Here is a 72,089-nt window from a genome sequence, read left to right as displayed (position 1 = left end):
CCTATTTGTGTTCTTCCTGAAAATCAAAACTGATTTAAAAGAAAGTAAATCTGGGGGATCCCTGAGTGGTTCAGCGGTTTAGTGCCTGCCTTTGGCCCAGGGCGTGATCCTGGAGTCCCGGAATCAAGTCCCACATCGGGCTCCCTGCATGGAGCCTGCTTCTCCCTCTGCCTGTGTCTCTGCCTCTGTGTGTGTGTGTGTCTCAGGAATAAATAAATAAAATCTTTTTTTAAAAAGAGAAAATAAATCTGAATTTCATCTTAGTTCCAACACTAAGCAACAGTATAGCCGTAGATATATTCTTTTAACTTTGTAAGCTACCGTGTTCTTACCTGTAAATGAAGTAGTTGTATCTCTAAAGCCTATATTCTTATCATCCCTCTGAAATTTGCAGGTATCTTGTAAGTAAAATGAATAGGCCACTATTTCTTGAGGAAAATACAAGAATTCTTAGTTTAGGTATAGAGATGATTATATAGTAATAGAGAAACTAGTGTATTTAAAGCTCTCATTCCTAAGTGTCTTTATCAGACTATTTCTGGATTCAGAAATTCTTTTACTCAGTTTTAGTGAAGAAATATTTTCCGGTTTGGGGATATTGGCAAATGTTTATAATAAGAAATGGTGGAGTAGAACTGAAATTTTGGAAAGTGCCTCAGTGTGCCAGTCACAAAATCATTCCTATGACTGTGAGGTGCCTAAGTCTGGCTAGTGACAATGTAGGTGCAGGGCAAGATGGACCAGCAGATGCATTTATCTGATTTCAATGACTCTTGAGTTGAAAACCTCGTTTTCCTTTGACTCTGCTTGAATGCAACCCAAGTGGGTTGAGGGATTTTGCAATATAAAGGGAAATGCCCAACAAGTCTTGGTGCATTTAAGAATCACTTAGCCGAAGCTATTTTTGACTGAATGCAATAGCTCTAGGATAAGATTTCACAGGTCAATTTCTCTTTGCCACTGTCTACTGAAGTGTTCTATGCTTCTATTTTCTCAACTAATTCAGTGACACATGAATGATCTTTAGGAAATTGCTATTGGTGTCCGAAACTCAGAAATTACAATGATCAAGTTATGAACTATGAAAAACTTTAAAAGCTAATTTTAGGCAATGTACTTCTTTCTTTCCCTTTTTAATACATATGTGGAAGGTATTACAACAGTCTCCCGTTGTATTCTGCTGAAATAGTAGTTTCATGAGAGAACTAAATTGTTTTGTCACACTAATCCAGTAATGCCATATTCAATAACTACCAAAGAATAACTTTTTAAAAGTTCTAATTGATACAATGTTCCCAACAATGCATTTTTGTTAAATATTTGGCACACCTACTGCTTACTTGCTTATATGGTATGTATGCACTCAAACTCTTCAAATTTCTGCAAATGAGAAAGCTAAGACGTGCAGACCACATAAAAAATAAAAAATACTTAATAAGTATCTAATCTGTTGCCTAATCTTCTTACATTCAATTTCTCTTCAGTCTGTTTTCCACATGCTATCTGGATTTAACTTTGTGAAAATTAACCTGATTACCTAATTTTCCCACTGGAAAGAGATTTATTATATTCTCATGTTATAGAAGAATATGCACAAATCTCAAACAAACTCTGATATTTGAAGCTCTCCCCAATTTTGGTTCATTCTATTCTTTTAGATTTATCATCTCAGACTTTCATATATTACAAGAAAGAAACCGAATTATTACTCCATGACCATTTTGTCTTTAACTCACTTCTGTGCTTTTGCATGGATTTTTCCTTCCACTGGAATGTTTTTCATCAACTGTTGAAATTCTTCAAGACCTAGCTGAGATATCACCTGACATCTTTATTATGTTTTCCCCAATAAATACAATTGGAGCTCAGTACCCCTTCTTAAGTGATCTATCTTATTTTGTCAAGTATCAAAGTAATTTATAAATATTTCTGACCTCCTCCTAGACCTTTAGTTCCACTAGAGGTAGAGGATCTCAACAGTGCCTAAATCACTGAAAATGCTCAGTATGTGTTTGTCAAGATAACTTAAATAAGGAATCAGTATATTCATCTTTGTAAACCATGAGCCTTCTATGATTAATGTTACATATAACAGTCTAGGAAAAATATTACCCACTGCTTACACATCTCTAATTTATGTTTACCAATTCACTGAACAACACTCTTATTTTTGCTGCTAGTAGACTAATTATTGTACAGCAGACCTACATTCAGTACCTTGAAATAACTGCAGAATGCTTTATACGTGGAGTAAGCAAAAGAGAAATGCAGAAATATGCCTATGTCTGAATAATATGAATATATATATGTTTTTCAAACTCTCTTTTCTGAAATAAATATTGCTAAATACAATAATTGTGAAAGGGTACCATCTGCTATGCGAAGGATGGGATACTAAACACCTTTTTTTAACAAAAATTCCTCATGGCTTTAAAATTAATTCCACTGTTTACTAGCTGTGTAACTTGTGCAAGTTATTTAAATGTTCTTAGCTTCACTTCTCTTGGTGTAAAATGGGAATGCTAAAGTACTGATCTTATATGGTAGATATGAGGCTTATATGACATGCACACACACATGTACACAGACATTTTCTGTCTTGTGTCTGGGTACATCATGCACAATCTGTTATTATTAGCTATTATATTAATGATAATGATTATTTTACATTTATTAGCATAGAATGGAAGTTGGAATTTTTAATGCATCTTCTTTGACTTTATTCTTGAGGCAAATAATGACTTTGCCATAGTTTAACAACTAGCTGATCTGTATTACAGTTCATATAAGTTTTATGAAAATGGTAGTCATCTCTTGAACACAAAGCATATCTATGAAAGTCAGAACTTCTGTGGCAATCACTCCTGTAAAGTTCTGAGACTAATTATTTTTATTTATAACACAAAACAGCCCTGATTACTTTTTCAACCATTCCCTGCCTTCTTTAATTTAAACTATATATTATGTATAAGTAGACACCTCCACAATCTTGTTCTATTCTTCATGATTGGAGCATATCCCAAATATGATGTAACTAAGTATTACTTGGTGAGCCCTGTCAGCCACTATTGCATTTAAGATAAAATTCTCAGGACACAAGAATATTGGAATTAACTAACTTCATATACATAGTCCATTAATATATAGTTTCTCTTGTTTCTTTTTAAAAATCTTTCATGATAGCACCATGACTTTTCTGAAGAAAGGGTAAATCCTCTCCCCTTTACCAACATACTGAACCCACCTTGAAGCTTCCAGCTGAGGCTAACGTGCTATGTTTTATTAGTCAGAGCCCCTGCCTTCATGGAATTGGTGTTCTACTTAGGAATGGAGAAGGTAAAGTTAAAATTATCATAATAGGTACCCAGCAGTATTACTGTTATTATTACCTGGTGTTACCACTGTGTAAAAGAGTAAAGGATCTTGAAATTGAGTTTGACTATAGTTTACCTCCTACATATCATTATTACTCATGATTTCAGAATTAGAATTTGAAAGTGGATTGAAAACTGCTGGAATGTTTGTGAACTGTAGTGTTAGTGTTATGGAATTGTCAAAGGTCTGGGAGAGTGAGTGACCTGAACAGCAGTATGATATGGATAAGTTATGTAATCATTTTGAGCCACAGCTTCTTTAGATGATAATATTGATAATTACCTCTTAGAGATATTGTAAGAATTTCACAAAGTAATGTTTTGCAAGTACCTAACACAGTGCTTGACAGTCTTTCACTTTTTGTTGCAAAGTGCCGTTTAATTCTAGAGAATTAAAAGTAGATGGATAACGTGATAGGCAAATTCTATAGATCCCTTCAATCTCCCAGAATCCCATTTCCTGGTCAATCAAACATTGATCTAGGCACGCCATGAAGGGACTTTGCAGATGTAAGTCCCAAGTTAGTTGATCTTACAGGGGTTTTTCTGTAATTGGTAGCAGAAGAAAAGTCAAAGGCAATTGATGCCCAAAGGGGATTCGATTGACACTACAACATTGTCAGCTGCAACTTTCTGAAAAGACCCTTGGCAAAGAATAGCTAGTGGCCTACAGGAGGTGAGAGCAGCTCCTGGTCGACAGCCAGGTAAGTAGGACTTACTCCTATAACCTCAAGGGACCGAATTACGCCTATAACCTGAATGAGCTCAGAATTGGAATTGTCCCCAGATCTTCCAGAAGAGACTCCTGTGGCAGACTCCTTCAGTGAGACCTCAAGCAGAGAAATCAGTTGAGCCATACAGAACTTGTGACCTACAGGAAGTATGAGGTAATAAATGGGATTTTTTGTTAAGCCTCTTCTTTTGTGGTAATTTGCAATGCAGCAGCAGAACACCAATACCAATAAATTTTAGGTTTCTTCACAGTTGCTATGCCTTCTTTAACTTTTAGTAGTTATAATTAGTGTCTATCTTTCTGCATTAAAATCAAAGAAAGAAAACAAATCTCAATTTAAATATTTATTCCTAAGATAATTATTTTTAAATCACTTGATCTGTGTCCTTGACTTTCTAATTTTTTTTAAGATTTTATTTATTTATTCATGAGAGACACAGAGAGAGGCAGGGATATAGGCAGAGGGAGAAGCAGGCTCCCTCTGGGGAGCATGTTGCGGGACTTGATCACAGGACCTGGGATCACACCCTGAGCCAAAGGCCCCAGGTACCCCTGTCCTTGACTTTCTGCAGATATCCATCTATATAATCAGATATAGGATATAGGATATAGGTTGTTTTACTTATGGGCAGGAAAAAAAATGTGCTCAGTGTTGTTGGAATATTTTGGTTACAGCTGTGCAATGATTATTGTCTTCAGGCAACAGTTTACCATAGCAGATAAGCTCCAAGCATAATTACCTCTTAGACCTCATCCTCATTAATATCATAAAGCATTTGGCTTTTACCAACATACTCCTTAGATTTTATATAACATCAACTCTGTGCCTTGAGCCTTGCATCTTTGTTTCTTCTTCTGACTCTGTAGCCATGTCTCACTCTTTAAAAATGTTTTCTAAAACATCAGTGCTTCTCTAACCGCTTTCTTTCTTTGCTTATATGTTTTAATTCATGATTTCATGTATGCATGGCTTGCAACTGTCTCCTTCCCACAGCATTGAGAGCAACAGGAGGTGTATAACACGTGTAAAATTTAGTGACCATTGATGACTCTCAACTTTATATTTGCAATCCTAATTATTCCCAGACCATTGGAGCTCATATCCAATTATTTATCAGGCATTTTGATTTTGATGTTGAGTTGCCAGGTAAACTCCAGGACATCCAGTTAACCATTTTTAAGTATATAAGAATGTAACAAATACTACATAGGACATATGTATGCTAAAAAATTACTCACCATTTCTCTGAAATTCAAACTAAACTGGACATGATGTATTTTTATTTGCTAAATTGGCCAAACTAATCCGATGCACACTGAAATCTTGAAATCAAGATATCCAAAGCAAATTAATATTCCTCTTCCTCTATTCAAAGCAGCGCCTGTGATGTCCTTCTCTGTTAGATACATTTAGCCAACCAGGCCTGATTCCTTAGAATCAAATAAGTAGCTGACTAATCAACAAAAGCACAGACCCCCAATTATAACTGCTCACATATATTTCCTAGCTCCTTCACTTATTAGCTGTGTAACCTCTAGCAAGTTTGGTAGATTACTACAGACTATTGCTATACCTATGGCAATCTACCGAACTTGCTAAAGGTTATCTTTTCTTAAAATTTTTTTTAAAGATTTTATTTATTTATTCATGACCGACACAGAGAGAGAGAAAGAGAGAGAGAGGCAGAGACACAGGCAGAGGGAGAAGCAGGCTCCATGCAGGGAGCCTGATGTGGGACTGGATCCCGGGTCTCCAGGATCATACCCTGGGCTGAAGGTGGCGCCAAACCACTGAGCCATCGGGGCTGCCCAAAGTTGTCTTTTCTTATAGGTAACATGAAGATGATAATAATAGTAGCTCATATCAAAAGGGTTTATGAGAATTAAAGTATCAAATCAAGTAGAGCTCTTAGCCAGGCATATAGGAACTGTTCTAGTTTTTTTTTTTTTTCTCATTTATAGCTTCATAGAGCTCATAGAACATAATTGGTACTGGGTAGCAGCACTAACTCAAACATGTTCAAGGAGTGTAGGGGAGTAGTGAGTATCTTGATTTTTTTCAAATATTAATATAAAACATATTTATTTGATAATTTTCTAGAGCAGAAAGAAAATTATTCATCCAAGTTACACTTATTATTTCATGTTTATGTGCCTGTAAATAAAATCCTATGCTGTATCTCTATCACAATATTTATTTTTCATATAGATGAGGAACTGCCTACTGTCCTTTAGTTTCCTGCAAAGCAGGAAACAATGCATGATTTTGAGTTTTTTTTTTTTTTTCTCCTACAATTGAGCTTGTGAAAGCAAGAGTATTTTCCTTTGATAGATGCTAGCATCGTGGCTATTTGCAATAGGTGTTTGGCTACATTTTCAAATTTCTGAGGAAAATGTTTAACAGGGTGCTGAGCAACAGAAAACTTATAAGAAATGCAAATTTCTTAGTTTGGGGGTGGGGGTGTGGATGGAAGTTTGAGCTGTCCGTGCAGTAGTGTTTTTCCTTGATCCTGGTTAAACATTTGGCAGTGAGGTGATGAAAAAATGTATTCTTTGATGGGACATTAAATAATATTCACTTTCTTCTATTAGAGAGGGTCTCTGACTTGAAATGGTTAAACTGGATCTGTAGTATCCTAAGTGCAATGATATAAAGACTTAGATCAATTTAATGTTACAGTATATTTAAATGTTTCTATATATTTAAATCATTAATTAGTCATTAGTCATTTAACCTAAGAGTACTTGAGTATCTACTTTGTATGAGTCACAGTGCGTTGTGCTGTGTGACCGTGGGAAGTCATTAAAGGAGCACTACCATGGAATCTATACCTTAAGGTGGATAAACAGAAATGACAGGATGGACTGGAGAGGAGATCTAAAATCCTAAACATTGGTGAGGATGCAGTAGTCACAATCCTTGTCTGTGCTGGAATGATATCAGTGCAAAGGAAAGTATTCTGGATAATAGCCCACCCCTGTGCTTGAACAATGGCAACACAGACAAGAGAAATCCAGGTGATAATCCATAAGGTGCTGGAGTGGGACAAAAATAGAAGAGAAGGAAACTCTGCAAGACTTTCTAAAAGAACACTAGACCCTGCTGTTATATAAAATACCTATTAATGTTAAACCTAATGGTAATGATCAACTGAGGAAAGGGAGCTGAAAACTTTGACATAATAATACTAAATGAACTCTTTCTATGTGAATTGGGAATATTAGAGATCCTAAGTAATTTCCAAGATAGTTATTTGACAAAAGCCTCTTGACCTGGACTGTGATATGTCACTCATAATGACTCTGGAAACATGAATCTGTGAGGAATGAATCAGGCCAGGAGATATCATTAGGCCAGGGGTCAGTTTGTTCTTTGAAAGGCTCTATCTGTTATCACTGAATAACAGATTGGACTTTGCAGCTCAAAGGCTTGAACCCAGCAGATACTGCTCACCCACTGCCCTGTATGAGTAATTAATGTCAATCAGAGTATTCCTGGTGTTATCACTAAATCTGAAATCTGGGCCTGGCATTTGAATTCTAAAGAAAATGTTCCTTAACTTGCCTTTTAACACACTTGTCTATTTTAAGCATTCACACTAAAACTGTATTAAGTACTTTAGATTGTCTTATGTGTCTTGTCTCAAAAGTTATATAATACAATCAGGCTATTAAGAGGAAAAAAGTGGAGACTTTCCCTCTATTTTTAATTATTTGGTTTGGCAGGCTTTGCTTTGTTTTGTTTCGCTTTCACATGTTTTCCCTTGACTTAGAATTCTTTGGGTAGAGATGACAATTTCATTGGTGGATCTGAAAGATTTACCTTAGCAAGACCGCAGCTGTATGCAGAGAGAAGCTGCTGACCTCCAAGCATGCAAATAGACAAGGCCTCACACAGAAAATGCCAGAGGTCAAATAGCCAGGTCTACATCAGAGGTGACAAGGAAGCAAAGCACATGGTAAAGGCTATTCTTTAGTGATCATAAGGTTTGCATAAAATTACAAGGCTAAAAATGTGCAGGACCCTCATCTCTGTATACAATCATCAGAATTACCAGCCTTGATAACATTTTTATAATAAAACATTTCTATCATATTCCAATCATAAATCTATCATGATTAGACCATCTACAAGTGAAGACTGCTAACCTTGTAATAACCAGGAGAAAAAACAAGGAGTCTAATGCCCTTCCCTGCCCTTCCACTTTGCCTTGTCTTTGTGCCCCAGCCTCTAATTAAATTAGTACCCATAAGAAAGGAAGGAAAGAAGGAAGGAAGGAAGGAAGGAAGGAAGGAAGGAAGGAAGGAAGGAAGGAAGGAAGGGAAAAGAAAAAAAAAAGAAAAGAAAGAAAAGAAAGAAAAGAAAAGAAAAGAAAAGAAAAGAAAAGAAAAGAAAAGAAAAAAAGGAAAATGAAAGAATAGAAAAGCAGGCGAGAGAAAGTCATCAAATGTCAGATTGTTTCTAAACCTAGGATAGATTGAGACAAAATATGTGGTTGCTTTTTTTTTGATCATATCAATAAAGGAGGGATACTTCAGATAACTTTTCCATCATTTGGCTTTTATTTAACAGTTAACTGCTGCTTCATTGTTTAAACACTCATCTATCTCCCTTGATATTTAGAAGAGTATTTTGCTAATTGTAATTTCTTATTTTTCTATTTTAAACTCTTATCCTTTCATCTGTCCCTAAATACACATTCTTACTCTCTAATTTTTCCACTTACATTTCCTTTCTGGAAGACCTTAATCACTTTTATGATTTCTATAATCATCTATAGGTGGAAAATTCAAATCACTATGTACCTATGACCTCTCTTTGAGTTTCAAATTTATAAATCTAAATATCTTCTTGACTCTAAGATAACAGTATGCATTTTAATCCTCATGTACACAGTTAGACACAGTACCTTTTCTCCAACATATTAGTGTGTTGCCCCACATCATATTTTACCTCATGCTGTAGAATTCCTCTCATTCAATGTAGCACTCTTTCTGGATGCCATTTCCTCATAACTGTCAATCATACTAGTCTTAGTTTCTTTCTAAAATCTGCCCTTCCTTTGTTTTCCTATAGTCAAGACCTAGTTGAATCCTTCTTTACTTTTAGCCCAGAAAAATGTAAAATCCTCTCATCTTGACCACCGCATTTATCTTAAACAACTATCAATCAAAATGCCCAAGGCTGACTGATTGATTAATACATATATTTAACTACTATGTACCAGGCACTATTATCTTGAGGTTGTAATAGTAAAAAAAAAAAAAGAAAAAAAAATGATTACCTTATCTTCATGGAGTTTTTATTATGGGAAAATGACAAAAAAAAAAGGCATAAATCCTAATAAAACAGGCAAATACATAATAAAATTACCAATGTTGATAAACAGTGTATGTGAAGAAAACAAACAATATGCTTAGTCTGAAAATAACCAAAGTACATGGAAATTTAGTTCAGATGTGTTCAAGCAATACCTTTCAAAGGGAGGGACATATAAACTTACATTAACACGTGAGAAATGCATGTGTGTGTGTATATGAAGTGGGAGTTGGTTGTGGTGGTACAGAGCATTCCAAGCACAGGGAACAGTATATGAAAATATGCAACATGTCCGTTCTCACTACTTTTACTCAGCATAGTACTAGAAGTCCTAGCCACAGCAATCAGGCAAGAAAATGGAATAAAAGGCATACAAATTGATAAGGAAGAAACAAAACTGTCACTATTTGCAGATGACATGATGCTATATATATATAAAATCCTAAGGACTCCACCAAAATCCTACTAGAACTGGAAATGAATTCAATAAGTTTGTAGGACACAAAATCAATGTTCAGAAATATGTTGCATTTCTATACACTAATAAGCAGCAAAAAGAGAAACTAAAAAAATCCCATTTACAATTGCATCAAAAATAATAAAATACCTAGGAAAAAACTTAACCAAAGAGGTAAAAGACCTATATTTTGAAAATTATAATATAAAAAAACAATGACTGTTAGAAAGTTGCCTTCATTAGTTCAGGGATTGGAGCAGAATAACCAGGTAATTATTTCCAACTTCAGTGTTTTATTAAATGTAAATTATCCTAGCCACCAAATCTATGAAGGAAGGGAAATTTTGGTTCTCTAATAGCTAAATTCTAAGCTTTCTCAGTAAATGAATATGAAGATTGAAATTATCTTGAAATTGTTAAATCAGAGGTGGTTGATTTTATATTGATGTTACATTATATTCCAGGCTTAAAGCCAGTATATTGCCAAACTTGGCAAGCTTTCCTACTGTAGATCTTTAAGAAACAGAATTAGAATATCTAACAAAAGCAAGAATGACCACAAATGTGCAGTATTATTAGGTATTATTCCATAGAGAATAGAAATTGATTTCCTAAAGCAAAGGACAATATCTGATATCTCCTGCTGCAATACAAATCTGAGGATATGGTATAGAACACAAAACTATATCCTATAGGCTACAAGAATATGTAAAAAATATTATTTTTATATATGCTCATTTTTCAAGAGTCACAATTTAATTTCATAAACACAAGAGAAAAGGATGAGCTGCCTTTCTATGAAGCTATAAATATATGACTATTTGACAAAAAAAGATCTTGATGCATTTTGACTGAATTTTAGTCTATTTCCTAGTTTGCCTGAGTGTAATTTATTAAATGCAATACTATAAAAATAGACACTTCTACATATTGCTGACAGGACTGTAAATTGGTACAAACTTTCCAGAGAGTAATTTGACAATATGTTTCAAAAGTCTTAAGTATTTGACAACCCATGGCCACTTCTTAAGATTAATCATGAGAAATAGTCATGACTATGGGCAAGATATAGACAAGGTTATTCATTGCAGCAAAATGTAAAATTGAAAAGTAGAAACAATTTGCATATCTAACATTAAAATATTATTTGAATTATTTATATTTAAAGATTTATTATTTCATAAAATATGATAGAATATAACCAATAAAGTTATTGTAGATTAATGTTTAATAACATACACATCTATTTACAGTAATTGTTTCAAGTTCAAATTTATTACAAACATAACTTATAGTTTGATCTAATTTTGATTAAAGAGTAATGCAAAACAAGATTAATAATGACTAAATTTCCAGTCTTATTTTATTTTAAAATTTTTTCAGTGCTTAATGTAATTTAACTTGATAATGAGAAGATATTCCTAAAGCCAACATAGCAATTAATTTTTTATTGATCGCTAATGATTACTCACAATTATACTCAAAATTTAGTGAACACATAAGTAAATTCTAAGGACTCATTTTGTGGTTGTTGTGGTCTGTAAAATTGTGAATTTGGTTAAGAGCTGAATTAAATAAAAGGAGGGTAGACTACTTGTGTTGAGGAAAAGACCAGAAAGTCTCTAAGTTAAAATAGTAACATTGATTGTTTCTTGAACCTTTCTTACTTTCTAGCTTGCAGTGTGCCTGAAATTTTAATTTATTATTAAATACATATCAACATCTATATAGTGATACACATATCTATACATAGAGTATGTTGATTGTCTGTGCATCAAGAAGAAAATGAATGTTGACAGTTAAATTTAAAATCTCCAAGAGAGGGCAGCCCCGGTGGCTCAGCAGTTTAGCACCACCTTCGGCTTGGGGTGTGATCCTGGAGACCCGGGATGGAATCCCACATCCGGCTTCCTGTGTGGGGCCTGCTTCTCCCTCTGCCTGTGTCTCTGCCTCTCTTTTTCTGTCATGAATAAATAAATAAAATCTTTAAAAAAAATAAAAATAAAATCTCTATGAGAGAAAACAAATTATCCAACTTTGCAGAGGATACCATAAAGTTTATTCTTTTCTGGATCTTGAAAAACTATTTATTGCTCCCAAAGTAAGGAAATACTCTCAAATGTACAGAGTGCTCTTTCATTCACACCATTATTGACTTTCCCAAAATGGATTCAAAGTAAAATAGCATTGAAAATAACTCTAAGGGGGGCACCTGGATGGCTCAGTCAGTTAAGCATCTGCCTTTGGCTCAGATCATGATCCCAGGGTCCTGGAATGGAGCCCCATATTGGGCTGCTTCTCCCTCTCCCTCTGTCCCTCCTCTTGCTCATGTTCTCTCTTTCTCTCTCTCTCTCTTTCTCTCTCTCTCTCTCAGATAAATGATTTTTTAAAAAGAACTCTAATGTCTAAATTCATTAAATAGCTTTATATGTAATTTTCCAATATAATTGCTTATTCAGGAAGTCAGTACTTTGTTTCCTGAATTTATGGATTGAAAAGTCAAGATACACAGTGTGACTCATGTGTGTTCACATAGGACACCATTTTGTAATCATTCAGCCAGATGGATTTTTGTATACAAAATACCTACTTTGTATTTCCTTCATAGGGGTTCAGTTGTGGGCTTTCTATTACCTCTTAATGAGGTATATTGACATCAGTGGAAGAATCAAATTATCCTCTTTGTTCCTGATTTCATAACTTTGTTATGCAGGTGAAACTATGTGTCCTTGTGAGTTAAGTGAGAATTAGCTATATGTATTTTCAGAATGAAAGAGGAGCTGGACACAATCCTGTAATTTCAGATTTGAAAGTACAAAATCATCTAAATGATAGAAAGACATTTCTTTTGCATTTTCTCATGAAGATATAATCACAAATGAAAACACTTTAATAAAGGGAAAACACACACCAAAATCAAGCATGTTAAAATACATCATTTTCATGCAACTACTTATCATCAGGTGTGTTATTAAAGTTGAATCATTGAATGTGAAAGTATTATGAAAAATACTCCGTGCAGATAGGCAGAAGTCACTTTAAAATATTTATGAATGGCTTTTCAGAAAACTTTGCTCAACATATCAAATAAGGAAACTTTATGCCAAGAAGAGTTTGTCATTTAGGAGGAAATCTTCCTATTCTTAGCTCTAAAATATATACTTAGATTGCCATCGATGAGAAATTATTTGCATACCAAATATGCTACTAAGCTCTAAAAATATGCCTATTGCCATTCTCAAAAAAATAAAGAATATTGTACTTGATTTTGCAAATATATTATATCATTTTAAATTGCTGGTTTTTGCAGTAGAAGATATAGTAGAAGAAGATGGCTTGGGAATAGCTCATTTTGTTTTTATGAAAGCTAAATTTGAGATAGAGAATTCCCCCAACCATGTAGATTCTAGATGAATATCAGCATCTAAATAGAAATCTGTTTCAAATGAATGTTAGATGGAGAATTACCTCATTTTTCTAAGAAAAAAAAAGATATAAGTAAGTCCCTGTTCTTTCATCATAAATATCTCTTTTAAGATTTATTTTTCTTATAGCTTTTCCTAACATTTATTTTGAGACAGATAGTCTTTTGGTTAACATATCTCAGGCAAGACATTTTACTGCCTCTCTTTCCTTTCACTCATTCCTCATATCCACAGATTCCACAACCATCAACCCAGGTGCTCAACCCAAAACAGGAAATGATCCTTGATTTCTCTCTTTTCCACCTCCCTTCCTCAGCAGATAACCTGGCAATTCTATCTCCAAAACACATTTTTCATTTACCCACCTCCTCTGTCTGTATCATACTACCCTTGTTCATATAATTGATACCTTTGTCCCAGATTATTAGTTAGTCTCTTGATCCATTGGCCTCCTAATGGGTCTCCCTCCTTTATACACCAGTGGCTAAAGTGCTTATTTAAAATATCTATTAGATCATATCATTGGCCTAAACTAATGTTTTGATGCTGAATTAGAATCAAAACCTAACCCCCTTACTGCAATCTTCTCAGACCCTGAGAGATCTAGTTTCTTCCTACCTCTTCAATGTCACCTTGGACCACTCACTAGCATTGGTCATTTTGGTCTTCTTGGAACATATCCACTTATTCTGCTTTAGGGTCTTTGATCTTGCTGTTATCTTTGCCTTTCCTGGGTATTTTTACTGCTGCTTCCTTCTGGTCATTCAGGTCTCAGGTCCTCAGTAAGGACCTTTACTGTCCCTTTCAGTATGTTTCCAACTCCCAACCCAGTTACTCTATCATAGCATCCCATTTTATTTTATTTCAAAGTATCTTTAGCTAAAAATTTTGTGTTTTTGAATTTATTTTATTGCTTACTCATTTGGGATTCTATTTATTGTTCTAGAATTTTAGCTTTATTTTGTTTACTCTTTTATCCTGTGGAACCACACTCAGAATAAAAGCTCAATATGCTCAATAAATATATAATTAAGTGTATCTGACCCCATAGAGGCAAACATATTTTTAAATGAGATGTTTGATTTCTTCTTTTATAGACCTTAACACCTAATTGCTGAATTAACTTTAGATATTAAAGTCTTCTTACAATGTTTATTTTTATACATTTTGGAATTTTATCCTTTCAAACTTTTTTCTCACCTGAAATCTTCAGTAGCTACAGCAACATATGTTTTTAAAAAATGCCTTTTTTTTACTTTATTTTTCTTTACTAATATTTTCTTGTTGACTATTGCTGAATCATTTAAACTACTCTTGCCACCTATCCACATGTAGATCTACCCCTGTACATTGTATTGCATGTACATGTTGGCCTTTGTTGCTCAATGATTATTCCTGTCCTAACATTAATATTATAATCCATAGACCTAACCTCCATTATATGATAGGAAATCTTCTTAAGAAAAATACTTCTATTTTATTCTGCTTCCCCCATATCTAGTACACAGTTAATCTGAGAATTGTGACAAGAAAGGATACTATGAGGGCACCTGAGTGGTTCAGTTGGTTGAGTGGCTAGCTTTTGACTTCAGCTCAGGTCATGATCTCAGGTTTCTGGGATTGACCCCCATGTGGGGCTCTGCACTCAGCAGAGAGTCTGGTTGAGCATCCTGTCTCTCCCTCTGCCCATCCTCCCACTCTCTCTCTCTAAAACAAATAAATCTTTTAAAAAATAAGAAGGGATACTATAAAGTATATGTCAATAAGTCTCAATTTGTGTCACAAGATTACACTGCCTATACAATGCTTCATTGCCTTCCTGGAAGATGTTCCTGGCATTGAGCCTAAGCAGACTTGAGCGGGGCTTAACCTGTTGAACTTCTCATTCTATAAGTCTGAAAATCTCATGATCATGCCAATGTTCTAGGTATATAAAATATTAGCTATGTTATGTGACACAAATCAAATGAACTTCAAAAGTTGTAAAATACTAACAAAGCTTGGTAAGCATTCAATGCTTATCATAGCTCTGAGAAGCTTAGGAAAGTAAAAAGTATTGGATTAGAGGTACAGTGAAATCCAGTCATCCCAAATATGATATTGTAAAAATAATATACATAGCTGTCTTCATAAATCTCTCCTGTTTTCAGACTCATGAAACTAGATCCTGTACTTCTTTTCTTTTCTTTTTTTTTTTTAACTGAGATCTCACAACTAGGTGTGATCTCAGCAGTGTCATAGACAAACTTAGACACAGTGGGTTAAAGTGATAGTGTTTCAGCCTTTTTTTTTCAATTTCCAAACCATTCTGCTTTTTATTTAGAGCACTTTGGTTAGTTTTATAAAAGCAACTCTCTCTTCTCTGTCCCTAAAAAGGGTCCAACTTTAAGAATCAATTGGCTGTCTCGTCAAAGTCCCTTAAAAAGGTAGGTGGACATAGAGATGCATCATTCACTCCTGCATTTATTAACTGCTTATAGTTTTTGCAAGCATGAACTTGATTATGAGATTCCTACTGTGTGCCAGAAAGGTATGTCATCTGCCCTCAGAAAGCAGTGGTCAATGAAGATGATAATCACTTACCCTGATGCAAGTTATGAAAGATGAAGGATAGTAATGTAAGGGTTCTTGTCCATTTGCTGTGGCCTTGTAATAATCTCACTGCTAGCTGGATAATTTTAGGGTCATGGAATTCTGGTGGCAATCTAATTATGTGATGGGGGTAAAAGGACCAAAAATAACTATTGCAGTTCATAGTTTAAACACTTATCTTACATATTTAATCTTTATAAAAGCGTGAGGTGGATATAATTATTATCTCCAAAATTAGCCAACAGATGCTAAGAGACTTACCATCACTCAGTTTATAAAACAGAGCCAAGAAGTCAAATCCTAATTTTAGAGTCTTAGATATACAGCTACAGTATATCTTTAGTATATAAAGCACACTGAGTGCATTTTTTTGTCCATTAGCATTTTACCTTTCTTTCCACTTCTGTGTTCAAATTTTCATGTAATTTTCCATTGACTTTCCCCAAAGATTACACACATTTTCTCTATGTATCAGTTGTTTGGAATAGTGTGCATTTTTTTTGTATTTTTTAAAAAGATTTTATTTATTCATGAGAGAAACAGAAAGAGAGACAGAAACACAGGAAGAGGGAGGAGAAACAGGCTGCATTCAGAGACCCCGATGTGGGACTTGATCCTGGGACTCTGGGATCATGCCCTGAGCCAAAGACAGACACTCAACCACTGAGCATCCAGGTGTCCTGAACAGTGAGCAATTTTTGACTGATGTTTTGTTTTAGAGAAGACTTGTCTCATCCTAAAGGTAGGGTTATATCCAGGTAAAAGCAAAAATATTATATGAGAAAGTGTTTAACTGTTCATACTTTATATATAACTTTTAGAATTTGAAGACCTATATATGTCTCCACTTTTAGATTTGGTGTAGATGATCATTCAAAATATAGAAGTCATTTCCTTTCCATACTTATGGATAAAAGCTAATAAACACATCTTCATTTTATTTTTTTCTTTCTTAAAAATTCACGAGTGTATGATGATATCAATAATGCTCTCTACTGCATGCTCAAGTACCTAGTACATTTCTTAGTACTTATCAATAGATATTTTTAAACTTTCAGTATTTCTGTGAAATAAGAATACATAAAAGTCTCTTTGTAAAAACTTATGACAAACTTATTTTAAGAATGACTAATACAGGGTACCTGGGTGTCTCAGTGGTTGAGTGTCTGCCTTTGACTCAGGTTGTGATCCCAGGGTTCTGGGATCGAGTACCACATCAGGCTTCCCATAGGGAGCCTGCTTCTCCCTCTGCCTATGTCTCTGCCACTCTCTATGTGTCTCTCATGAATAAATAAATAAAATCTTAAAAAAAAAAAAAGAATGATTATGGGGGCACCTACGTAGCTCAGTCAGTTAAGCATCTGCCCTCAGCTCGGATCATGATCTCAGGATCCTGGGATCAAGCCCCATGTCTGGCTCCCTGCTGAGCAGGGAATCTACTTCTCCCTCTCCCTCTGACCCTCCCTCCTGCGAGTGTTCTCACTGACTCTCTCTCTCTCAAATTAACTTTTAAAAAATATTAGAAAAAGAATGATTATGGCAAAAGTTGTAGAAAAACAGGGACGTCTGGGTAGCTCAGCGGTTGAGCATCTGCCTTTGGCTCAAGGCATGATCCCAGAGTCCCATGATCAAGTCCCACATCAGCTCCCCTCGAGGAGCCTACTTTTCCCTCTGCCTATGTCTCTGCCTCTCTGTGTGTTTCTCATGGATAAATAAATAAAATATATATATTTTTTAATTGTAGAAAAACAGAACACTTAGAATAACCACTTAGGATTGGCTGCTACACACTTTGAACTAAACATTTCTGATTTTACCCAAAAATGAAACGGAATGCTGACCATATTTGAATTTCAGTAATTTCTAAAGTTTATTCCAGGTGAGTTTGTACAACAAAGTGTAATCCCTAAATATCAATGGTATTAGCATTGGTTTTAAATTGGATGTTAATAGAACATAATGTCTAGAATATAGAAAATAGTGTATTTAATTTTTTTTTGCCTTCATAATTTGGTAGAAAAAATTTAGGTTGCTTTTCTTCTATGTAAAGAGAGCCCACACTTCTCTCTCTGCCCCAGAGTCATCACACTACAATCACCCAAAGGAAAATTTATATACTAACAATATTGGTGAAGCAGATATGTTTTCTGTTAAAGGATAATATAAATTCTTATAGTCAAAAGGTTATTTGTAAATAGTTTCGCCCCAAGAAATAGACTTCTCAGCAACTCAATTGTGATTTCTGATTCTACAAATCAAAATCTCATCAAAAGAAAACAATAATGAATATAGATTTATGGGCTAATTATTATCCTAGCAATGGGGGGAGGGGAGAAGCTACTACCTTCTTCTTCTTTGTTTAATGACTAGGAACTACAAAATCCCAGGATCCCCTGCTGAGGCTGGCTAATTTGCAGTTTGGAGCCTCGAGAGAAGATGACAGCTGCAGAGTGTGGAGGGAAAACCACCTTGCAACACAGTTTGTCAAGTTGCAGCCTCTGGCTCTGACCTAGGGCCAGTTTTCCTGGAGACATGATGAAGTGTGAAAAGTACTGGCAGGCATTTTAGACTAAAAAAAAAAAAAAAAAAGTTAGGCAGTAAGGGAAAATGGGGACCAGGAGAGATTAATATTTGTGAGGTTTATAGCAGAAAAGGCAAAGCAATAGGAAGTAAGGAAATCCCTGAAGGGAATTTCTTACAAGGCAGCAGATTAGAAACAGGATGGGCCTGAACAGGAAGCTTATTTTTCCAGCTGGAGCCTTCCCTGTAAACCTGAGGTAGATTTGGCAGTGGCAGACAAATGCCAAGCAAATTCAAAATCAAGAAATAATGGTAGAATTTACAGTCCCGGAAAATCTGGGGGTAAGAGTGGGAGGAAAGAAAAAGAGAGAGTGGGAGTGTCGGCGAAGCAGTGAGAGGGGGAAAAGATGAAACACGGTAGATTGTGCTGGCATTCTGAACCTGGAGAATTTTGGAAACAGACCAGAAGAACTTATCTGCTGGTGAATGCCGATTCTCAAGTTAGGAGAAAAGTTTGAGAAGACATAGTCTAGATATTTTCAAATTTTATAGCCACAGGAAATAAACTTCAAACAAATTCATATGCCAAATCCCTATGTGGATATAGAAGAGCTGATCTAATTTAAGAAGGGGCAGGCTTGGACCTGTATGCACTTGCCTCAACTCTTGCCTGGAAATTGTTGGGGCACTTACAGAATCTTTAAGCCTTTTCAAAATATTTTAAAACAACCCTGTCCAACCTATCTCTCCATTTATTTCTGGAGGAAACAGAGTACAGGTCTAAGGTCTCAGAGCCTGCAGAAGTGTATTTGCACACTGTCAGGCTCTGTCCCTGTTTCCTGTAGACCTGGGTTGTGAACTTTCATGATCTCTCTGCTGGAAATCCAAGTCCCCAAAACGACCTCACCCGAGAGTGGGTAATATTTACTCTCACTTCTTAATGAGGGACATGGCAGTGGATTGATGATGTCCATTTTCACTCTGATAAACAGAGGATGATTTTTTCCTCCTTAAAATTGACACTCACTGCAATGGTCAATAAGGCAGTGGTTGTCGACAATTAGGCTTCCTTTGCCCGCAGCTCCATCTCTCTTGTCGGTACCTTTTGCCCACAAGGGATTTCCCAACAGTTTTCCTCAGCTTCTCCAGCTTGTGCAAACTCCTTAAACGATCATTTCCGGTCACTGTCTTGTCCTCCTCAGCTTTTAGCAATGGCAGTTTCTACTGACATTACTCTTTGCTTCAGATGTTCAGATTTGCAGCTACTACTGGCTAGTCTAGTAGGTTAATGGTATCCCACCATCACTCAGTAACTGGTAAAGAAAAAAATTCTTGTACCCTGAGTATCACCTCTACAGTGTCTGAGCAATTCTGTGAAAGCTTTTAACCATAACCACCTTGCTGCCCAAGTCTTTGGATGCATGTATCAGAGAGCTATCTTTTTGCACTAGAAAAACGCATCTCTGTGGGTACACATATTGTCACATTTACGTTACTTCCCCTCCTTTGACCTTGCCTTGAAATTGAATTCAGAACTTATTGTTTTAAATTTGTTTTTAAAGAGGGATGATAAGGGGCAGAGGGAGAGGCAGACAAAAAGAATCTTAGGCAGGCTCTACCCCGGCACAGAGCCTGACTCGGGGCTCAATCCCACCACCTTGAGATCATGACCTGTCCTGAAATCAAGAATCTGATGCTTAACAGACTGAGCCACCCAGGTGCTCTGAATTCAGAGCTTATTGTCAGAAGTGCTGGGTGGGTGTTATCTCTTATACTTTCTAGAGATATGATCTCAAAAAAACCCATCAAATTTTAAAGAATCTCATGCTCCTCATCTGTTCAGATGGAAATAAATCCCAATGACCCCCTGAGTTACTGGAAGTCTTAAATAAGGTCAAATGAATGGGAAAATATTTTCAAAATTGTAAACTATTAAATGAATATAAAGGTTTGTATAACCATAGTCACAACAGCATCAATCCGTTTCCTCTGCCTAGGCATTCTTCCTCCTAAGGACCTCACTGTAACAAAAACCCATTTCTTGAGAGAAGATGTTTAAGCAGTGGAAATTAGTTTAGCAGTATCTAAACTTTAAACCTTTTTTAAAAAAATATTTTATTTATTTATTCATGAGAGACACAGAGAGAGAGAGAGAGAGAGAGAGAGAGAGGCAGAGACACAGGCAGAGGGAGAAGCAGGCTCCATGCAGGGACCCCGACATGGGACTCAATCCCGGGTCTCCAGGATCATGCCCCGGGGCTGAAGTGGTGCCAAACCACTGAGCCACCCAGGCTGCCCAATATATACTATATTTTTATATTAAAGTAAGTAGACAAAAGAAAATGCTATTAAGAAAATCAAAAGAGGGGCATCTAGGTGGCTCAGTCTGTTAAGTATCTGTCTGCCTTTGGCTCAGGTCATGATCTGAGGGTCCTGGGATTGAGTTCCCAGTCGAGTTGGGTTCCCTGCTCAGCAGGAAGCCTGTTTTTCTCTCTCCCTCTGCCCTTCTCCCCTGCTTATGCTATCTCTCAAATAAATAAAATCTTTTTTAAAAAAAGAAAATCAGAAGAAAGATTAAAGGGTGTTATGCTAAGTGAAATAAATCAGGCAAAGACAGACAAATACCATATGATTTCACCCATATAAGGAATCTAAAGAATGAAACAAACAAGCAAAAAGAAGAAACAGACCCATTAATACAGAAAACAATCTGATGGTTATCAGAAAGAAGGATTGTAGGGAAGTAGGCAAAATCGATGAAGGGGAGTGGGTGATACAGACTTCCAGTTATGGAGTGAATAAGTCATGGGTCTGAAAGGTACAGTATAGGGAATATAGTCAATGATATTATAATAGTGTTAAATGGGTACAGATGATAACTACACTTGTGAGCACAGCATAATGTAGCTATAGTTTTTTTGAATCACTATATTGTACAGCTGAAACTAATGTAACATTGTATGTCAACTATATGTCTCTTTAAAAAAAAAGAAAAATCTTAAAGAAGGGAAAATACAGTACTATTAAAAAATCCTTGTGTAAGTGGACCCTTACAGTTCAAACCTATGTTGTTTAAGGGTCAACTGTGGTTTATTTCCTTGTCTATATATCCTTTTGTACCTCCTTGACTCTTTTCAGTGGTGTATCCTCACTTCTTTTTTTTTTTTAAAGATTTTATTTATTTATTCATGAGAGACACAAAAAGAGAGAGAGGCAGAGACACAGGCAGAGGGAGAAGCAGGCTCCATGCAGAGATCCCAATGCAGGTCTTGATCCCAGGACTCGATCCCGGGACTCCCGGATCACGCCCTGAGCCAAAGGCAGGTGCTAAACTGCTGAGCCACCCAGGGATCCCCTGTATCCTCACTTCTTAGCATAGTACTTAATCATTTGAATTCAAGAAAGAATCAGGATTCTAACGATTGTTAGTCTGGTCAAATAATTTCCTGCAAAGGATTTGTAAATTTGGAAAATAATAGATATGATGAAGATAAAATGGCATATCTAATACCTGCCATAATATTTCTTTAAAAAATAAAGATTATGGGGACTCTTGGGTGGCTCAGTGGTTGAGCATCTGCCTTTGGCTTAGGTCGTGATCCCAGGCCCTGGGATCAAGACCCAATTTGGGGTCCCTGCAGGGATCCTGCTTCTCTCTGCTTATGTCTTCTGCCTCTCTCTCTCTGTGTCTCTCATGAATAATAACATCTTTTAAAAAAAGGATAAAGATCATAAATTAATGAATGGTTTTTATTAAAGTCATGATTTTGGAATTACCTTTTAGAAAAATAGCCCTCTGTTTCTATTCCTATTTCACCTTGAAAAAAACGGTGTAAAGCACTTTTTCCTTCTTAAAAATGTAAGCTACCAAGGGAATAAAGATAGTACTGTGTCTATTCTAAATTTGGGTAGATTGAGATAAGAGATTTAAAATATTAAAAAAAGCTATAGTGTTTATCCATTTTTAAAGTTGTTTTTTCCTATGTATTTTACAATCCAGGGTTCCTAAAACAAGAAAGGCAGTTAACAAAAGGATATTATTATTGAGCAATGGCAGAATAAGGGTTCTTAAGCCATTGAGACATATTTTCCTAGAGAGGAAATCATATTATGAGAAAAAATGAAATTGTGCATTAGTCAAGGCAATGTTAATTAAAATTGGGGAAATAGTATCAACAATTCAGTCTTGGATATTACTTAATCATAAGGAAGAAAAACAATATGGATAGTGTGAAGTAAATATGAGATCTTCTTGACATCTAATTACTCACCTTCTCAATTTCCTTTTCCACAAATGACAGTACATTTTCTGTCATAGTCTAATTTAACAAGAAACCAGGTCTAAAATACATCTTGGACTAAAACCGATCTATGGGAGTCAAAGTGGAAGACAGGAAGAGGAAGGGTTAGATTATAAAGACTAAAAATTGCTTTTCAGAGATGATATGCATTTAGTAGAGCATAAAATGAATTTGATCTGAGTTGAGAATTCAAAACGTAAGAGCTTTAAGAGATTGTTAAAAATCCCAGTGCCTACGTTTAAGAAATCTATTTTCCACCTTAGAGATTTAGAAAATAAAAACTACATGTCAGTAGAGGACTGAGGATAGGGCTTTTTGGCTTCTGGAAAGTCTTGAATGAATCACTTAGTGTCATATGAGAAATAGGTGTTATTCCTATAAAATCCATCATACTATAAAAGCAAAGCACTGCAAAGGACCTTTAAAAGTCAACTTAAGCATCCCCCTGTCTGCACACATGCCAATTTGAAAATTATTCCAGACTGGTTTTATAAGACCTTAATAAATATTTCCTTATTCCATTAGTAATCTGGTATAGTACTTAACAGTTTCACTGTCAGAAAAGTCTTCCTAATATATCGTTTAAATCCCTTTTGCTTGAGTTTTAGTCTTATCTCTTTTCCTTTTCTTTTCTTTCTTTTTCCTTCCTTCCTTCCTTCCTTCCTTCCTTCCTTCCTTCCTTCCTTCCTTCCTTCCTTCCTCCTTCCTCTTCCTTTTCCTTTCCTTCCTACCTTCAATTTTTTAATTTAGTTCTCTATAGAGATAGACAACAGTTAGTCATCGTACACTGTCTTTATCTTATATATAATTGTCACTAGTCATTTCTCTTTGGTTGAATAATCTCAATTATTCAAAATTTCAGTTATTCTTTTAGACCTTTTTGAAAGGTCTATTTTTTTCTTACCTAGATATTAGTTTCTGTTCTTCACTCCCCTTACACTGTGTCAAAGATTCCCTTTTTACTTTATTATTTGAGTTAATGAGTTAAAGCAGACTGTAGTTTTTCATACAGAATTTGATCAGTGACTAAATGTAAGCATCTCAACTGTCTCTCAGTTTTAGTACGCAAATACTGTAGTGTTGAAAAATTGGAAAACAAGCAAAAGAAAAATTCACTCAAATTCCACTATTCAGTGGTTATAATTGTAAATATTTTGCTGTATTTTCTCTGGAGTGCTTCTAATTTGAATTACGTATGCTTTATATATTATGATTGTTTTCCCATATCAATGAAATTACATCTTAGAAGTAGTATTATGTGTTGCAGAATTATTTCCCACATCAATTTGAATAGAGTAGGAAAGCAGATGTAGAAACACACAAGCAACCGGATTACAGTGTACAAAGTTCTATAGTAAAGATGTGATAAAATTCTAGTGAAAGGAAGCAGGACTTTTATTCTTAATAACAGTGTAGAAAGAACAGGGAAGATTCCACATGATGTTTTAGTGACTATTGGAGGGTGAGTAGAATTCCTTTCACAAAAAATGTGAGACACTAAATAGAGGCAAAAAAAGAATCATGTGTAGGCATTAAAGTATGAGAGAATCCTATGTTCGGATATAGCAGCGGATATCCCACTAGAAATGCAAAGGCTTGAGAGAAGCTTTGAACAGGGGGAGCTATTTATCTTTTCTCACCTTTTCACTTCTACATTGAATAAAAATCCAGACCACATTGGCGTTGATTAAACTAGGATTAGACCCCAGGTCATGGCTTTTGTCTCCTCCTTTAGTGCATGAGGGATTGTACGATTCTTTGTGAGCATGAAGTTGATACTGAGGCTATCACAGAGGACACTGAGTGATAAAATTAAATTAAAAAAAAATTTTGTTTTATATAGCCCGAGTTCAAAGAACAGTAAATTATAGAGAGATTATTTCAATCTCAGTCTTCTCTACTTATGTGGTCTGCCAAAAATACTAAAATTTGAAGGAAGGTGGTCAAAAGGTACAAACTTCCAGTTACAGGGTAACTAAGTAGTAGAAATGTAACAAACAACACAATGATTATAGTTAATACCGCTATATGAAATATAGGGACATTCTTAGGAGAGTTGGTTCTAGGAGTTCTTTCCCATAGCAAAGAATTTTTTTTTTCTTTTGATTGTATCTCTAGGGGATGATGGATGTTAACTACTGTGGTAATCATTTCACAATATATTTAATCATGTACTATCATGCTATACACCTAAAACATACACATTGATGTATATCAATTATTTCTCAATGAAACTAGAAAAAATACTGAAATTCCCTGAATCTTAGGGGCCTTATCCAGTAAATGGGGGTAAAATAAGACTTCCTTATAGTGGGGCTATGAAAATTGAGATGTACACGATGATCTTATGAGAAAGTCCAATTGGTTCTCTTCAACTCTAACAATATAAAGAATTGTTGATTCTTTATCCTATCTTTCTACATTATGTCCAAGTTCTTTGCCCAACTAACTAGGAATTTATACGTGTCCCTGGTATTTCATAAAGCAATATTGCAGGGAGGTAGTTAAAAGAGTTTTAGTAGGTTTTGCTTCTCACAAAATACCTGTACATCTTATTGATAAATTATCTAAGTATTTTTAACTTGGATAATCTTATAAGGACTAGTCTAGCTATAAGTTCTTTTTCTTAATGGCTTTATTGAGACATAATTCATATGGAACATTGTGTAAGCTTAAAGTGTGGAACGTGATGATTTGATATTTTGATACACATACATCAGAGAATGATCACCTAATAAATTTAGCTAACACCCGCATCCCATCACATATTTACCACTTTTTTTATATATGTTGAGAATATTCAAGATGTACTCTTTTAGTAACTTCCAGGTATGTGATAATAGTGTTATCAACTATAGTCACCATGCTATATATGTAGATCTTATGAACTTATCGTGTAACTGGAAGTTTGTACCCTTCCACCAACATCTCCCCATTTTCTATTACCCCTAGTCTCTGACAGCCACCATTCTACTGTTTCTGTGAATATTTAAGACATGAGGACTAGATGTCAAACACATTTAAGTAGGATAGTTTTATCCATCACTACCTCAATTTTTTTTTTTTTTCTGTTTGGTGTCAGGTGCTATATCTCAAGTTTTCTCTTCTAACATTCTTACAGTTTATCTTCCTCTCAAAGCCTCTTTTTGATTAAATACTTTCTGAAAACCTGCTGAAGCCTCTTTTTGATTAAATACTTTCTGAAAACCTGCTGGAATAACACTTCTATTTATATGTATTCAATATGCTTTCACAAAGGATGCTTTATTGCTACTCACTTGCATGTTGTCATATGGATCTAACAGAAAAGAATAGATCTACTAATGGAGCTGAATATGTAAGAATATGTTTATTCTGAGTGCATTACCATGTTTCCCTATAGAAAGACCACAGTAGAAAAACTGTGCTACCTGCTGGAAATTAGAAAGCTGAGAGATGCAAGTGGATGGTAGAGGCCACTATTTAATGACTACCTACTCAATACCACATTGTTCTGGATTATTTATATGCATCTGATTATCTAATTCTCCCAACTGACTTGAGGCAGAGTTCTTAATATGAAAATTCAGAGATGTGAAACATTGAAAAATAGGCCTAGAGTCAGACAGCAAAATAAAACAGGACCAAATATGGCAAGATTTACTTTTGTGGGTCCTTTCTAGAAGAAGTTGAGTCCATAATAAAAGGAGAGTATATAATGTAAATATAGAAGTTAAAGTGGAGAGGCAGGACACTTCTCCAAGTAACTCTCAGTAGCATTATAAATTTCTCTGCTAGTCTCACTGAGAAAGACCTACTCACCCAGATTGGGAGCTTCCATATATCTGGTCTGTTGCTCTGGAGCTTTAACACTCTTAGAAGACATGGTAATTGTTTAAAAGACTGTTTTCCACATGTATTTTCAGAAACTCTGTGCTCCTGGTCATTAGACTCAGTCTGGCAGAAAGCATATACCAGGATAAATGTAAAATGTGTCTAAAGATAAACTACTGTTTGGGTTACAGGGCTCTTTGCTGCCTAGCTCAGTACTAAATTTGAAAAGTCACTTTCTAGTTTCCCATCTAAGCTGCTACTTGCAGATTTTAGCTGTAAAAATTGACATCAACTTTCCATTATCACGCTCAGAACAAAGAAAAGTAGTGTATTTTTTTTTTTTTTTTTTTTTTATGATTGGAATGTCTGGGAAATAGCCATCTCATTGATACTGTAGCAGAGCTGATCCGTATCTCCTCTGTGTTGCAAATGCATTTGTTCTAGCAAGTGAATAATGAAAAATAAATTACTCTTTCAATGCAAAACTGCCTGAGACTTGAACTCATGTGTTAAGAGCCTTTCATCATGTTTAAAGATATCTATCTAGTGGAAGTTAATATAACATTGAGCTCTATTCATTTTTTCAACTCATGTGAATTACATCTTAAGACAACAAGGTTGTTCCTGCCTTACTTACTTTCCAAAAGAACCAATTTGAAAGTGAAAACTATATCACACTGACTATTATGTTTTGAAATTTTATGATATATACTTTGCAATTTGGTATTGGTATTACAATAGGGCCTAACCTATGCATATGGAAAAGATAAGTATGAACACACCATTAAAAATGAGTCTTTAGGTCATCTGTATAAAAGCTAGAAGTACTCTGCCTTTTGAAAATGAATACAGTTACATTCTAAACTATGTACTCCCTCTACTTCCTTAAAAATACTAACGCTACTGCTATATAATCATAACACTAAAATGGAAAATTAAAAAAAAAAACACTATTGAACTGTTCTAAAATAATACAATCAGGAGTGCCTGGGTAGCTCAGTTGGTTAAGCGTCTGACCCTTGATTCTGGCTCAGGTCATGAGATTGAGCCCCATGTTGGGTTCTGTTTGCTGAGTGTGGAGCCTGGGTAAGATTCTCTCTCCCCCTCTCCCTCTGCCCTCCACTCACGCATGCTCTTTCTTTTTCTGTCTCTAAAAATAAAATAAAACAAAATCATATAGAGAACTTTCTCATGTGATAACTAATTTTTTGTCCTTCATCTTTCCTGTCATCCATTCCAAATGCTCTGCTTTAGAGCTCCATGCATGTATATAAACATACACATACACATATATATCTGTCCTCCTAAAATCTTCTACTAACTGAGTTTTCATAATTGCAGAATTCTAGAATTAAGACCATTTTTGTTTACTTGTTTGTCGGTCTTTCTTTGTGGAGTGTTTCTGAAAGCACTGAACGTTTCTTGTGTTCTCTCTATTGTTCTTGTGTTCTCTATTGTTATGATGTGTAACATTCCTACATGGAAGAACCATGATGAGGTTACTTATATAAAGTCATATGTCCCCGGTGGCGCAGCGGTTTAGCGCCGCCTGCAGCCCGGGGTGTGATCCTGGAGACCCGGGATCGAGTCCCACGTCGGCTTCCTGCATGGAGCCTGCTTCTCTGCCTCTCTCTTCCCTCTCTCTGAATAAATAAATAAATAAATCTTAAAAAAAAAAAATAAAGTCATATGTCATGTTAGTAGCAGATTTGGAACTCAAAATATCTTTTGACCCCCTACTTACATATTGTTTCATTTTGTGATACCTCCTTTACGGTGTATCATTTGTGTAGCTGATGTGATATTCAAGCAATTCACACAAGGCAGCTCTTATACCATATACGGATGCCCTCACCAACAAAACCATACCTCACACAGTAGTATAAAGGTTTTCCCTCTGAGTCCATAGTCCCCCAACCCATCAAAATAACTATGATCCTCAAAATAAGTTATAGAGATTATCACAATAATATGTAAAAAGAGCACATTTTGTTTTTATTCTGAGTGCATTACAGAGTGATCTTATTTCTATCCAGTGGAGAATGGATGTTCCCTTTCTCTTTTTTTTTCCTGGTACACAACTAAATCTAGCCATCTCTAGAAGCTCATGGCCTCCCGGCAACTGTCCAAAGTTCAATCCTAAAAGTGACTCTATCTTTCAAGTGTACATTATTTATAGTTTATTTTTTTTAAGAATCATTGTTTTTTATTTTTGAGAGTATGAGCATGGGGGAGGGAGAGAAGCAGACTCCCTGCTGAGCAAAGAGCCCTATGAGAGCTCCATATCACCACCTGAGATCATTACCTGAGCTGAAATTAAGAGTCAGAGCTTAACTGATTGAGTCACCCAGGCACCCCAAATTTATTTTTATTGTTTGCACTACTCTTCCTTCTGTTTCTTTTTTTTTTCTTTTTTAAAGATTTTTATTTATTTATTCATGAGAGACAGAGAAAGGCAGACATAGGCAGAGGGAGAAATAGGCTTCCTGTGGGGAGCCTGATGCAGCACTTGATTCTAGGACCGCAAGATCATGATCTGAGCCAAAGGCAGATGCTCAACCACTGAGCCACTCAGGTGCCCCCCACTAAGCCACCCAGATGCCCCTCTTTTGTTTCTAATTGTGAATCTACCAACTTATAAAATGCAAAACTGAAAAATAAATGCTTAAGAAGTACTGTAAATACACTGTGTAGAGCCTACAATGGCTTACTGTTCTATGTAGACATTCATGGCTTAAGTCAGAAAAACTGAGTTTCTTTTTTAGCTGAAGACTCGTATCTCTTTCCTCAGTCTTTTTTTTTTCTTTGTCTCTTCCATCAAACATTTCAGGAATAAAAGTGGTGCTTCACAATTAGTTTTGTTCTACTGCGAGTCTGCAGGGTTACCTTTAAGGCTTTACTTCTACAAATCTCACGTTGTATACTAATATGATTATATTTTAGGTACAAAGCCAATTTTTTAGGATTTCTATAAGAACCAACCAAAATATTCTCCTTTATGTTACTCCTTTATTTTTTTTTTCTTTCCCACATAGATTAATTCTTATGTTTATTTTTGTAGTAGGATCTTTCCTGTCAGGGCAAATCAAAGGTTTACCTTACTTGTGCAGATGATGAGGGTATGTGGGCTCCTGGGAGATAGGGCAGACAGAGGCTAAGGGGAGACCACAAGATGAAGGGCATCTTGTCTGATTTCCTGCTGTAAGATACAGGTGAATATAAATGCCAATGACTCTGAGGGAGTGTGGTTCCCAGACATGGGTGGAATGAAGTTCAGGGTAGTGCAGGGGGCTGTGGGGAGTACAGACTTCAGAGCCAGCTCACTACTGTGCCCCTCTACCCCCAAACAGTGCTGGGTCCCTCTTCTCAGCTACTGAATGCTGCATCCCAAGGGAAGAGGAACTTAAATAAGCCTTGAGTAGGAGCCAAGTTGTCTAAACTTACCCTCTGTGCCCAGTGGAAGTGATGACACAGTTTGGCTTTCCGTGAAGAGTATACCCATTGGGAACCTAGCTCCTAAATAGGGGAAACCTAGGAGCAAGGAGAAAGAAACATGGAGTTTGGGGACTTGGTCCATTCCTACTACAGGGGAGAACACCCAAACACCCGGGCCTTCCAATAGCAGCCTGCGCCCTGTGTGGCCCAACTTCCTCCCCGCCACCACAACTGGGGGCCTCTGCTAAGGCCTGGGGGCCAGAGGCTGTGAACAAGGCCCAGTTGAGGCTGCTCGACCCCTGTGGCAGCACCAGATCCAGGCAGAGGTCACCCTGCTTCCCTTCAGAGAACACAGGCTGTAGCCCAGAAGGTGCAGTGCTCCAGGACACAGCTCTGCCCACGGTGGATGGAGGCAAAGGGCCAGGCCTGTGCCAGACCTGCCGGGTGGTACTGATTGAATCTCTCAGGCCTCCTGGTGCATGCCTCACCCATGTCAGTAGGTGATGTTGTAGATGCAGGCCTTCAGCTGTGGCGTGAAGCTCAGGAAGGGCAGCGGCTTGTGCTTGGCAACTTTGGCAATACACACTTGGCTACAGTGCACCATGGCAGGTAGGCGTTGAACGGGTCCATGTTGCACGGGAAGATGGAGTGCACAGGTTGCTCACGGCCATGTTACAGCTTGAACATAACAAAAATTCAAAGTCTATATGTTACACAGAAAACCTGTCTTGGGTAGCCGTAAGCCTCTAGATCAGTTTTTCTTCCTTTTCCTTCTAGTTAGACCTCTATATTCCCCTTTATCCTTCCTTTACAACTCAAATCTGAACAGTCAACTCATTCCTTGGTTTCTTTCTTATCCCTGGTTTTCCTCTTGGAAAATCGCTTGACTCAATTCAATTATTCAACCACCATTTGGTAAACATGCAGCCCTAGTTTTATCATATACTGAGAGTGAACCCATCTATTCCCAGAGCCTCTCAGTAACCAAGCTCATGTGATTGCTATATGAAACCAGATTGTCAGTTCCATTAATTTACCCTCATACATAACCATAACAAAATCTGGGATATTCCTGTCTGAAATAAAGATATCCTAAGCCAAAAATTAACTACAAAATCATTTGATGAACTAGAATGAGAACAAGAAAACTGGGTCAAAGTTAAGTGGCATCTGGCAAAATTTAAATAGTATAGTATAGTGCAGAGGCTCTCAGATTCTGCTGTCAAATCCCAGCCTGAACAATTACTAGCTGGGAAGCCTTAGACAAATTTTTTTAACTTCTGTAAACCTTAATGTGCTTATTAGCAAAATGGGGATGGTGATAGTAGCTTGCTTCATATTAAATAATGCAGCATATGAAATATTTAGAATAATATCTAACCTATAGCAAGTATGATCCTGTTTGTGCAGCCTCACAGTGAGAATGGTGGGCTCATCATAGTTAAAAACTTAACTAAGGTGACTTCTTTCCTAGACACTGACTGTGTATAGGCATTGGCCATGCCATTATTTGTCACCATGCCTCCCCTTTTATCTTGTCCAGAGCCGACCAATAATCTTTGTAAGTTAGGCATTGTTTTCTTTAAATCTGTGTTGGATATGTTAGTCAGTTTTTGCATGCCCATGAAACATTCTGCCTCCTGAAGGTTATCTTGCACATCTGCTGTGAGCTACACAGCACTAGGTTTTACAGTTTAACTTTTAAGGCATGGCTATATTCCCCAACTTCATCCTCATTTGGAAGGCTTGTTATACCTCTGTGTATAAAACCCAGTGCTCTCATGGTGACAACATTTGGATAAAGTCATGCAGTGTCAGTACAGGCTTTAAAAAAAAGACAAAAAGCTGCAGGAAAAAACACTGCCACAGAGGCTAGAGAAAATGCGTTTCAGATCAGCAAACCAACCAGAGTTGGCATCTCCGTGGTCTGCAGGGACAAAACACAAAACCATTAAAACAAATAAGGACACTACTCTTCTCAATCTCTTTAGTTTTTTTCTGGCCAAATTATTAAGAATAAATATTTTTCCTATAAGGCTGTCCTATTTGTTTTTAAGTATTGTATATTGTCCTACTTGCCATTTCAGTTATAGTAGTAAATGAGTTACTTGTCACAACCAGTAAAAGCACTATGTCATAGATTTCTTTTGAAAAGTTTTTTTGAAGGCTGGAAATACAGCTGACAGATTTCCTATTAGATTTAATTTACACAGAGAAATTGGACATGCATGGCTTGAGAGAATTTTATGTCATATCCCAGGTGCCCTGCAGACCTAGGATTTTGGGGTCACAACTCTTCTTACTTAGAGGCACAGCAGACTTCTAAAACATCCACGTGAGTGACGGCTTTGGCTTTCATGCCATCAAGTCCTGACTAATCAGTCCTGAAATTGTGGGAATAAGACAAATGTTAGACACATTGATTAATTGTGCCACCTGGAAAAATACTTGATAATTATTCCCTCTTAAAAAATCCAGAGAGATGACAGATAGATGGATGTGTGTATGTATATAATCTTGATTTTGATATTTACAAATGTACATGCAAAATAATTCATCATTTCAATATTTTCATTTCATAAAATGATATAAGAAGAGAGATTCTCCTCCACTACGCTTATCCATATCTACTAGTACTACCACATACTTCTCATTTGGTACTGATTGAATCCTTGTCACAGGGTTGGGACAGTTCTCATTCCCAGGTAGGATGGATAGAGTGAAATTCAGTGATTTTAGATAATTAGGTCCAATCTCTCAGTGAATGGCAAACAGACTTAAAAGCCCAGAGTTTTTAGCTTTGTGTTCATTGTCCTTCTGTTTCATTCATTTCTGTAATAAATGTACTTGCATAAAAACATGCATTTTCATTTTAGACAGCATTCATAAAGTTATAGTTGTGGAAGAGAGGTGAAGGCATATATTGTGATAGGGAGAGGATTAGTCCGCAAAAATATTTCACAGTTTTGAAAATTGGAAATGAAGATGAATGAGAATATAAAGCTCCTCTAGATACAGTACTCATGGACATTAGTGAGAGTGCTGGAGGAGGAAATTCGGGAATAGAATTCTAAAGACTTTGACCAGAACTTCAGAGAAATCAGACTTCACAAGTATGATGCCTAAAGGAGTAAGATGTCAACAATGTGGTAGACGCACTAAATGAGACAATCTAAGGTTGTGAGTGGTTGAGCCATTATACAATACTGCATGCATGAGCAGACCCTTTAATTTACCAGGAAATTAAAATCAGGGTATGAATATCCCTTACTTGTTTTAATTGCTACTTTGGGCTCTATATAGCCTTTGCTTGGGATTATTTCTGAATATATATAGTGAAAAATCCAAGTTGGCTGTCTGTCATTTTCAGGTACAGAAATTTGTCTGAACTTATTTTAGGAAGAGTAAAAATATATTTTAAGTCATTTTATTTCTTTCAAACAGCATTTAAATTTAAAAAAATGTTTAAATCCACTGCTTAGGGAAAATCAAATCACTTTGAAACACAGAGGCTAATATGAGATAGAAATTACTGGGTATCTCCTGATAATGTCATTTCTATCAAAAGAAGTGCTGTGACAGAAATTTCAAAGGGTTTCAAATGCAAAATTACAGTTGGTAGAAATTGGCTTTCACAAAAATAAAGGCAAAAAAAGTAAAAATAGCATGATGTTTCCATTTGCTATGTAGTCCTGTTGAGTCCCTCAGGTGTTCAGACATCTATCCTCAGTCTTCCTCTAATGGTTTGGAAATGAAGCTGCTGATAGCTACCATCAACAAGCCCCTGTTTCTCTACTCCTCTGTTTTCTTTTTCTCTCCGCAGACATGCTCAGTTGCATCCTTCAAGCCTCCATCCCCCAATGTGGCCTGCATGGCTTAGTGGTTGAGCATCTGCCATTGGCCCAGGGTGTGATCCCAGGGTCCTGGGAGCAATTGCCACATAGGGCTCCCTGCAGGGAGCCTGCTTCTCCCTGTGCCTATGTCTCTGCCTCTCTTTGTGTGTCTCTCATGAATGAATAAATAAAATCTCTAAAAATAAACAAAATGGCTTGACAATAAGGTAGAAAGGCAACACTATAATGATTTTGCTCAATTTTCTCTCATTGATGCAAAACCAGTTGCCACCACATTTTCATTCTATTGTCTGTGCTTTTGTGAGTATTCATGATATTTTGATTTAGATCTAATTTCTGTTGTAAGAGAGACCATGCAGTAGTATGGGAAAAGCGTACATGATCTCTGTCACAGAACTTGATGCATGGAAATCAACAAGTTAAAGTCTTGAGTCTCAGTTTCCTCTTGAAACCACTTTTTAATATTGAAGTATGATATATATATACATATATATTTATGAGGTATAACATATACAAATCATTGTCAATGCATTTAAATCCATATATTCCTCTCAGTTTACCTCATCTTCTCAGATCTAGACTTTCCTAAATAACAGAACTATGCCTATAATTAAGTGAAAAATTGGTAAGGATGATGATGAAGAGATGGGAACAAATCTTTCTATCCATAGATCCTCCAATTAAATACCAGTTTGTTTGTTTTTTCTGAGCCGATCATATATTATCAGAGGCCCAACAGACTAGTGGGAGCAAAGAGTGGAAAAGTTAATGAAAGTGGCAGGTCAGAGACTTGTATTAAAGATGACTAAATTAAAGACCACTCAGAAGCCAGAAAGAGAGCAAGGCATCAGTCCTCAAGAAAATGAATTAAGTTCAGCCGCTGAAAGATAAGCACTCTTGTAGTCATTAATGTGCTCAGCAGATGCTTATTGAGGATCTACCATATGCCAGGCACATTTCCAGGGGATTCAAGGGGAAATGGACCAAGCAAAAATCCCTACTTTTGTAGGGCTTTCTAGATAGTTGGGAAGAAGGGAATGAAATGATACAGATGATTAGGGTTAAAGAGTTAAAAAGAGGAAAGGAAAAGGGCATGAAAGTACAAGTAGTATAAGAAAGTGAAGTGACATTTAAATAAATCTCTGAAGGAAATGGGTTAGTGATATGGGAAGAGCACTGCAGGTAAGAAGCTGAAAATGCAAAGGACCCTGAAGCAAAAATGCCTTGGATGCTGGAGAATGGTGAACAGACCAGCGTGGCTACTGCAGTGAAATGATGCAGCAGAAGTAGAAGGAGCTGACATCTGTTCGGAATACCAGGTAGGGCCCTATGGGTTAATTCCAGGGTTTTGTCTTTTACTTTGAGTGAGGTGAAATTCTTTGGAGGATTTTGAGCAGAGGAATAACATAAAGTCAAGAAGCTATAGTAAGACTGGTGGAATCCACACACACAGCCAAAATCAAGAAAAAAGGAGTGCACCATATGGCAGGGCAAAAGAAATGTGGAAAACGTAAATACCAAGAGGAGGGTTGGGATAACACAGAGTTCCAGCTCTCCCAACAGGACTTCCACTACTTTTTCTTGATTCCTGATTCCTTTGAATTTGATGAAAAATGGTTCTGAATGCATAGTCTGCAACAGAGTTGTGTAGTCAGGAAAAAGATGAAAGCAGAGTAATTAGCAATAAATAAATATTTTCATAGTTCTCAGTTGTCTTCAAATCTTCGAAAGGTACTATTTTCTTTCTTTCTTTCTTTCTTTCTTTCTTTCTTTCTTTCTTTCTTTCTTTCTTTCTTTCTTCTTTCTGTTTCTTTCTCTTTCTTTCTTTCTTCTTCCTTCCTTCCTTCCTTTCTTCCTTCCTTCCTTCCTTCCTTCCTTCCTTCCTTCCTTCCTTCCTTCCTTCCTTCCTTCCTTCCTCCCTTCCTTCCTCCCTTCCTTTCAGATTTTATTTATTTATTATTTATTTATTTATTTGTTTATTTATTTATTTGACAGAGAGAGAGAGAGCACAAGCAGGGGGAGCAGCAGAAGGAGAGGGAAAAGCAGGCTTCTTGTGGAGCAGAGAGCCCGATGCAGGGTTTGATCCCAGGACCCTGGGATCATGACCTGTGCTGAAGACAGATACTTAACCAACTGCCCCAACAGGTACCATTGTCTAATATCTAGTTTTTTCATCTCTCTTTACATGGGCTAGAGAAAACTGTATGTGAGTCAGGAGGAGAAGATAGAGAGTATTTTCTGAGAACATTTGGTCCAGGCTGCATTCAGCTTGAAGATCTAGTTGATTCTACTTAAATTTTACAAAAAAGAAAAAAAAAAAAAAAAGGTGCTATGAGATGTTGGTTTCTTTTTGCTAATTTTTAAAAAACAAAAAATGGAACCATGACATGTTTGGAATTCCAGGCAATAATATCTGATGATTAGTAGGCGCAGAGGGCCAAACACTTTTTTAAAAAGTTTATTTTATTATAGTAATAATACTTAATATGAGAGACACTCTTTTAATGAATTTTTAAGTGTATGGTGTGACTGATGATAGGTCAATATTATCTAGCAATGTAGCTCTCACTCGTCTATTTTTGCTTTTGTCGTCTGTGCTCTTGGTATCATATCCAAAATATCATTGTCAAGATCAGTGTCAAAGAAATTTTTGCCTGTGCTTTCTTATGGTTTCAGGTCTTACATTTAAATCTTTACTCCATTTCAAGTTAATTTTTATGACTGGTGTAAGGTAGGGGTTCAAGTTTATTCTTTTGCGTGGGGATATCCAGTCTTCTCTGATTATTGAAGAGACTATCCTTTCCCCCATTGTCTTCTTGATATCCTTGTCAAACCATATATGTATGGTTTTATTTCTGGTCTATCTATTCTGTTGGTCTGTAAGTCTATCTTTATGCAATATGACACTATTTTGATTATTGTAATTTTGTGATACATTTTGAAACAGGAAGTGTGATGCCTCTCACTTTGTTCTTTTTTCTCAGGACTGATTTGGCTGTTTGTGGTCTTTTGTGGTTCCATGTGAATTATAGAATTTTTTTTTATATTTCTGTAAAAAAAAATACGAGTGGAATTTGGTAGGGATTGCATTGAATCTGTAGATTACTTTGGGGAATATGGACATTTTCACAATATCAAATCTATCCATGAACACATGGTTGCCTTTCCAGTGTACTTTAATTATTAATTAATTTAATTATTATTTAATTTCATCAGTGTTTTGTAGTTCTTAGTATACAAGTCTTTCACTTCCTTAGTTAAATTGATTCTTTTTATTCTTTTTGATACTGTTGTAAATAGTTTTCCTAATTCCTTTTCAGATACTGTGCTGTTAGTGTATAGGAATGAAACTGATTTTTGCTTTTGATTTTGTAGCCTGCAATTTTACTGGATTTATGTATTAGTTCTAAGAGGGTTGTTTTTTGTTTTTCTTTTCTTTCCTTTTCTTTTCTTTTTTCTTTTCTCTTTCTTTCTTTCTTTCTTTCTTTCTTTCTTTCTTTTTTTTTCTTTCTTTCTTTCTTCTTTCTTTCTTCTTCTTCTTCTTCTTCTTCTTCTTCTTCTTCTTCTTCTTCTTCTTCTTCTTTCTTTTTAATGGAATCTTTGGGGTTTTCTATGTATAAGATCCTGTTGTCTGCAAACAGGAACAATTTTATTTTTCTTTCTTTCTGATTTTGATGCCTTTAAAAATTTTTCTCACCTAATATATCTAGGTGACAAATATGGCTAGGAATGCCAAAAAACTGTTGAATAGAAAGGGCTAGAGTGGGTATTCTTTTTTTCTGATCTTAGAGGCAAATATTTTAATTTTTTTTCACCGTGGAGTATAATGTTTGCTATATAGGCTTTTAGTGTATGAATTTTATTGTGTTGAGGTAGATTCTTCCAATTCTTAGTTTGTTGAGAATTTTATCCAGAAAAGATATTGAATTATGTCAGATGCTTTTCTTCTTTATGTATTGGGATGATTATGTATTTTTTATCTTTTGTTCTGTTATTGTGTTGTATCACATTACTTGATTTTCATATGGTAAAAGAGTCTTGCATTTCCAGAATAAATCCCACTTAGATGTGGTATGTGATCCTTTTAATGAGCTCTTGGATTGAGTTTGCTAATTTGTAGAGGATTTTTGCATATATAAATCAGGTTATTGGTTTGTCAGTTTCTCTTCTTGTGTTGTCCTTGCTCTTGTGTCAGGATAATGGTAATCTCATGAGTTTGGAAGTGTTTCCTCTTATTTGATTTGAGCACTTGAGAAGGATTGGTATTAATTCTTCCTTAAATATTTAGTAGAATTCACCAGTGAAACCATCTAATCCTTTTCTTTGTAGGGAAACTTTTGATTGAGGATTTGATCTCCATAGTAATTATGGGTCCTTTCAGACTTTCTGTTTCTTCCTAATGTAGTCTTAGTATATTATATGTTTCTTGGAGTTTATCCATTTCTTCTGTATTGTACAGTTTTCTGGTATATAACTGTTCGGTATTGTGTTTTGTGATTCTTGTTTTTCCCTGTGCCAGCAGTTATAACATCTCTTCCTTCAGATCTGATTTTATTTGAGTCTTTTCTCTTTTTCCTTAGTTTAATGATTTGTCAATTTTATTTTTTAAACCACCAAACTCTGTTTTTTTTTTCTTTTTTCTATTTTCTATTTCTTTATTTCTATTTTAATCTTTGTTATTTTCTTCTTTCCACTTAGTTTGTTCTCCTTCTAGCTCCTGATGATGTTGAGTTAGATTGTTTGAGATCTTCTTATTTAAATGTAGGCATTTATTGTTATGAACTTGTCTCTTAGTATTGCTTTTGGTACATCCCATAAGTTTTGGTATATTGTGTTTTCATTTTCATTTGTTTCAAGGTACTTTCTAATTTCCTTTTCAATTTTTTTCTTTGACTCAAAGCTTGTTCAGGAGTATATTGTTTAAAATTCATTTATCTGTAAATTTTCCTTTTTTTATGTCAAATTCTAGTTTCATTTTATTATGGCTGGAAAAGATAGTTGGTATGGCATTGATATTCTTGAACTTATTAAGACTTGTCTTGTGAACTAACATGATTTATTCTGAAGAAAGATCAGTGTTCACTTGAAAAGAATTTATTCTGTTGCTGTGGGGTAGAATGTTCTATATATGTCCTTTAGGTCCATTTTGTCTATATTCTGAAGTCCTGTTTCCTTATTGATTTTCTATCTGAGGTTTTATTCATTATTGAAAGTTGGGTATTGAAATACCCAGCCATTATTGTATTGCTTTCCATTTCTATTCAAATAGAAGTAAATTCAATTCTATTAATGTTTTTTCAATTCTATTAATGTTTAGTTATATTATTTTTTGCTTTATATATTTAGGTTCTCAGATGGGTGCATATATATTTATAATCATTATATCTTCATGGTAGTTGACCCTTTTATCATTATATAATGTTCTTTTTTATCTCATAACAATTTTTGAATTAAAGTTTCTTTTGTGGGACAGCAATAAAACTACTCTTGCTCTTTTTTGGTTACCTTTTTTATGGAATGTATTTTACCATCCCTTCACTTTCAGCCTATGAGTATCCTTAAACCTAAAGTGAGTTTTTATAGAAAGCATACAGTTTGTCTTAGAAAATCTGTTCAGCCACTCTGTTTTTTTTCATAGTATACATATTTTATTTTATTTTTTTCCACATAGTAATAAATCCTGGAGATCTACTAGGTCAGTGCATGCAACTCTACTCAATTCCTTTTGTCTTATTTTTTAATTGTGCTATGGTTTAATATTCTCTTTTAAAATTTATTTACATATTTTTCAATAATTTTTAGAAATATATTTGACATACAATATTATGTTAGTTTCAGTGGTACAACATAGTGATTTGATAGTTATTTACATTGTGAAATACAAATGTGGTTACCATCTGTCATCATACAGAATTATTACATTATTGACTACATTATCTATGCTGTACTTTCCATCCCTGTGACTTCTTTATATTACAGTTGAAAATTTGTACCTCTTAATCCCTTTCACATATTTCATCGATCCTCTCAGCCCTCCCCTCTGGCAAACCTCAGTTTGTACTCTGTATTTATGAGTCTATTTCTTCTTCTGTTGTTGTTATTATTTGTTTGGTTGTTCATTTTGTGTTTTAGATTTTACATATAATTTTTTTAAGTTTGTTTATTTATTTTTAAGTAATCTCTGCATATAAGTGAAATCATTTATTTGTCTTTCTCTGACTTATCTCACTTAGCATTATACTTTTAGGTCCATCCATATTGTCATGAATGGCACTCTATGTCTTTTGAATAGGAAGTTTAAATCATTTACATTTAAAGCTATTATTGATAGAGAAAGATTTATTATTGCATTTATGTTGTTTCCTGTTAATCTTATATTTCTTTTATTTGTCTTTTTCTCTCTTGATGTCTTCTTTTGTATTTTGCTGTTTGTGTTGGTATCCTTTGGTTCCCTTTTTTGTGTGTTTGTAACTTCTATAGGTATATTTACCTTGGGAATTACATTAAGAGTCTTATAAGTCTGTTTAAAATGATAACAACTCTATAACTTCTTCCTCCCATGTATACTCTCTTGTTGTTGCCATAATTTTCATCTATTCATATTGTATGTCCTTTTTATTTTTATTTTTTAGATTTTATTTATTTATTCATGACAGACAGAGAGAGAGAGGTAGAGACACAGGCAGAGAGAGAAGCAGGCTCCATGCAGGTAGCCCAACGCGGGACTCAATCCCGGGTCTCCAGGATAACACCCCGGGCTGAAGGCAGCACTAAACCGCTGGGCCACCAGGGCTGCCCTATTGTATGTCTTTTAACATATTTCAGTTATAGCTATTTTTAATACTTTTGTCTTTTAACTTTTGTGTCAGAATAAAGTGACCTACCCACTACCATTACAGTTATGCAATGTTCTCCATTTATCTATACCAATGAGTTTCAACATCAAATAAAATGAACTCAAAGAAATCCACACTGAGACACATTGTAATTTAATTATCAAAAGTCAAAGATACTGGGATGTGGTTGAGCGCCTTTGCCTTTGGCCCAGGGCATTATCCTGGAGTCCCGGGATCGTGCCCCACATCAGGCTTCCTACATGGGGCCTGCTTCTCCCTCCGCCTATGTCTCTGCCTCTCTAATTCTGTGTCTCTCATGAATAAATAAATAAAATCTTTTAAAAAAAGTCAAAGATAGAATTTTGAAAGTACTAATAGAAAAATGAATCGTCACATACAGGGCCCATAAAATTTTTCACTAGAAACCAGTATCCCAGAAAAATGTGTGATGATATATTCAAAGTCCTGAAAGAAAAAACAGACAGAAAACTCCTATCCAGGAATTATTATGCCTAGAAAAACTTTCCTTCAAAAATGGAGACATAAAGTCTTTCCCAGATAAACAAAAGCTTAGAGAATTCACTACCATTAGACTTGCCTTATAACAAATGCTAAAGGAGTCCTCCAATTTGAAATAAATGATGCCAGACAATGATTTGAGTGATATATGTATATTATGTTTAATTATCATGAACATTATCATGTGGTGTGCATTCTTTTCATATTTTTCTTTCTTTAATTTTTTTTAAAGATTTTATTTATTTATTCATGAGCAACACAGAGAGAGAGAGACAGAGAGAGGCAGAGACACAGGCAGAAGGAGAAGCAGGCTCCATGCAGGGAGCCCAACGTGGGACTCGATTCCCGGTCTTCAGGATCCTCTGCAGGCGGTGCCAAACTGCTGCACCACCGGGGCTGCCCTTTTCATATCTTTCTATGTGATTTATATTTGTCCCTTTTTGGCCACCATATATCTTAAATACCTTTTCTGTATTTTGGTAATCTTCCTATAATGAATCATAATTTCCCAAGATAGAAGCTAAAAACTGGTTTTCTAGCCTTTATTATATCTTATGACTTACTTTTCTCCAATTAGATGCAGTGATAAGAGAGGGTAATATGAAGTAAGAGGTGTTCAGTTGACCCCGTTTTGCTGTCAAAGAGGTTGAGGACAATGAAAATATTGCATAAGAGTGATAAGCTCCTAATAATAGTGTCCTGTGTGTGCTCATTGTCAAAACTGCAAGCTGTGTTTTCTGGGGGCAGTGGTGGTAGGATCTTGTATGTGAAATCAGTGGCCTAGAGTTTTTGCCATTAAAATTGGTTTTATATCTCTGGTTCTGCATCTGTATCTCTGAAATACATAGTATTTAAGAGTCTGAAATACATAGTATTTTTGAAGACAGAGGTTGGCATTGCCTGTTTTTGTAAATAAAGATTTATTGGAACAGAATCACACCTATTTATTTATACATTATCTATGGCTGTTTTTGCTAAATTGTAAGGCTTGAGTGTTTTCAACAGAGACCATCTGGTAACAAGGTCTAAAATATTTAATCATGGCTCAGTGAGAAAAGTTTGCCTTAATAAATACTTACCTTAATAAATTCTCTGCTTTAATAAATACCTTTCTGTTTTAGCTAATTATAGAGTTGGTTGTGTTCTGTGCAACAAAGGCTCTGACTGATACAATCTATTTCAAAATTGAGGAAACCAGGCCACTATGCATTTAAATAATATTCTTGGGATGCCTGGGTGGCTCAGTGGTTGAGTGTCTGCCTTTGGCTCAGGGCATGATTCTTGAGTGCCCAGATCGGATCCCACATGGGGCTCCCTACATGGATCCTGCTTCTCCCTCTGCCTCTCTCTCTCTCTCTCTCTCTCTGTGTCTCTCATGAATAAATAAATAAAATCTTTAAAAGTAATAATAATAATAATAATAATAATAATAATAATATTCTCAAGTTCACATATAGTTAGTAAGTAGTGAAACCAGTATATAAACCCTAGGTGTCAAATTCAGAGTCCAAATTTTTAACTAAATACTCTATTTATTCTGTTTTGTTTTATGCTAGCATTAGAGTTGATGATGTAAAGCTTTGAGACTCTTGACTGAATTTTTCAGTTTTTATTCAAATATACACATTGATAGAAACTTGACAAATTTAGGAACTTTCTCAGTTTAGCTTCATCTGTTGTGGGTCAGGTTCAGATAAAAGCTGTTTTAATCAATGCATACCTTCTTAATCTTAGGTTGCGATTTGTTATTAACATTTTTGTTTAAATATTGTGCTAATTATATTTAATAATTTTTAAGCCTCATGTTTAGCATAGGCTATTTTCCTTTTGGTTATTCTTAGGGATACTAGTACCCTTCCAAAAGCATTTTTATTGTCAAATCTTAATGGATTAGCTCAATGCCAGGTTGAATTTCTAATTCTTGCTCTCAGAAGCAAATGATTGGCTATAACTAAATTAATTTGTTGAAGAAATATAAACAGCATCAAATCACCAGGTGATGATAATTCCCAGTATAGTTTTTATGTAATCATAAAAAATGATTTTATGAAACTTAGAAATGCATAAGTTTAGTTCATATGAGAGGACTTTTACTGTCAAAATTAAAATTTGGTAAGTGGACATTAAAACATAAAAATAAAAACAAAAAATGGTGTGAACTCTAAGTCCTGGACCAGTTTTCTCACTATCTGCAGCCAATTTGCATCACCTGGGAATTCAATCAGACATCTTAACCATCTGTAATTTCTAGACCTTTCATACCGATTTCCTTCTAATTAATGGAATTTTATTTCATACTTTTCTATGTTTACTTGTTAGACCTGGTTTTAAAACCCCAACAAAGCAACTGGGGAGGGAGACTGATTCTTTATAGATAAAATATATGACTTTAATACTAGGACTGTAAGTAACTGGAAATAATGACATGAGAATTTTTGTCAGCATAAGATGGCAAAAGTCAGAAAACATTTAATTTTAGTTTACTCCATTGTAATACTCTCTCCACAGGAAAATTGATTTCTTTTATTATAAAATTTAGCAGACTGAAGCAATCTTATACCATTGACACATTGTCTGACTTTGAGGAATGAAGAAAAGAAACAAAGGTATTTTGGCTATTGATGTGTAACTGCTTTGAGAAAAAATCAAAGCAGTGTTTCCTAGTTGAACTTACTTAACTGTCTAAATTCTGATCATCTTTTAGGTCAAATATGTACTAATTGATGGAAGAAATGTACAATGGAAAGTATGATTTATGAATTTCTTTAATCATTTCTAGAAAAATATGGTGAATACTCTCTCTCTCTCCCTGTAAATGAGAGATTGCTCCACAGGTTTTTGGAGGCAAAAGCACTCAATAATCATATGTATGTAAAAAATTAAATAGTATCTTTACTTTGGTTCAGGTTGCTGAAATGTCTTGGGAAAAAGGGATTTCTTCACCTTTAGATAATTTGCTTTCTTCTGTCAGTGGGGCTTAGTGTGTGTAACAGTAAAGCTACCACATGGTATCATTGATGAGGTGAACTGGCTCCTTTATGTAAGCAGAGCAGAGTTGGTATTTCAGCTCCTTAATATGCTCTCTCCCCAAAATATTGACAATTTTGGGGGGAAAATGATTTCTTGTGTCTTGCCTGTGTTGCAAGGCCATTCTTCATCTTATTAAAATGTGCATATAATAATGCATGATTTGATTGGATGTCACTCATTTCAATCCCACTGATCACATAGTATCTGTTAGTCCCAGCTTAATTTGTCAAGGTAAGACAGTTTAGTTTAACAATAGAAGCAAATGAGCTCAGTCATCTCACAATTCCCAAGGACAGAATCTGCTTTTTAATTTTTTTTGCACGTTTTACTGCTCTTTGTAATTATTGAACTGGGTCCTCAATTAGCAATCTGTTGGGTATGTTATTTTATGTGAAGGGCCCACATGACATAACCATGAGAGAACACCAAATTGGACCACCACATAACAAGGAAAAACTAGGGGATCCCTGGGTGGCGCAGCGGTTTGGCGCCTGCCTTTGGCCCAGGGCGCGATCCTGGAGACCTGGGATCGAATCCCACGTCAGGCTCCCGGTGCATGGAGCCTGCTTCTCCCTCTGCCTGTGTCTCTGCCTCTCTCTCTCTCTCTCTGTGTGACTATCATAAATAAATTAAAATAAATAAATAAATAAATAAATAAATAAATAAATAAATAAATAAAGGAAAAACTATTAACTAGCTTCATTTTAATACAAATTTCATGGGGCATTTTAAAAATATACAAATCCATGTGCATGAAACCATGAATTTGATATTTTGTTCTTTTCTTCTTGCATTAGGAGTAAACATTATAACTTGCTTCTGTATTTATTCTCCAGCATAGTCTTCATTGCTGATACTGATATCACACAATATGTGAAAAAATTATATTTGTGAAAAAAAGATAGAGAGAGGAGATAAGAGACACAGATCATGATGACCAAGATCCTAGAAGGATAAAGGCTTGAATCACAATTGCAGGACATTCTATCCAGCACAAAAATGTTGATTTTCTTTTTAAGGTTTCTGAGAACTCTGAGTATCAGGAGGATTTTTTTCCAATTTGCTAGTGGAGAGAGAGGGGAAAGGATTCTGCTAGAAAGAGTGGCTATTTTAGAACACTAAATCTGTAAGTCTTAGGAATCTCCTTAGATGTATGCTTCAAGGACATAATTCAGGGCTCTAGTGGGTTTGGAGAGAGAATCCTTTAATTGATAGTGAGGTCTTTAAGCATTGAGCTTCAAAGCAGGGCCAGTGACACTTTGATCTTAAAAAGGCTCAAAAGAGAGAGTCATGATTCTTTCAACTACAGAGACTGATTCCAATTAAATCTTTGGGCTACCAAGGGAGCATTGTATCTGACTCTAAATAAACACTGATGCTCAAATGCATTAAATTTTGAGGGACTCAAAGATAAGTAGGCACCTGGTGTTGAGCTTTTGGCCACTTTGAAGGAGTCCAAGCAAAGGTACACTTGGTGGCCAACTTGATGAGTATATTAATGAATACAAAAGGAAGTTTAGGCTAAAAGAAGGAAGTAAAACAAAGCAAAACAAAATTATTCCTTTACACATTTTCTTTTCTTTTTTTTAAAGATTTATTTATTTATTTGTTTGTTTATTTGTTTATTTATTTATGATAGACATAGAGAGAGAGAGAGGCAGAGACACAGGAGGAGGGAGAAGCAAGCTCCACGCAAGGAGCCGGACGTGGGACTCAATCCTGGGACTCCAGGATCATGCCTTGGGCTGAAGGCAGGCACTAAACCGCTGAGCCACCCAGGCTGCCACTGTGTTTTATTTTTTAAGTTGCCTTTTATCATGTATTTTTTCATTATCGTGAACTCAACTTAGAAATCTTCTAATTTTCTAATGTATTGTTTTGAGGTTAATGTCATATTAAATAGACCATCCTCAGCTTGAGATCGTTCAGTTACTCTATATATCATTATTTTTCTAATACTAGTATGGATTCCCTACTAAGGTTCAGTATATATTCCAATATGAATTGATTTTTGTCTTTTAAATTTTATCACTCCATTTTTACATTTTAAAGATAGTTTCCAAGTTGTATAAATGTTTTATAAAATAACATGGATTTACCAAATTATCTAGTATGTTATGTTGTCATATTCCGGTTCTATGATATATTCCAGCTTATCTCTGGACTTTTCATTCTGTTGCACTGATCTGTTTATGCATATACTAAGTGACATTTTAACTATTTTAGCTTTAAACTTTAAACTTTATAATAATATTTAAATATATATTGTGCATAGTTCCCCCTCAAAATCATAATGGCTTTTATTACAAAATAATACTACCATTGATCTAATTCTCCCAAAAAAATCTCTTTGATATTTATTTTGGATCAAGTAGATTTATAAATTAACTTGAGCAGATTTTAAATATTTATGAAGCTGGGTCTTCCTATACAGGAATGTTATAAAACTTTCTCTTTGCTCAGTGGTCTTTTTGGGACTCTCAGTAACATTAACTGCTTATTTATTTTTCATAGATATTTACTATATTTGTTATTTTCCTAGATTTTTAATTTTATTTTGTTGTATTTAATTCTAGGGACTATTATATATGGACTTTTTTATTGGTTTATAAATTCTAACTAGTTCTGGTTTGTATTATAAAGTTGATTAATTTCTGTATTTTAGAAGATCCTCCTAGTTGATGTATAAAATAACATAATCCTATGCATTCAATCATATACTTTGCCAAAGAAAAAAATGTATTTCCTTTGTTCATATTTATATTCACCTTATTTTTTCTTATTAATTACATTGACTAGTACAGTGATTTCCAGATATCATGAAAAAATATTCTTTAATGGGTATTTTTTCTTTCATTTTTTAAAAACACAATAATATAAATATTTCTTGTGGATATCCTTTTGCTTTTTTTAACTTTGGGTTAATGTCTGCATTTTAATGGAAGGAAATACCCATCTGTTTCTTCTTTGCCCTCCCCAGGCATAGCTGTTTTATTTTATCAAGTGCATTTGATAGTTACTTACATAGCTGATCATCTTAATTTCTCCTCTGATTTACTGATATTGCGAATAATACCAACAGGTTTTCTAAGATGAAAAAGTTCCACCATTCTAATCTGGGCCTGGTGTTTTCTTTGAAGAAATTAAGTTTCTTTAATTATTCTAAGCAATTTGCACAGAATTTCAGCTTTTCTGGAGGCAGTTGAGGTAATTTCAAGTAAATTATTCTTTTTAATCCAGATTTTCAAATTTATTTGCATGGAGTTTAGCAGTGAAATGTATTTTTATATTACAAATTTTATTAAGTCAGAATCTATCATTTCCCCTAATATTGTTAAATAACAAAAATTTATATAACATGATATCATACATTTTAAAAAATATAAATACATATAATATATAACACATTTAAAATAGTTAAATAAAATAATTTTAAATAAATCTCATGGTAAGCCAGGCTAAGATTAAAATATTGGAGATCTATGCAAGAGTTTGTATGTATGAGTTTCTTGGGGATATATTATTGTTAATTGAAATGCTGTATAAAAAGTGTGTATATGTTAAGTAATGAAAATCTATACATAAAAGTGATTATAGTAACTTAATTTCTAACTAGCAATGCAGGAGGGTTCCATTACTTAAAATCCTCACGAATAATTGGAACCAATCAGATGCTTAAGTTTTCCAAAATGTTAGTTGTGGAATGATATCTCATTGTTACTATTGGTATTTCCTTTATTACTAAAAGAACTTGAGATCCCATTAGTAGTCTTTGGTTATATAGATATTACTTTTGGTGAAATATCTGCTTAAAGACTTCTAATATTTTTCTAATGAGTTGTCTCTATGATACTGATATATAGAAGTTTTTCATTTATGCTGGAGACTAGAGTTACTCTTTTAAAAATCACTTACATGCATTCCAAATCTTAATTCTTAGTATATGCCATTTCTTTTACTTTCTTTATAGTGTGATTTTGATGAGCAAAAGTTCTTAAGTGTACTTAAATGTATTGTCTAGAATATGGTTAGTATTTCCAATATTTTATATCTGAGAATATAAAAATATTTTACTAAATTGTCCTTAAAAATTTCAAAAACTTGCCTCCAACATTTCAAACTTTAATCATCAAGCAATTAAATTTGTATATAGTCTGAGGTAGTGGTTTAATTTCATTGTTATCCCAAATGGATACTTAATTTCCTAGTATCATTTATTGAAAATCTGTTCTTTCTCATTAATCTAAAAAAGCACGTTTTTCATGTGTCAAATATCCATATATATGTGCATTAATTTCTCAGTCCTATATTCTGATATATTGGCCCTTTTGTCTATCTCTGAAAAATAATTTCTTTTTTAAAAATCACTGTAGATTCATAATAACTGTTGATATTAGATAGAGTGGGCTTTTTACTTGTTTATTTGACTCTTTACATTTCCTTCTAAATCTGTAATAGCTTGTTAATTTACACATGCACACCATGCTTACCTGTAAGCACAAACCCTGTTCCTATTTTAATTAGAATTGCATCAAATATACAGAAAAATTCAATGAGAATTGAAGTATTTACTATACAGTTATCTAAGCTATAAAGCAACATATTTATTTATTACAAATTTGTCTTCTGTGAAAAATTGCCCAATAAAACTGAAAGGATTCTGAGAAAAATGGGACTAGGGAAAAAACTCAAAAATATCAATGACACATAAAAAATGTAGGGGAAAAAAAACAGTAGCATAATTTTGCATATATTAGGTGGTAAAAAATATGTATACTACAATAAATATGGCACTTTAACCTGAAAAGTCCTTGAAATTTATTTGTGGAAGTGGGCATCAGAGCTACCACAGATTAGGAGTAATTGTGAAGTGGTAGAAGGAAGATTATCTGAAATCAGGGGTAAAGTTTTAACACTAGATGTAGATGGGTGTGGTTAATAGCCTACTTTTCTTTAAATAAAGCTTGTTTATTTATTTTGTGTCTTTTTTTTTCCATTAAGAGACATTTTGCGTAACAATTGCTAGATTCCTGTATATTTGATATATTATGCTTTTGTAAAATATGTAAATCATTTGTATGTGTTTTTTTTAATCGGTTGTCTGTAGAGATACAATTAGTATATGAATTTTGGTTTTCTAAATCTAGTACCTTACTATTAACTTTCTCTTAATTCTAACAATTTCATGCTGAGTCTTTTGTATTACCTCTACAAAATCATGTCACTTTTAGATAATTATAGTTCTTCATTTCTGATTCCTATAATCTTTTTAGTTCTTTTAACATACAAATTAGGTATTTTGGAACAGTATAGAAAAATATTGATAGTCAACTTTCTTGTGTTTTTCCGGATCAAAAATGAAAAGTTTTTAATATTTGTTCAATAAATGTTACATTTTAAGTAGGTTTGTGATAGATATTCTTGATTAGGTTAAATATATTTCCTTCTTTTCATACCTCATTAAGAATTTTTATATAAATTCTCTTATAAAAGAGTTTTATACTTTTTGCTTATATATTAAAATAAGCAAATATTCCATCCCTAATAAATTGTGACTGCCAGCCAAGCCTTGCAATATTTAAAGAGATATAGCTGAGAATTTTCAAGTGATGAAAGACTCAATATACAGGTTGAAGAATCAGAAACATGTGAAATAAAAGTAATAACAAACAAAACAAATCTGTGATAACACAAGACCAAAACCAAATAAGTATTTTAACACGGATCCTTTCAACACTCCACGCTAAGACAAAATTCCTTGCTGTCTCTGTTTCAGCTGTCTCTGTGGATGTTCAGCCTTTCATTGCCCTAGTTTATAGGGAGAGGGTTTCTTACTTGATTTTTCATTTTGAGCAGACTCAGACTTTTATCTTACTGATATATATCTCCCAAGGCTGTTAAATTCAAAGTTTATCAGGTTTGACAATTACTTGCAGGAAAAAAAAAAAAAAAAAAGTAGTTTCGGTGCTTTGTTAAGTGCTTTGAATTAGTGATTTTAATTGTAGTTTGCCTGCATGCTATACCCTATAGTAATTAAAAACAAAATTTTAAATTTTATTTTATTTTTAAAGATTTTATTTATTTATTCATGAGACAGAGAGAGAGAGAGAGAGAGAGGCAGAGACACAGGCAGAGGGAGAAGCAGGCTCCACACAGGGAGCCCGATGTGGGACTCAATCCCGGAACTCGATCCTGGGACTCGATCCCGGGGCTCGATCCAGGGCTCCAGGATCATACCCTGGGCCAAAGGCAGGCGCTGAAACTCTGATCCACCCAGGGATCCCCCAAATTTTAAATTTTAAATAGACTGTTACTTCATGAGGGTACAGTTCTTTATACTTACACTTCTCCAGTTATTTCACCTTATTCGTTTCTATTTTGAGTATTTGTAATTTCATCATTTTGCTTTTTAATGCTAATGGTTTATTTATTTATTCTTTCCTTTAAACACTTAGACATCTTAATGTGATTTTTTTTTTTTTTTTTTTGCTTTTAAAAAGTATTGAGAATACGTGGATGGAACCAGAGGGTGTTATGCTGAAGGAAACAAAAATATTGATTACTACTTTTGCATTCACTTCTTTTTTTGTTGTTGTCTTTTTTCCAATTTAATGCATTGGAATAATTTATTTTGATTCTTTTCTGGCTCATTGTTGGCATTAGAGACAAAGAATTGTCCTTGTACTCTGCTATGCCCCTTTGTTGTTAATATGCAGTGATTTTATTATTATCATATTCTGTATAATCTGCAGAGTTTTTTCCTTGACCCTACTTGGTTTTAAAGACTTTGAAAAAATATTATGCTTTTAGATTTCTCATTTTTATTAGTTTTCAAAATGTATCTCAAATGCAGATAGAGTGTGAATATTTTTGGTTTTGGAATTTAATGATATATTTTGAATTCTGATATGTGGTCAGTTTTATAGTATAACATGGTTCTTTAAAAATAAGCTGGGAGCAGCCCGGGTGGCTCAGCACTTTAATGCTGCCTTCAGCCCAGGGCCTGATCCTGGAGACCCTGAATGGAGTCCCACGTCAGGCTCCCTGCATGAAGCCTGCTTCTCCCTCTGCCTGTCTCTCTCTCTCTTCCTCTCTCTCTCTCTCTCTCTTTCATGAATAAATAAATAAAATCTTTTAAAAAAATAAGCTGGTATGTTTGTGCTAAGGCTTTAGAGTGTGATACATGTTAATTAGATCTGCCTTTATCAATCATGTTAAGTTTTTTGAACAAAGAAAAGTGACTTAAAACATACTGGTAGAGTTCATTTGTTGTAGTTTATTTCTCCTGGACATATGTGGGTTTTACTTTATGCATATTGATGCTTTTATATTTACATGGTATATAACATAATACATGTTATATTATATTACATAGAACAGTAATATATATTTCTTTGGCCCTAATTCTTTCTTATTATTTTATGATATGCTTTTTCATTTGTACCATGTACTTTTAGCCTTTGCTGTTTGTGTATTTGGTATGCCAATATACAAGTCTTATATTTATCTTTAATTATGTAGATATGATTGTTCAAGAGAACTTTGCCAAGAAATGATGAAAACAAAGCATGAGTTAGCAAATATTGGAACACAAATGGAAAAAAAAAGATTCAGAGTTGAATTTACAAACAGAAGCAAAGGACTTCTAGTTTCCAGTCTAACATGTAAAAAGCTTAGAACTTGTCACTTCATCTTAACAATAAGTAAAAAGCTGAACAAACGGAAAAATCAACAACTCTTTTTAGGTCATAAAAGAAGTGAAGTCAGTGGGCAAACCACTGCCCCAATCCTTCCCTACAAATTGGAGAGATTGACAGGCAAATACAAAGAATCACAATTTACCAGAGCAGAACCAGTGCTGGGGTAGGGAAGTCTGAATTGTATTTGACAAATTGCTGGACATTTAGAGTAGATGATTCTAAGAGAGAAAACTTCAGGAGGACCCAGTCATCAGGTTGCCCCCACACTTTTGCGAGTTTTATTTCTTGGAGCTCTAGTCACAGGTTCTCACAGTGAATATCAAAAAGACACCCCCCTGCTTTCATTAGTGGGAGAGGTAAAGGAACCATTTTGAAATACACTAGAGCATTCTGTTCTTAACAAGATCTTGCCTCAGGGAAAACTTCTTTCTCAGAGCCTAATCTGTGGGGTTTTGTAAAAGCCAAATTGACCTGGAGGATGGGAAATACTTTACTCCAGTTGGCTCTATTCCTCCATATGAAAGAAGAGATATCCATCTCTAGAGCCATATAGCCTTTCATGTGGGAGAAGAGAAATGCCCAACTCCAATCCACTCCCACCATCCTGTGGGACTAGATGTGGGATAACAGAGAAGCACTGTTAAATTCACAGTTCAGAGGCTCTATATAAAGAAATATGAATAAATCTACAAAAATAAAGGTATTACAGAATGTATAAGTGATGGTAAAATTAAAATTTGTATTTTTCTTATTCATAATTGATCTAACAGAAGAGTTTCCTTAAAGTAATAATAGCAACAATATATACAAATATATATATGTATGGAGAGAGAGAGAATGTGTGAACATGTGTGCATGAGAAAGCACTCATGGAGAACTTAAAAAATATTTTAAACTAAGTGAAAATGAGAACACAATTTACCAAAATTTGTGAGATGCATGAAAGCAATGCTTATAGGGAAATATATAGAATTGAATGTACTAAGAAATAAAGACATCTAAAATCAATCATTCAAACTTCCACATAGGAAACCAGAAAAAGAAGAGCAAAATGAATCCAAATTAAGCAAATGAGAAAATTATAAAAATTAAAGCAGAAACCAATGAAATTGAAAACTAGAAATCAATGGATGAAATCACTAAAACAAAAACTTATTCTTTGAAAAAATTCATAAAATTCATAAGCTTCTTAGGCTATGTAAAAGATCAGAAGTTTTTCACCATTTTCCTCAGTAAGGCAAATAGAATTCCCTAATATAGTTTGGGGATTGAGAGAAGTTCAGGCTGAGGTGCAGTTTTGGTAATATTCTTGTACTTCCAGTTTACCCAGCTGTTTGGGAATAATGCTTCAGGTTAATCAAGAGCTTTGTGGTTCAGTGGGCTCCTCTCTGTCATGGGTACTAAATGTTAATGCTTTTCTCTTTAGCACAGTGGACTATCATTATTTACCTCCCTCTTCTTTTTTGAGCCTTTGTGTTTTCATTTGCAGTCCCCTTCTCTGTGGAGCATGAGTATTGGGTAACTGTCAAAAAAGGAGAACAAGAATTATGTCAGGGATAGTTCTTACCTTTATCTTTTCATTAACAGTTCTATCCTTTAAATTTCTAATTCTCTTTCTTTAGTTTTATTATTTCACCAAAATATCTTTTGACCTTAGTACCTACAGTGGTGGCACATATGTGTGTGTATTTAATATATAAATTTTATACAGTCATTACATATAAAATACATGTATATATAATACATATGTAAATAATCTGGATTTTCTAGTTTTTTCTCACAAAGACTAGGAATCTGCCATCTGCCAGAGGCAGATATATAACTTGAAAGCCAAATTCAGTAGTGTGTGTATGTGTGCATGTACAAATCTGTGTGTGTATGCATACAAACTTCAATACATATACGTCTTTTTATGTGATAAATTTTATAATCAGATACATTGCAAGCTTTTTGAAAAATATGAATTTCTACATTATAAATATATTGTACTTGTTTCCACAATTTTAATAATTTTGACTGATAAGCCAATCTTCCCCGTTTTCCAAGTTCTCGACATTAAAGATGTTTCTTTCCTCTGACTTTACCATCTCCACAGACATACAATCTGTTTCCAACTTCAGTCCATTTTATATCTATGTCTTGCTCATTTCACACTTACTGTTACTGCCATTTACCTAATTTACTCTTATTTCTTCTTATTGATTACTTTAGTTGCTTTGTAATTGATCACTTCTGAATAGTTTTTTTTCCTCTCTCTCTACTACAATCTACTGTATGCCTTACTGCTAGGAAAAACTTTCCGAGACACTACTAATATAATTTAATCCCCAAACTAAAATAAAAGGAAAAGTCTGAGTATTCCCATTTAAAAACTACAGCCAAAACAATATGTTTTAAAATCCTTAGCCTCACTGTCAAGGTTATAAATAACTGTAGCCCTATGTACCTTTGCAGATTTAATATTTACCACAAACATTTTATTAAAACTACAAATGCTCAGTTCTTTACCCTTTTTATAACTTTGACTTCCATTTCTTTTTTTTTTTAATTTTTATTTATTTATGATAGTCACACAGAGAGAGAGAGAGAGAGAGGCAGAGACACAGGCAGAGGGAGACGCAGGCTCCATGCACCGGGAGCCCGACGTGGGATTCGATCCCGGGTCTCCGGGATCGCGACCTGGGCCAAAGGCAGGCACCAAACCGCTGCACCACCCAGGGATCCCTTGACTTCCATTTCTGTTGGCTTGTGGTACCTTTCACTATTTTTATGTGTATAAATCCTATTCAGCATACAAAGTTTAGTTCATATGCTATCTTCCTCATACAGTTTTCTCAAACTACATGTAGTGAGTAGGGAATCTAACAAATATTGTTTAATCTCTATTGCCAGATATTGTGCTATGCCCCTTCATGTAAGTGATGACATTTCAAAACAACAGTTCAAGTTAAATATTGTTATCTTGTGCAATTTTTTTTTAGAGTCATATGACCCTAAAAGAAACACAACTTCTTATTCAAGGGTGCAAAAAGCAATCTATGGCTAGGATTCCCTTCGAACACAAAGTTATCTAATTACACAGCCCTACTTTCTTCATTTCTTTGCATGCTCTCTACCTCATGAAATTATTCCACCTTTAGTCTTTGTATGTATTATTTAAGTATATTATCTTAATTACATACTGCATAACCATCTGTATGTATATCTGAAATTTGGTCCTTTGGGAAAATCTGATTTTGTTTTCCTTTCTCTATGCTCTCAGCAGGTATTATAAAAGTTATCCTGCATTATCTCCACCAGGTATTAGAAAAGTTATCCTGCATTATCTCCACCAATATCATCACCACTACCATCATCACTCAGCTTGATTGATCTTATATCTGGCATATTCAAAGTCATGCTAAAAGTGCTTAAAAGTGGCCCAGCTATGTCTGGGGATAAAATGTTTTTATGTTGGAAATTTAAATTCAATAAAATAGAAAAAACTATTTTAAATTGATATTTTAAGTGTGAATTTTTTTTTTTTTTTTTTTTTTTGCTTGTGGAAGAGTGTTATCATCTACAATTGAGATTTCTTTTTCTTTTAAAACAAGGGAAATAAATATAAAGTCTTTGTATTTTTTTTTCTTAAGGGCATCCTCAGATGAAAAAGCAGTAAGTTATACCTGAGGCTCCAACTCTAGCACTTAGAGTTTAAATCAGAGAGGCAGCCTGAAATGAAAATCCCAGGCAGTGCTGTGACTTGTCTTGCAGCATCAGCCTGACCTCAATGTAAATTGGTTTTTAGATGGTGGGGACAAATGAGAAAACTTGTGAAGAAGTTAAGAAAACACAACTTTTACCTAGAAGAAGATTCCCCGTGGGAATACATTTAAATCTTTTGAAAACTATACCTGTCTACTGTTTATGAAACACAAAAAGTGGTCTGCCTCAGCCATTATTGTCTCTGCTTTTAATAGATGTCACTCTGCCAGGAGTAGGACATATTTGTATATGCTGGTTTTAAGCAGGGTTAGGGGGTAAAATTTGAGTTCATCATAATAACACTGTTCCATGCATTATGTGGCAGAAAGAGAATAGAAAGTCTGTTTGAGAAAAAATCCTGGGGTGTTCCTCATCTGTTTGCTGCAGAAGCCTGTCATTCATAGAAGTGGAAAATATTGGTATTAATGACAAATAGAATATGGCACAGAATATAACCTTGATTAGAGAATCACCTGATAAGAATTACAACACAACTAATGTAAGTATTTCGTTAGGGATCGGGCAATGAAAAATACTTTGCAAATATTTATAAAGACTTATGCAAAAATTAAAGAAGGTGAACTAACATTATTATGCACCACTAATTTTCCAGATACTTTATATGAATTTTTACTTCGTTTTCCTACAACAGTGAGGCATGATTTGACTTGACTTTACTAATAATGTCATTGAGAGTCACAGAAGTTTTTAAGTTTACAAATAATAATAGTATGTAAAATACTTAAAATTCAGTGTTGGCTCTTTCCAGAATTCAATAACTATCTAATAATCTAAAAGAGAACACGAAACTCTTAAAAACATCACAAATGGGATTAGGAGAGTAGGATCCAAAGCCTGGTTTTGACCTAACAGGTGATGTGTGCATTAACCTTATTTCACAGAAATTGTTTCATTATGTGTATAGTTAAGGAGAGGGTAGTCATATATTCAATACTGTTAAACATGCATTATATATTTTAATCACAAAAGTATGACTACTCTTCTTTTACAATTGTGAGAATTAAGATGTGGAAAGTTTGTATAACTGGGAAAGCATAGCCAGTGAACTCTAGAGTCAGATTTCCAGCCCAAGTATGTTAAAGAACAAAAGCCACATCATTTCTGTTATGTTTTTGTTACTTGCTGGAGGAATCGGGATAATTTCTGATTATTTATGCAATATAGGGAATATATAATGTCAGCACAGTTTTGGTAGCCAAGCAGCAAACATACAGATATGTTTAGCTGCAATCTAGCACTAGTGGTGGGAAAGCAAACCATTGTTGGAAAAGTTCTGGGAGCTCAAAATAATGGCAGTTACTTAAATCCTAATATGTCCACATATGTGCTAAAATCACTAGAGAGCAACAAGAGGAACAGATCAGATTGCAAAAATCCCCCACTTTTCCTGAAGAAAAAAAAGGAACAATATTTTCTGAGGGCATGCAGAGTGAATTCAAGCAGGCATATTCAAAGGGGAGGTGACTTAGAAGAGGAATAAGGCAAGAGATATTTCCTATTTTTCTGGCTCTTATTCTTAGGGCAAACCATAGTGAATTGCATAGGGTTCTAATTTCACAGTGGAAAAAACAGTCTTTTAGGAATGAAGAACAAAAAAACAAAAAAACAAAAAACAAAAAAAACAAAAAAAAAAAAAAGAAAAAGAAAAAGAAGAAGAACACGGACCATCCAGCATGGCTAGGAAGTGAGAGAGAAGTCCCAAAGGGAAGAGCCATTTTAACTCATACAAGATTTGGACAGATTTTAAAAATTTTAGGATTGCAAAAAATTACATATGCATGAGACAGAAAATTACAGTCCAGATAAGTATAAAAATAATGAATGAAGATTTGGGCAGATATCCAAGTGAGAGTTCATAATTTGAGTTTAAAAAATTTGATTGCCTGCCAAATAGCAAAAAACCAAACTGGTAGACTATAACTGAATCCAGAATTTCCACTGTGTAACTTTCACATTGTACAGGATATAATCCAAATTATTATACATTTGAAGAAGAAAGAAAATGTGACCTTGAGGTGACCTAGATGCTGGAATTAGCAGCAAGTATTTTAAAGCAGCTAAAATAACCATGCTCAATGCTGTAAAGGAAACTGTATTAAAAAAAATAGAAGATTATGGCAAATACAAAGAAATTATAAAAATAAATTAAAAATTCTACAAATGAAAAAGTATAGTATCTGTAATAAAATTTTAATGAGTGAGACTAATAAAATAATAAATATAACAAAGGAAAAAATCAGTGAGTTTGAAGACAGATAAATAGAAATTATTTAATTTGAGCAAGAAGCAGAGAGAATAGAGAAAAAAAAGTTTTAAAAAGAAATAAATTTAGACTCAGAACCTATTTGACAATATCTAATGGAAGGTTTAATATGTGTGTTATTGGCAGCCCAGAATAGGAGAAAAGACATAAAAAGGGTTTAAAAATAATAATTGAAAAAAAATGGTAGAGAATTTACGAAATTTTAGTGAAAGATTTAAAATTATTGATTCAAGAAGCTAAGCAAACTGAAGCCAGATGTATGTATGTATGTGTATGTATATATATACACATGTATATATGTATATATATATATATATGAAGATTTATTTATTTATTTATTTATTTATTTATTTATTTAAAATCTGGTTGAGTTCTTTGTCTTTATCATCAAAATCCTGATTTTCCAACCTCTTGCTCAGTTCTCATCTTGCTACAAGTTCCTTCTAATTATATTTCTAAATACAAGATATGACAGTGTAACCCCTTTTCTCAAGAAAGTTCCGTGTCTGTTGCCCATAGAATAAAATATTTAATGGCAAATAATTCCTTTCTTCTATCTGCTTCTATGGTATTTCATTTTCATCATTTTTGGGGCCAAATTTTTGTTTTTTGAACTTGTGTTCATGATAAACTATATTGATTAAAGCAACTGTGCTTTTTTATTGAACTATTTTTCTCTTGTTAAAGCCAGACATAATTCTCAAAACTTCAGTAGCTCTAAAGCATTCATATTTGTAGGGCAATTCAATACCTGTAGAAATGTAGTTTACATAATTCTTAAGACTCTTTTGTAGTCAGTGAATGTGAGAAAAAGGACAAACAGTAGCCAAAACGGTATATAAATCATCAGGTCTTGCCTACAAAAGAGAACACGCATAGTCCAGTCTTACCTCGTTGCTGTGTGAAAGCATAGGCTGTAAGATCCAAAGAAAGACTTGAATACTTGAAATATGAGACATTGAATGCTTCATTCTATTCATTTCCAAATACAATGCCCACATTCCTTTTAATTATTTTACATCAAGATGCAATAAGAAAGGCATAGTGTGAGCATGAGATTTTTAGTCTGGAAACATGGACACAAATCCATTGTATAGTAATATTGTGAATTTTGGCAAATTGTCTGACATTTCTAAGCTCCAGTTTCCTATCTAATCTATCAAATGAAGAAAATAGTAATTCCTTCCAATTTGTTAGGCTAAACTGTAATAATGTATATAAATTTGTTCACTGTGTGTTTGTGTGTGTGTGTTTTGTAAATTTAAGCCATGTATCACATCTACTCTCACTCCCCTTTTACCAGCTCCCGGATCCCTGCTTCCTACTAGACTTCTGGAATACTAAGAGACAAAAGATTTCCTTTCTATCATGAGATGTAAACATCTAAATATCAATAAATCACTTTGACCAAAAATACTGAAAAAAAGATTTGCTTTTTAATTTACTCTTGAGAAATTAAGTAATCTTTGTTATATGGACATGATTGAAATAACAAGCAGAAAAAATGTAGGAGGAATGTCTTAGGTGTGTCAAAAGTAGCTACTGAAAGTATCATATTACTGTTCTAAACTTTGTGACTATTGTGGTCTTTGCCAGTCTTTTAATTTTTAAAATCATTTTGTTTTTCTCATTGATAAAAATTCATATGTCATAGCCTAATATTTGTAGTTTGAGTTAGATTCAGGATACACAAAGTCTGCATCAGTCCCCTTTTGAGAGCAAAAGATTTTCCTTATGGGGGAGATAAAAAAAACTGTTTTTTGTCTTAGGAAAGTTTATTATCTTCTTTCATCTTTTGTGTTCTCATTGGTAAAATCACAAAATAGTCCCTTAGCACTTTACAGATTTGATATCCAAATATTTGAAAAAATAAAAGGCAATTTTAATCCTTGAGTACATGTTAATTATAACTTGAGGTGAGACTAGGCTCCGGTAATTATTTCAGACACTGACAGCATAGCATGGAGATAAGAGGATGCATCATCTCATGTTAAACAATAAAATGTTCTTTTATTTTAAGGTAGCTCTTATGGCTTGCTTGTTAGGAGACAAAAATTATGAACTGATTCTGTAGTACTGGGTTTCTGCTAATACTTCTATATCCTCTTATAATCATTGATATAAACTTGAGAGGCAGGGAGGGCAGAATTATGGAGTCAAGGTCATTCAGAGCGAAGTGTGTGGAAGGATATGGATTCAGTGTCTTCTAGATCACCGATCTTGACTATTGGCAAAGAGCGTTTGTATGTTCAGATGAGATGTATCATCAAAAGACAGTTACACGTGTACTTTCTATGTAGAATTTGTGGCAACAAGTTATTCAAGACTCAGTAGCAGAAATTTCACCAATAACAGATACATAGTAGACTTAACCGGAGAGAAGAAAAGTGGCAAATATACTCCATAAATCAGTATATCATTGACAAAGACTATACTGTTTGGTATGCAAAAAATATTTAGACAACTAGTTAAATGTTTCGACTCTCTTAACTTTTCAGCCTTTCAGATATGCAATGTGACTGCATTTGTGATGGAAAACTACTACATGTATCTTTATACTACTACATGTATCTTTTCTCAGATTTAGAAAAGAAAGTAAATCCATCTGTTTACTGTCCCTCAGAATTATAGTCTACTCTTTATAACTGTGCTCCATTGAACACTAGTACCTGATAAGATATTGATGGGTATTCCTACTTTGTATAGCAAGATACATATAATTGAATGATCAAAATTTCTCTGTACTAATATTGACACAAAATCCCTCTGTCTTCCAACTAAGGATCATTCTTTTGTCTTTTGGAATAATTTATGCTCCTTTCCTTTATCTGAAAATATTTTTATTTATGCCATAGTGGACATTTTTGTTGTTCCCTCAGCATATATTCATCACCATCTTGAGTAGCAACCATGGTCATTACATGAAGTTGACCATCAGTGAGTCCTTATATTCTAAGCCATCATGATTGCCTATCCTCCGTGTTTCATCTTAGTCCATGTCATTGTCATCTCATTTCTGGTCTCTGGTCTCTTGTCTCCTAGCTGTGTGTCCCACTTCTCTCTGTCCTTATTAGAATCCATTCTCCAACAGCCTTCCAAAATCACTAATCATATTATGTTACTTTTCTGTTTCAGTTGTGCACAAATGAAATTCTATAACTGTATTGCATTTCCCTGTGAATAGAATCTAGTATTTTTTCATGGTTTATAAAAACCCCATTGTAATCCAATTTTTCTTTATTTCTCTAGACTTTAATAACCCACATTTGGATCATTATTCTGTGGTCACCTCAGCTTCCTTTTCTTCTCCTAAACAACTAAATTTTTATCTACATCTAGGACTTTGCATTTTCCCTTTTACCTAAAAATCTCTTCCTGCAGCATTTCACCAGGCTAATCCAACCCCTTTCGGTACATCAACCAAATGTAATTGTTTTAAGAGTGCCATCACACACTAGTATCACTGAAGTACCCACTCCAAGGTACTCTATTCTTGTTGACCAGTTTATTTCCTTTATGTAACAAAGCAAATAATGATCTCATTTGTTTCTTTACTTTTTCTTTGTTAAATATCTCCCCCAATGGAATGTGAGCTGCATAAGTATAAAGGCTATTTCTATCTTCATTACTGCTTTAAAATATGTATTTGAACAGTGGCTGCCATGTTATAACTGCCCATCACATAATTATTAGATGGTGAATCAACGACTTGAACTTGCAAATAATATTTTATTATTATTTTCAGTCATCAGCATTAAATAACAAGTATCATTGCATATTGTATAGAGGACAATGGTAATAGTAGAGAGCGCTTTGAGTAACATGCCACAAAATATAAAAGAAACTGTTTTCAGTAACATCATCAGAGTAGCATTTAGTATGACATACTGAGATAATCACCTATTCCATTTGACTTTCCTGACTACTCTAGCCTATAATAATCCTTAGCAGTGAGCATTTAGTAGCCTTTATTGAGTATATAGCTCATTTGACATATCACAAATTGTTGTATGGAATCAAACACAGTAACTTAAATTGCGGTCTCATTTATACTTTTTTCACGTTAATAAGAAAATGTGATATGTGAATATCTTGCTTCTTATGAGCTATTATAACTTTCCAGAGGGTGATGAGGCATAGACAGTGCTAATTGCTGTTTAGTAAACAGTAATTAACCAGTGCACATTTAGGTACTTCTTTGGTAGAGTAAGTGCTTATAGTTTTCTGGGGGACCTGTCTTCACTTCTTTTGGCTATAAGATCCCTTCAAGGAAAAAATATTTTCATATCTAGCTGTGTCCCAGAATCATCATTTCCTTCTTTTCTGGTTCAGAAAAAAAAAAAAAAAGAACAGAGGATAACTTAAAGTTCTACACTTGGCAAATATCTCTTGACTCACACTAGACATTGTGGTAGACTTTGAAGATACAGCAGGGAACAAACAGATGAGCTCCCTATTGGAATATCCGTCATATCCAGTAGATACAAAAGAAACAACTGAACACATAAATGAGATAAACAGAGTTCTTCATATATTTTGAAGGTAAATCTGAAATGGTCTCTGTTGTTGAGCTGACAGATGGGGAGGCGGTGGATGGGGAATCCAGGCTTTAATAAACTCATCTTATAAGGAAGCCAAGTTGGCTTGTATAATAAAGATTGACCTAGAAGAAAAAATAAAAATCTATGTGGACTGAGTTTGTGAGCAAGTTTAAGGTGATCTGGGATTTAGGATGAGAGGTTTCGATTAGCTGCTATGAGAACAAGAGGGAGATCATGTACTTCTGAGTTGTGCAGTGTAATAAAAAATACTATTTTCTTCTTTTTTCAGCAGAAACTGCCATAAAGATATAAATTTCTTCTCAAATGTCTTTGGTTACAGTAGCAATGTTCTATTGAGTATGGCACAAAGCCTAAACATTGAGTTAGTTCATTCTTGGCATAGTGGCTGACAGGAAATACTCAATAAGTTGCTCCTTATTCTCTTGTTTCATTTCTCTGGCTTTGACTATGACTTAAATAACCATTGTTACGTATAGTTAAAAGCTTGCAAAGCCATGTCATTGAATATTCCTTCATTCCTCCCCCTGCCTTCTAGCTTTCTCTCTCTCCCTATTGACATCCACCCACAAACTATTCTTATTTCCTCCCTCCTTTCTTAGAAATGTATATGTATCAAGCTCTTACAATGGATTAAGTAAGATAAATTCCCAGGGACATTAAAATAATAACTGGAATTCCTTCATAGATCTTACTTTTGAACCTTCCAAGGTCTTCACTATTTCTTTTAAACCAACAATATCCCGGCATTGTCTCAAAGGTCCTGTTACATTTTCTATATATAGTTTGCTATAGTTTCTCATAGCAAAGCTAAATTGATAAGTCTAATTTCTAAAGTCATCATTTTCTCCTTCTTTAAAGGATGAATGTATTATTGACCTTGTTTTCTCCTTGGTTTTGATATTTTATGGATGTGTCAATACATCCTGTCTAGAACATCTCAGGAGCCCTTCCCTCCTCAAAACTGAACATTACAATGCTGTGGTCTCTCTATATATGTTTATGGGTGGGATGTGGGAATAAAACAGAGACCCAGTTTAATAAGCTGTGGCAATAGAGTAGGCAAGAGACTGAAAACATTGTCTATGTATTTTAAGATTTTTCTTTATAGAAACTTTATCTTATAGATGATGAAATGAAAGCATGGGAAGATTAGGCAATATTGAATTATCAGGTTAGGATCAAGTTAGTTTTTAAGAAGAAAGTTAATTTTTCCTCCAGTCTCTGCTCCCATTTTGTGGAAATAAGAGTTGCTCCACTAATTATATTTAAATCAATATAATTATTTATTTAATAGCTTCTGGTAGTCATCCCTCATAACTAGGCATGAAAAGCTTAGTTTATACCTTGAATTGTGTTCAGTTCTAAGGGGAAATAAAAAGATAATATGATATATATCTTTGCCTTCTTGAGGTATCCTGATTCATTCTTCTGCCTTTAAAGTAGATCCTGTTAAAATATTTCAATGTGTCTGTCCGTGTGTGTATTTCATTGTGGTGACATCAAGAAGTGTGGATTCCATAAACTCTTCCAGTGCTTCCTCTAAATGTTTAAAAATATTCAATAAATGCACAAAACACTATAGAAGGAGCTGTTATAATGGTGTTTCCGGAATAGCTTTATCCCTATGTGGGTGGTATTTAGTATGGCATCTGAACTCCCCAAGCCTTGTTTTCCTTATCTCTAGAATGGAAATATTTTGACTGGACGATATTGAAGGTTTCTGTAAGATTGTATTAGAGTGTCTGCTCTATCTATCTTCAATCCTACAAGCATCGATTTAGGTGAAGGCTATGAGTTCATACTAGGTTTTCAGTGGAAAGATAGAGCAGATTATTTTCTTTCAAAATTACAGCCTTGGGGGGGGGGAATAATGCATGCAATTTTGAGACCAAGATTCTGGATTTGTGAAGGAAATATATTAATAAACACAAGCTTTAATCAGTTTGGTCAATAAAATACTCCTTTACTTAAGTGGAAGACAGTTTTGTGAGTAGTAAGCAATGATTTAAAGTTTTTGAGATGGCAATAGTGATTTTTTTTTTCACCTGAACCTCTACAAAATCTTCCCTCTGAGACTTTAAATTATAGCAAAGCAATACACTACTCTGCATTTTCTAGATATAAAATTAGCCTTGTATCTCTGATGATTTTTAAAAGTATGTAACAGAGGAAATCTAAATGAAGAGTTGATATTCCTTGTATAAGCATTTCTCTTTGATATGAGAAAAACCTTAGTCATTGTATCGACTAAACATGTAGGACATATCTCAATCTCATTTCAGCTTGAACTTGGTGTTAAGGTGTTTGCTACAACTATTACCTTATTTTTTCCCTTTTTTTTCTGAAATTTGGCACCATTAGCTAATTGTAATTAACTTTAAAGTCCTTAACTCTTTAGGATAGCAATTTAAAAGCTAGATCAAAATACATTTGAAACTAAAATTGCTTGGTAAATATAAGCATCACTTTAAAAGGAATCTGTGCACAAAATAAATGTTAAAAACAAAAGGAAAAGGAAGAAAAACTTGGAATATAAACAGAAACAAACAAACAAAAAAAAACAGAAACAAGTGAACCTAACTGCATTTAATATGAATAACCCAGCTACACTGAAAGAAAGGGAAAAAAAAAAGATCTATATAGCATCTGAATACAGTATTTTAGCTACAAAACTATCTATATACAATAATTGTAGAGAACTTTGTTAGCAGAGTTGTTTTTCTCAATGTTATGGGTTAAAATTTCTGAAACACTCTCTGTATATTCTAGGACTGGGTATGTAAGTAAGTAAATAAATAAATAAATAAATATACTGTGGATAAAGGAATTTGTGGTTTCTCACTTTGGAGAAAGAAGTGACAAATAAAGAGAGGAAAGCCAGAATAAATCCTTTGATGCTGAAATGAAGTTAGCAATTACTATGACTTCACACACACACATATATATACATATATATATACATATATATACATACACACATATATATGTAGATATTTAAAATATAAATATACATATACATAGGATATAGTATATTTTATAGGACATATGTGAATAGATATGCATATATATTTGTATATGTGTGTATATATATATATATATATATATGACATAGCGTGTGTGTGTGTGTATACTTTCTGTCACCAAAATGTTGTCCCCTATTAGCTTCCACTGATATTCCTTGCTTGTTTAATGATTACTATGGAGGTTCAAAAAATGGTGATTTTCTAATTCTATCATTTATTCCACAGTTACTATTTACTAATTGGTTGTTTACTATAAAAAGAGGAGATTTGGGACACGTGGTGGCTCAGTCAGCTAAGTGTCTGACTCTTGATTTTGGCTCAGGTCATGATGTTGTGGTTGTGGAATCAAGCCCCTGCATCTGGTCCAGGCTCAGTGTAAAGTCTCCTGGTCGCTGTTCTTCCCCCTCTGCCCCTTCCTCTGCTTGCACAAGCATCCGTGTGTGCACATAAACTCTTTCTCAAATAAATAAAATCTTAAAAAGGGAAAAGGTAAAGATATTCTATGTAGATTCATATTCTACTTCTGTCTCCTAAAAGAGCCCATAAATCGTCAAATCCTAGTAGCAATGAACACACCTGATGCCTTTATCTTTTTTCTGTGTACCATTCTCTACTAACTATAAGCAGAGGTTCTTGAGAAATGGACTGGCAAGTTTACATTGTATTAATATATTCAGGAAAGTATCAATATATATTAAAACCAAGATATAAAAGTTTGAAGAGAAAATAGGATCTTTACATGATCTTAAAGTGTTTCCCCTAATAATGACTTTTAATGGAGATATCTGGCACAAACTAACTTAACTCAGTAATCAGAGTTAACATGACCAATAATGGAACAAAGCACATCATGTACCTTCCAAATATGATAGATTGAGAAGAACACAATAGCATTTCTGTGGTTGGTACTCCAGCTGAAAATGCATAATCTAAATATAATCATGAGGAAGTACCAGACAAGTCCAAATCAAAGGCCACTCTACAAAGCAAAGCCTATACTCCTCAAAAGTGTCAAGCTTTACCACTCTTCAGTTAAACAAAACAAAACAAGGCTCCTCAGAGAAATAGTTGATTCAAGTGCTGGGCCAGGGAATATTAAGATAAGCCTGGAAATTCTTTTACTGCCAGAAACAAACAGTGAATAAAACGCAGTGATAGAGGTATATCAAAGGGATACAAGAGGCAATCAGAAGAGCTTCCAATAGCCAAAGGCAAAAATTTCTGAGCATCTAAATAAATAATGTGGCATTGGATAATAACCTAAAATAAAATAAATATTCATGAGTTAATACTAATATACATAAATGGTTAAATAAATAAATACATGTGGAGAATAGACCAATCTCTGTATTGGAGTACTATATATGTATGTAAATACTTTGCCCTCCAGGAGGTAGAATACAGATCTTTCTGAATTTACAATGGGGTTATGCCCCAATAAACCCTTTGTAAATTGAAAATATCCTAAGATGAAAATACATTTAATACACTTAACCTACCAAACATGATAGGTTAGCCTAGCTTACCTTAAATAGGCTCTGAACCACTTATATTAACCTACAGTTGGGCAAAATCATCTAATACAAAACCTATTATAATAAAGTGTTGAATATCTTCTGTACTTTATTGAATACTGCACTGAAAGTGAAAAACAGAATAATTGTATAGGTACAGAATGGTTGTACGTATATGGGTTGTTTTACCCTTGTGGTCATGTGGCTGACTGGGAGCTGTGTCTTACTGTCACCACTGAGGGTGATGAGAAAGTATTACATTGCATTCCACTAGCCCAAAATTCAAAATTCAAAGTACTGAATGGAGACACATTAGCATGTTGCTCTGTGCTACTAAATGTGTATCTCTTTAGCACCATTGTATGTTGAACCATTGTTAAGTCATAAGTCAGGGACCATCTGTACAATTTTCTACTTCTTAAGTATGGGTTATACACAGAAATTGTTTCCAGAGAGTACCATATAGAAATTATGTGTATGTGTGTCCATGTACATGGGAGTACACTTTTATACTCTTTACAGTTTTACACTCTTATAGTGGAGAGATCTTGCAAACGCTATCATAGCCAATGATCAAGGTTAACATTAACAGCAATAATTCATCTTGTTACCTTAAGTGTACTCTCAATATTATGTAGGGCAACTTTACTTCCATTCCTCCTATAAAAATTGCACATTAGATAAACCCAAATTGAAGGACTTTACAAAATATATGACCATTATCTTCAAAATTATCAGGATCATTAAATATACAGTAAATCTGAGGAACTGTCATAATTTGAGAAGTCTGAGACATGATAACTAACTATAATGTCTTATCATGGAGGGTATCCTGGGATAGAAAAGGGACATTAGGTAAAACCTAATGAAATCTTAAAATTTATTATCTAGTTAATAATAATGCATCAATATTGGTTCACTGGCTATACCAACTTTATCATACTTCCGTAAGATCTTAACAAAGAAAACTGGGTATGGGGCAGCCCCAGTGGCGCAGCGGTTTAGCGCCGCCTGCAGCCCAGGGTGTGATCCTGGAGACCCCGGGATCGAGACCCACATCGGGCTCCCTTCATGGAGCCTGCTTCTCCCTCTGCCTGTGTCTCTGTCTCTCTCTCTAGCTGTGTCTCTATGAATAAATAAATAAAATCTTTAAAAAAAAAAAAAAAAGAAAAAGAAAACTGGGTATGGGACATATAAGAACTCTCAATCCTATCCTTGTGACTTCTGTAAATCTATAGTTATACTAAAATGACATTTGTTTTTCAAAAATATATGTCAAAGTCATGAAAGACAAGGGAAGGCTAAAGAACATTTTACATTATAAGAATAAAGAGACATGCAATGCACGATTCTGGATCCAACTCTCTAGCAGATTTTTTTTTTCCTTTCCCAATAAATGGCATTTTAAGGAATAATTGGAAATTGGAATAGTTTACATAAAAACAAGTGATTTCCCTGTGATTACCTTAGGATTTGAGGTTCAGAACATTCAAGGCTAATCCAAGATCAGGTTCCTTGTGTCAATCTACACTCCCATTGCAATCAATGAAACAAAACACAAGTAGCCCTAATTTGGCTTGTAAATCACTATTTGTAAATAAAATCTTGATCATTTTTGCCAGTTCATCAATGTAGCTCAGATCCCAGAGAACACTTTTTAATTTCATTGAATTGCTGGACAATTTCCCATACTGGAGAGTACACTTCTCTTTATGAAGCTGTCTTGTGTCCACAGGATTCTTCTGAGAGCCAGTGGTAGTGAGAGGAGCCTCTGTCATAATGCAGCAGATCTCTTCCCACCTGATTCAGCACTGGAGATCTGGAAATGGCTAACACATTGGCTAACTAACTCAAAATTGGCCCACTTTAAAAATGTATTCAGAAAACCAGGCTGTATTTGAAATCAGTTCCCTGAATATAATTCCTGTCTCTGTATTGTTCTCCTATCAGTACAATTCTTAGAACTAAATATGAAAGGGCAATCATCCTATAGCAAACTAAGGTGTAAAGAATAGATTTTCTAAGGACAAGTAGATTAAACATGTTAGTTTCTTCCATCGTGGGTATTCAGAAACATTTGAAATGTTGGGCAATACTACCCACCAAATATGTTAGTTCTTTTATTCCATTTTTAATCTTCATAATTGCTACTTGAAGTGTTGCCCTAAGCAAAGCTGGAGTATTGCTCTGATGGAATAAATGTATATAATTATTCCAGAGCCTCACCCAGAGAGATGGATAATTAGTTGCCTGAAAAAAGAACCCATGAAGTTATCAATCGCTGATGAGAACAAACAGGAGAGCCATCCTTCAGGTAAGCCCTAGACTGGACTCATGTCTGAATCCAGTTCTTTTCATTCTTCCATTGAACAATAATATACTTCTCACGGGTTCTCTCAGCATTCCTGTCACTTAGGATATTTGATCTTTCTAATCTTCTAATGTCCTGGTTGTTAGAATACTCCATTCTCAAAGGACTGACTGAGGGAATATGGGTGTTTACACAAGAAAAAAATATTTTTTAAAAACTGTATGTGTTTGTATTTATAGGAGATTAAAACTGATAAGTGAAATGTATGATAAGTTAGATCAAAATTAAATAAGGTAAATTTACACTCTGGGTGACATTGGAGAGGTTTTGGAGGCAAACCTTTCTAGAAGGTCTGTTCTTGGTTTCCCCCACCCCCAGTCACCAAAAATAGAGCATTTAATCTTACAGTAGCAGCTAGAGAAAAGGAAGTGTACATGTTTAGGGTCACAGTACTGTGTCTATAAATGAAAGAGTAACAGTGTCATGCAGAATAGAGTAAAGGTAACCAAAGCCTACCTCAGGCATCTGTTAATTTCAAAGTAAACTTAGGACAAGACAGAACAACAACGACAACAACAAACTAAAGACAAATTAAGAATAGAAAGGGATCAGTAATGTCAGTCCTGAGGAGGGATTTATCTATTCTTAGCATTCAGGAGTCAAGGAGTCACCTGATTGCGGTGTATCTTCAAATGGTGGTTAATAAAAAGAATTTATTTATTCTTTATTTATTAAAGTGGGCCTATTTCTGCGATATTTTCTTATCACTTTATTATCTATTAATCTACTATCTATCTACTATTTCTTATCACTTTAAAATTTTTAAAGTGTGCCTATTTCTGAGTTAGTTAGCCAGAATATAAGAATATAGAAAGAGATCCAAAATATATTGAAACTATTCATTTAGCAACACTGATTGGACATATATCAAAAGCTTTTTGTTTCCTTGTTCGTTTTATATACTGCTGCTGAACTTGTATGACTCAGGATCCTCAATGTGGTAGACAACCATAGATTGGCTTTTCTCACATGTATTACATTTCATTTCCAATTGTAAAGATAAAAAGAAAAAAAAAGCAAAAAGCAAAGGAAAAACAACAACAACAACAACAACTTTGTTCCCAGACTTTTAGCTATCATTCTGGATGTGAATCACATCTACCAATTTAGATGTACCGGCAAAATTTAAAAGGTAAGTAGGGAAGCAAGGTGGAAGCCAGCTTCCAGTTGCCATGTCTACTGGCAGGCAGCGTTATGGATATCAAATAGTAGAGACAATTGAGGCATCTAGACTCAGTTTTCCATGTTTCCATTCCTAGCCTTATGGGTTTGAAGGCAGTGGTGGGTGACACAGCAGAAGCAAATTACAGCCTCCTGATTCTGGATGATAGTTCCAGAGAAGTTCCCTTGACCATAATAGGGCAGAGATGGCCTCTGACTTTATTCCAGCAGGTCACCCAGTGATTTGGCAGGCCCATGATTCCCTTCCTTCTTGTGAGACCTCTGACGATAATAAGTCCCAACTAATTACTAGACTACAACATATATATTTTCTCATAGAGGATTCCATGTAGTATTCTCTTTGCATAATAAAGTTCAGTAATTCTTACAAAAGTCCCTCTATTGCCTTCATAAACATTTGAGTTTAAGAAAATCTTCCAGCTATTAAAATTCGTAAATACCTTTTGGGAGACTCTTAACTGATTATTGCTGTGGCATGTAGGGTGGGGAAAAATAGAAAAACTTCTCTTCTATAATTCTGTGTTAATCATACTTAAATGTTAGATGAGCTCTCTGTGGCAAAACCCTCTTTGAAGTTATATGCAGTGTCAGATTTCTAGGCTTTGTAAACAGAACTAAAAGAGTATCAAAACAATATGTACAATGGCCTCACACATGAATTGACCCATATTATATAGGGTCATCACTAGCATAATTAATGTCGTTATGTGAATAAGAACTGGGGGCATCCCAGGGCAAAACGGATTTGAAATAGATGCACTCAGGTTGTAGAAATAATAAAAGAACATGCCTCTTCTTCCTGGTTGATAAAACTCACACCAGCGATTTCAGCAGCAATTCACCATCTTGAAGAAGTGTCCTTTTACAGGGCATGACATGCAAAATTGTTCATTATGGTTTGTTTCAAATGCCACAACACTGCCCAGAATATAATAGGTGCTTAAAATGCTTATTATTAAATTTACTAAGAATCCAGCAGGTGAAGTATGACAAAGAGTAAGAAGGATGTGCCTTATCCTGTATCCTCTACACATAGCCTGATGTCTGATACATTTTTAGGCAGTGCTTGATATTTTCCTTTAAAACAGGCATATTGCTTTCAGAGTATATCTAGAAAGGACTATGTCCTTGAATAATGAGTCCCATGAGAAGACCATGTAATACTGTGCTTTTCCTAGTTCTCATTTCTTCTGTGTTTTCTTTGGATGCAAAATTGAATAACCAGAACTGTGAAGAAAAGTCAGAGCAAAAAAAAAAAAAAAAAAAAAGAAAAGAAAAGAAAAGAAAAGTCAGAGCACCCTCCCTTTGAGCCGGCCGTGTACTTGGGCACACCTGAATTCAGTGCACTCCAATCAGAATCAAACATGTGAAATTTTATTTTTGTTTCCGTGATGGACTCTCCCCTCCTGTATATACAGGTGTGCATGTGTGCATGTGTCTGTTACAGCGTTTGGAGAATGAAAAGAAAGTGACATCTTTTTTTTTTTTTTTTTTTGCTGT

The 72,089-nt window shown here is 34.6% G+C and overlaps 1 long non-coding RNA gene across 2 annotated transcripts; it reads left to right on the top strand.

Moving 5' to 3' along the window:
- The first annotated feature begins 35,379 nt into the window (after window positions 1-35,379).
- LOC144295501 (uncharacterized) lies at window positions 35,380-69,350 on the top strand. 2 transcript variants are annotated; one of them, XR_013362633.1, is made up of 3 exons: window positions 35,380-35,555; window positions 35,820-35,969; window positions 69,255-69,350. It is a non-coding gene; the product is annotated as an uncharacterized LOC144295501 (long non-coding RNA). The 2 variants fall into 2 exon arrangements; XR_013362634.1 differs by lacking the exon at window positions 69,255-69,350 and adding an exon at window positions 41,412-42,217.
- The last annotated feature ends 2,739 nt before the right edge of the window (window positions 69,351-72,089 follow it).

The sequence above is a fragment of the Canis aureus genome, chromosome 23, assembly GCF_053574225.1.
Source record: "Canis aureus isolate CA01 chromosome 23, VMU_Caureus_v.1.0, whole genome shotgun sequence".
NCBI classification, from domain to species: domain Eukaryota; kingdom Metazoa; phylum Chordata; class Mammalia; order Carnivora; family Canidae; genus Canis; species Canis aureus.
The sequence above is the reverse complement of the archived record's forward strand: the minus strand, read 5'-3'. Positions and strand labels throughout refer to the sequence as shown.